This window comes from Girardinichthys multiradiatus, chromosome 13, assembly GCF_021462225.1.
Source record: "Girardinichthys multiradiatus isolate DD_20200921_A chromosome 13, DD_fGirMul_XY1, whole genome shotgun sequence".
NCBI classification, from domain to species: Eukaryota; Metazoa; Chordata; class Actinopteri; order Cyprinodontiformes; family Goodeidae; genus Girardinichthys; species Girardinichthys multiradiatus.
Genome location: NC_061806.1, coordinates 7,518,350 through 7,590,438, shown reverse-complemented (window position 1 = coordinate 7,590,438; position 72,089 = coordinate 7,518,350). Strand labels below are relative to the sequence as shown.

Here is a 72,089-nt window from a genome sequence, read left to right as displayed (position 1 = left end):
GCATCTTATGAATAAAAATATTATATTAATCTATTGCAAAATAAAGTTGTTTTTTTAAAGTAAGCTTGGCAACATGGTGGAAAGAAAATATTCTACATTTATACCATCCTTTATGCAACAAAAATATATTTCAATATATATATTTTGTGTCAATATATGAAAGTGATTCACGGATATTCCTGTCTTTTTCAATATATTACAATATATTGAATAATACCTAAGAAAGTGCCGCTTTTCAAAAATGTATGGCGATATATTTGGTTCTATCAAACCAGGTATTTTAGGGTATAAGGAACAAGATGTTTTAAAGTCTTACCACAGATTCTCAATCAGAGTTTGATCTAGACAAGAGTCTTTCTTTAAGCTGAACCACCACATTAAAGCTCTGCCTGTATGTTTATGGTTGTCCTGCTGGAAAGGGAATTTCTGCCCCAGTCCATTACAGCACTGTAACAGATAATCATCCAAACTTCAGAGCATAATCCTCCCACCACCATGTTTCACTCTGGGATTAGGTGTTCTTGGTGTAGTGAAAGGCCAGTTTACCACCACACCTATTTTGCATGTAGGCCAAAAAGTTGTGTTTTTTATTCTCAACTGACCAGAGCTCCTTCTACTTCCACATTTACTGTGTTTCCTATATGGCTTGCAGTGAAATGTAAATTGATCTCCTTCAGTGCTTTGCTTTAAACAATGTCTTTACTTTGGTCACTCTTCTCTAAAGGCCAGATTTGTGGGGTTAGAGTACATGACTAATAATTATCAAATTAGCAGATTCTCACCAGAAAGCATCAAAAGCTGTTGAGCTCTTTGAGAAACCTGAGTTAACTATCCAGCTGAATTACTTTCTAAACTCTGAAAGATAGACTGAAATCGTTTCATATATTAATTTGTGTTAAAACTGAATGTTGAAAAGGGGCTAATGAGCCCTGGTTATCCATAAAAATCAGGGGGTATTTTGGTAAATGTAGGCATTACGTTGAAGATTATTTTTGTCTACTGTTTTTGAGTTGGCATTTTTTGTGAAAAGCTCCATTGTGGAAGCAATGCGCTAAAGCAGGCCAACCGCACAGACGTTAGAGTTGCTTTACCATAGTTAAAAGACGGAGAAAATAATCCATCTACTTCTTTTTATTATTTGTTAGCTGTTTTTGTATTAAATTAGCTTATTTTATGACTTGACATGAAAACCAGGCTTTTTCCATCTTCTGGGAGGTGCTGCTACATAACGTGAGCAACAGTCTGCATGGTTTTCCTCACATGCATCCACACAAGTGTGCTCTCTCTGCTGATGGAGCAGATGACAAACATTGAGGAGCTCCTAATTCATCATGCAGGCAACAGGTTGGGTCTCTCTCCTTGTAGCTGCAGGGGCAGCAGACCCCTGCAACAGACCCCTGTCACAGGATAGTCGATGTCAACCTTCACCCATGGAGTTCCTCCTTGAGAGCACCAAACCCCCTTCACTGAACAGGATGACATCCATTTAATGTTTGGTCAAAACAATTAGAATATGTGATATTAGGAAAGCTGAAGCATTTCAGCCGAATTCTGCTGATACATTGTTAATTTTGTGTTGTATGTCCTTTTTATTTTATATATTTTATATATTCATATTCAGAGGTTCCCATTTCAGTTTATTTATATTACACTTTATATTTTGGTCTAGCACAAAATCCCGATTAAATACAATAAGCTTTGTGGATGTAATGTGCAAAAATTGGACACATCCAAGGGGTATGAATATTCTTTTCAGAACTACAGAACTACAGTCACATTTAATAAATTAGAATACTATTGAAAAGTGTATTTATTTCGATAAGTCAATTATCTAAGTGAAACACATTATACAGATAAATTACACACACTGATGTTTCAAGCCTTTATTTCTGTTAATCTTTGATCATTTTCTGCTTCCAGCCCATGAGAACATGGCATCTCAGATCAGAATATTACATCAGACCAATAAAAAAACATTTTTATACCGAAATGTGGCTTGATGAAAAGTATGTTTAATACCTGCTTTAAGGATGTTATTTTCAAATGGTACTTTTAATCTGACAAACGAGACTCATCAGAATGCATATTCCAATGTATTGCTGATGAATGCATATCAGAATAATAAGGAATAAATAAAATATTAATAAAGTATCAATAATTTATTAAAATCTTAATCTTAATATTAATATTATTAATAATAATTATTATTATTATTATTATTATTATTAATATTAATAATATTAATATTATTATCATTATTACTGTCATTATTATTATTAATAAAATTATTAAGAATTAATAAAGTACTTTTGAATTGAATTGAATTTGAATGTAATCCAGTGTTCTCTATCTTTAGATCCAGTTCAGCCAGTGCTCATGCCCTAATCTGCTGCAATCAATCTTCATATCTCATCAGCTCCAGCAACAATCATCATCTTGTGTTATTGACACCTTAATAATCTGATTTTAGGTCCCTTCAATCCTACTGGTTGACAATATCCCAAGCATCCTCCTGTGTCACACCAACTTTCTCTGTATCCTCATACTCTACATTAACCATCTCTGTGATTTTTCTCAGACAGCTTCATATACAAGATTCTTTGGAAATAAATTTATAAGCACAATGCACATTAGGTTTCTGCACAAATACATGTACCATCAAATTTGACATTACACCAGAAATATAGTCTACAATCATTCAAATATTTGTAACTTGGTCTTGTGGCCAAATTCAAACTGAACAAGATCTGAGCACAGACACACAAATTGTAGTGATTTATTCAGTAAAATGGAATGTGTTTTTATTTAAATGAAGGTTTGAAAACATTGATGAAGTTGTAGCAAAAAGGTTTATTCAGGGGTTTGATTTTTGTGTGTTTCCAGAATGAGAATCAGGAGACTGATGACTGTTTTCAGCACATCCAGAGGGTTTAATTAAAAAAATTATCTTGACAGCAGAATGTAATGAGAGCTCTCTCCATATAAATTTCTTCTTGCATTGCTGCCACAGTGAGATAAATCACATTGACACAAGTTATATAAGATTTCATTAGTTTATAACTGAGTGTCTCATCAGCTGGAGTCACCGTCCCCTTTATTGCTGGTAATATTCTTGCAACCTTTGCTGTTAAACAGGTTTTCAGCACTACTTTCTGTTAAAGCTGCATTTAACTGCAGATCTATCTATTTTTCCTTCTTTCTCCAATTAGACTGCTTTTTAAACTGTAGGCCAGTGGGTGCATAATGCTTTGGTTAAAACAGATGCCAGACTGAAAGAAAGACACATTTGCCCTGGGTTATCCCTGCCACCTGCAGTGCTTTATGACAGCTCCAATAAGTTCTCAATGTTTTCCTCACCCTTGGTGAGGGACAGACTGCATCCAGGCATGCCAAGTCACTGGCCTGGGGCCCCTAAACAGTGCCAAATTAACCAAACAAGTAAGGCATTGTGCCTTCTTTGTATAAAACTGGATTTGGATTTGAACAAATCTGAAACTGAAAAACGTTTAAACATGCAATACCAGTCGAAGGTTTGGAATCAATTACTTTCTACATTGTAAATACAGGTCCTTCTCAAAATATTAGCATATTGTGATAAAGTTCATTATTTTCCATAATGTCATGATGAAAATTTAACATTCATATATTTTAGATTTATTGTACACTAACTGAAATATTTCAGGTCTTTTATTGTCTTAATACAGATGATTTTGGCATACAGCTCATGAAAACCCAAAATTCCTATCTCACAAAATTAGCATATCATTAAAAGGGTCTCTAAACGAGCTATGAACCTAATCATCTGAATCAACGAGTTAACTCTAAACACCTGCAAAAGATTCTTGAGGCCTTTAAAACTCCCAGCCTGGTTCATCACTCAAAACCCCAATCATGGGTAAGACTGCCGACATGACTGCTGTCCAGAAGGCCACTATTGACACCCTCAAGCAAAAGGGTAAGACACAGAAAGAAATTTCTGAACAAATAGGCTGTTCCCAGAGTGATGTATCAAGGCACCTCAGTGGGAAGTCGGTAGGAAGGAAAAAGTGTGGCAGAAAACGCTGCACAACGAGAAGAGGTGACCGGACCCTGAGGAAGATTGTGGAGAAGGGCCGATTCCAGACCTTGGGGGACCTGCGGAAGCAGTGGACTGAGTCTGGAGTAGAAACATCCAGAGCCACCGTGCACAGGCGTGTGCAGGAAATGGGCTACAGGTGCCACATTCCCCAGGTCAAGCCACTTTTGAACCAGAAACAGCGGCAGAAGCGCCTGACCTGGGCTACAGAGAAGCAGCACTGGACTGTTGCTCAGTGGTCCAAAGTCCTTTTTCCGGATGAAAGCAAATTCTGCATGTCATTCGGAAATCAAGGTGCCAGAGTCTGGAGGAAGACTGGGGAGAAGGAAGTGCCAAAATGCCAGAAATCCAGTGTCAAGTACCCACAGTCAGTGATGGTCTGGGGTGCCGTGTCAGCTGCTGGTGTTGGTCCACTGTGTTTTATCAAGGGCAGGGTCAATGCAGCTAGCTATCAGGAGATTTTGGAGCACTTCATGCTTCCATCTGCTGAAAAGCTTTATGGAGATGAAGATTTCATTTTTCAGCACGACCTGGCACCTGCTCACAGTGTCAAAACCACTGGTAAATGGTTTACTGACCATGGTATCACTGTGCTCAATTGGCCTGCCAACTCTCCTGACCTGAACCCCATAGAGAATCTGTGGGATATTGTGAAGAGAACGTTGAGAGACTCAAGACCCAACACTCTGGATGAGCTAAAGGCCGCTATCGAAACATACTGGGCCTCCATAAGACCTCAGCAGTGCCACAGGCTGATTGCCTCCATGCTACGCCGCATTGAAGCAGTCATTTCTGCCAAAGGATTCCCTACCAAGTATTGAGTGCATAACTGTACATGATTATTTGAAGGTTGAGGTTTTTTGTATTAAAAACACTTTTCTTTTATTGGTCGGATGAAATATGCTAATTTTGTGAGATAGACATTTTGGGTTTTCATGAGCTGTATGCCAAAATCATCCATATTAAGACAATAAAAGACCTGAAATATTTCAGTTAGTGTGCAATGAATCTAAATTATATGAATGTTAAATTTTCATCATGACATTATGGAAAATAATTAACTTTATCACAATATGCTAATATTTTGAGAAGGACCTGTATATAATGAAGACATCAAAACTATGAACCAAAATATATAGAATCATATAGAAAACAAAACATTGTGAAATCACTCAAAACATCTTTTATATTTTAGATTCTTCAAAATAGCCTGCCTTTGCTTTGATTATTGCTTTGCACACTCTTGGCGTTCTCCCAATCAGCTTTAGGAGGTAGTCACCTAAAATAGTTTTCCAATACTCTTGTATGAGTATTGAGATTGAGTTCCCAGAGGTACTAATATAATAAATACAATCATCAAATGAGAATGTGTGTAGAAAATGTTTGACTGGTGGTGAATACTCACAAAGGCAGTGCAATTTTAGAGAGTTGGGTATTTGTTTTTTCTCAGTCCTCTCTTAAGCTAATCTGTGTGGTTTGCAGTTCACCCCAGGTTAACTTTTGTTGCAGTACTTTGATGATAAAAAAGACACCCATCACCTTGCTAAAACATTTGGATTCTAAAATACATTAAGCCCCTCTTTCAAAATTTCTGTTTGTGCAACCTCAGGTAACATTTTTAGATCATCTTATTTCCTTTAAAGGCATGGCACTATCTCCAGAGCGTCTTTTTAAAAAAAATTCAAAACAGCATTCATTTAATAATTCTTGCAAGAATGGGAACAGTTACAGAACAAGACGTGTCCAGAAAGGTATTTTGCATCTGCTCTGCCAGACAAAGCAAAGCACAGACCTTTAAACAATCTTGTTTACAGAAGGTGACCTTCAAGAGTGACTTATCTGCACCTCTCTGACACACAAAATGAGCAACCAAGAACTAAGGCATCCGCTGTACAGGACAGAGCAAATGTTTTTATTGGTTAAAACCATGAATTAGGCCATCTGCTGTTCAGGATGGTATGAATGCTTTTATCATGTTATACAACGTCACAAAACGAGGCTAAAGTCAAGTTAAATCAGTAACTTCAAATTTTATCTGTGCAGTCAGTTCATCAAGATTATGACCCTTTGAAATGTTTTGTCGGAGTTTTTGAAGCAGCAGAGCTCGTCTAACAAATCGGTCTGGTTAGTAGGATAAAAAAAAATTACTGGTAGGATAATAAAATAAATTAGGCTAACATGGGCAGTTGGACTGGGACTTCTCCACTAACCGCTGCCTGATATTGGCCCGGCACTTTGGGATTTCCCTCTACCAGTTATCTGTTTGTGGTGTTTATGTAGGCATTAATTATAAATTGTTTGGCCACAGTTCTGTAAGAAAGATATTTGAATAGAATACCCCTTAATGATCAAACAGACCTCTTTAACTTTTCCTTGTACATAAAAAAATACACATTTCCCTAATATTGGCTTTTCATGTAAACCTAACTTAGGGGAGTGTAAATTCTTTATTATTTACCATTTTTATTTTTTTTTAAACTCCGGAGGAGTAGTGCTCAGAATTGTTGTCTGAGTGCCAAGAAAAAGCCCGGCAAATTTACTTTCACAAGTGGAGCATTACAGCAAAGGCTTTAAAGCTCTGCTTGATATTTATTAAAAAAAACTTTATTACAAACTGCTTTGGGATTATTTCAATTGTTACGGAAATGCAGACAGAAATGAAAAAATGAGAAGCACGAAAGAGATAGAGGCCGATTCCAGACATTGGGGGGACCTGCGGAAGCAGTGGACTGAGTCTGGAGTAGAAACATTCAGAGCCACCGTGCACAGGCGTGTGCAGGAAATGGGCTACAGGTGCCGCATTCCCCAGGTCAAGCCACTTTTGAACCAGAAACAGCGGCAGAAGCGCCTGACCTGGGCTACAGAGAAGCAGCACTGGACTGTTGCTCAGTGGTCCAAAGTACTTTTTTCGGATGAAAGCAAATTCTGCATGTCATTCGGAAATCAAGGTGCCAGAGTCTGGAGGAAGACTGGGGAAAAGGAAATGCCAAAATGCCAGAAGTCCAGTGTCAAGTACCCACAGTCAGTGATGGTCTGGGGTGCCGTGTCAGCTGCTGGTGTTGGTCCACTGTGTTTTATCAAGGGCAGGGTCAATGCAGCTAGCTATCAGAAGATTTTGGAGCACTTCATGCTTCCATCTGCTGAAAAGCTTTATGGAGATGAAGATTTCATTTTTCAGCACGACCTGGCACCTGCTCACAGTGCCAAAACCACTGGTAAATGGTTTACTGACCATGGTATCACTGTGCTCAATTGGCCTGCCAACTCTCCTGACCTGAACCCCATAGAGAATCTGTGGGACATTGTGAAGAGAACGTTGAGAGACTCAAGACCCAACACTCTGGATGAGCAGTGCCATAGGCTGATTGCCTCCATGCCACGCCGCATTGAAGCAGTCATTTCTGCATAAGGATTCCCGACCAAGTATTGAGTGCATAACTGTACATCATTATTTGAAGGTTGATGTTTTTTGTATTAAAAACACTTTTCTTTTATTGGTCGGATAAAATATGCTAATTTTGTGAGATAGGAATTTTGGGTTTTCATGAGCTGTATGCCACAATCATCCATATTAAGACAATAAAAGACCTGAAATATTTCAGTTAGTGTGCAATGAATCTAAAATATATGAATGTTAAATTTTCATCATGACATTATGGAAAATAATGAACTTTATCACAATATGCTAATATTTTGAGAAGGACCTGTACAATCAAATTGTGTCATGAAGGAAACAGAACAGCTGCTCAACATAATTAATACACTTTCTGGCCTGTCTGTTTTCTTGGTAGTTGGTAATTCCTGACTATTTCAATTATTTTGATATCTGTCAGTCATTTCATGTTTAGTGTTAGGCTTGGAGCTCATTCTCTACTGGCCTGAAAAAATGGTTGCTGCTTTTGCAATTACAGTTTTGCACCAACTTCTTTTAAAAGACACGAAATGTTTGGATATCTGGTTACTTGCCAACACCTGAACCCAAACAGGTTCAAGAGGGTGAAGATGCCTATTTTAACTAGCAACTAATAACTTAACTATTGCAGCTTCTTTCCCACTCATCAAGATCATAATGGCCATCAATCCACAGATAAACTCCAAAGTAAACTTAGACTCACAAAAATCACCACAAAAAGGGCAGATCTGCAAGATGTAAGCAAAAAAAGATATGAGCAAATAATTGGTTTGCAGTATTTACAGCAGCAGAAGGGAGATAAAGGTCTTTGCAGATAAAGTTTCTTTCAGATGACTGGCATTTGCATTGCTTAATAGCTTGATAAAGCTTTCACAGAAAAATATTGTAACACAGAGGGAAAACTTAAAAGCACACAGCAGAAAAGTAATATTTAAAGTGATTGCGTGATTGCTTTTCACCCAAACCTTATCAACTTAAAAGGAAAATCTTGGCATGAAAGTTGGAGACCAGTACCACTGACCATATGCTACAGCACAAACACAACGCTGTAAGAGATACCAACCTCTACCAATCTCTATTTTCAGGCAGTGTGAAAGGAAATGAGGCTTCAGCTAATGTGTCTTGACATTTACCTCCTCACTTCCCCCAACTCCCTCCTCCGGTTCCAGGCTGCCAACTTAACAGGCAGTACTGGAGATCTACCAAAGAAACACATCACTACTTTCTGGCAACACAAAGTAGGCTAAAACACCTGAGATGAGATGAGATGAGATGAGATGAGATAAGATAAGATGAGAAAAAAGTAATTGACATTATCTAGATTGACAACTTCAAATTGTTACAGAGCCATTTTTAAAGCTATAGGTCTCCAGTGAACCACACGGAGACATGTTAAATACAAATGGAAAAGACATGGAACATTGGTGAACCGTCATAGTAGTGGCCAACCTCCAAAGCTTACTCCTAAACTGCATTTAGGACTCATCCAAGAAGTCAGAAAAAACCCCAGAGCAACCTCTAAAGCATTGCAGACCCCTCTTGCAAAAGTTATGGTCAAGGTTAAAGTTCAACAATAAGTAAGAGACTGTGCAAATATGGCATCCATGAGAGAGTTCCAAATGTAAAATATACTGTGGACCAAAGGAAACAGAAATTCTATCTCATATTTGCCACATATTTTTAAAGAAAAAACTTGAATATATTTGGGAGGTATACCCCTTACATACCATGTAAAATTAACACAGCATTTCAGAAAAAGAACATCATTCGAAGTCTGGCTGTGGTGTGTTGATACAGTTACACATGTGTAGGAAGTAAATGCTGGAAAGACATTTTCTTAAAGCTATGTATCTTCCAACGCCACTGATATGCAAGGCAGGTATGTGACAGTGCCATAGGTGTTTACATTTTTTTTATATGGTTTATATAAAACAATACTTCACATTATATGTATCAAAAACTGTGCCTAAAGTTAAAATATTTAAATAGACTGGTAGTGCTGACTCACAGGGCCATGTTGTGCACATGCCTCGGAGCTTGGTGTCTATTAAAATAGTTTTTCTACCCAGGTACAACATGAATCAAATCAGACATCTTGATTTAAATTGGCTTGGTTTGCTCCTCTGAGGTGGCACAGCAATTCACATGAACTCAACCACCTGCTAATACTCCACTTTTTATTTTGTTGTCCCGGCAACAGTATAGCCATCAGCTGAATGATGAAAAGCTGTCAGTTTAATTTGATGCTTGGATCAGAATGGGAGCACTTAGAATGCTGTTATGTTACACAGCACAGAAATCATCATTGAATAAAATTTCATCAGGCAGCCTAAACCACTGCAGAGGCACAGCTCCAGTGGACAGATGATATGATGCTCCTGCTCATGAGCTCTAGATTTGATTTACTGCTTCATTTGGGATTTTATCCATCAAGCAGTGACTTTTGTACTTATTGGGTGTTTTGACAAAGTGCTGGCTGTTTTTTTTCCTTTCAAGTGGAGCAAAGCTTTTATACAGTATCAGATCCAGATGTTTTGTTTTGAAAACCTAACAATCTTGCTTATCTTGCTTAATGACAAGTGAAAATGTGGATCTACTTTCAGGGGAAATTTGTGATACAATAGTATACTGTTTTCTGTCTTCTCATCGAGGTGATGCCTGGACAAATAAAGTTTAATATTGTTATTCTTCTTCTACTTACTATTATTATTATTAATAGATTTGAGCAGCTAATTTACTTAACATTTGGCTTTTTTGGAGCAACACGCCTGCTGGTTTGTAAAAATAATTAAATTTTGTTGTTTTTCAGTTGGTAGTGTTGGGACCCACAGCCATAAGTTACAACAGCAAATGCGGTACGGACTTTTCTGGAACTTTCACAATAAATTGCATTAACCTACTTCCGGCATAACTTAGGAATTGGGGGTAACAGCGAACTTCCCATGATGCCGCTGTCCACATAAAACCCCCACTTCCCCCACAAGTCTTTCTCTACCATCCGGACTTTGTGTGAGGCTGGCCAGTGAGGCAAGCACGCTAATGTGTCTTTGCTGGCAAAAAGACATAAACTCTTCAAACTGGATCCAAGGGTGTCATACGGTCATCGATCATATGTGCTAAGTTAAGTACTGATGAATTACTGTTGAAAGAATCCAGTATTCATTCATAAAAAGGGGTAAATTAAGGTATAAGCATTGCTTACTTTCTTTCTGAGGCCTGCAGAAGCAAACTGTTCCAGAGAAGTCCCCAGTAGAGAAAGCCGAGTGAAGCGGTTTTCCCTGCCTGAGAGAAGGACAACAGGAGGCGCATCACCATGGTTACGGTAATGTGCAGTTTGGCCAGCCAACAAAACAGCCGCCACTCCCCACAACTAAGGAGGTTAGCTGTAGCTAACCGTTTAAAGACTGTGGATGTTTCTTCAAACTTCGCCGCCTTGGACAACGTTCCTCACCACAGTTCATGAGGTTAAGTGTTTAGGCAGAATAATATAGAAGTGATTTAGATCGAAATGATCTAAACGTTTTTCATTTTATGAAGTTTGGTTTTGTTTGTTTTGAACTGAGCTATCTTGGTGCTAGCAGAATATCTGCAGCACACATGCTCAGGTTGTGTTCTTTGTTTGTATGTTTTTAAAGTTAAGACAAACTTTACTTGAAGAGTGATTCAAAACACAAAAGATTGATCATAACGCGCTGTAGGTGCTTATGCATTTTAACCCTTTTATTGACGGTAGTTTTAAAGGTGTGTGTTTGATTCTGGTGCTAAGCTATCAGCCTCCTTTGTTAGCTTCAACTGCTAACAGGTAAGGACACGTGCTTGCTGCCAAATAATATTTACACAGAAAGGTTAGTTTTCCATCCAGTAAATAATGTGTCCCTAACATAATTTTACTAAATTTGATAACTAAGTAAACAACATTAAGCCTCATTTCTCCAGAAAGATTTGGCTCTTTCCCAAAATATTCCCTTAATAATATTTCTTAAAATATTATTTTAATAAATAAAGGCAGCTGATTAGACACCGTTGAGAATTAGTCATCCAGAAGGTTGGTTTTAGTCAGCAGATCATTGTTAAAACAGTATCTTATTAAAATAATATTTTATCTGATCTTGAATTGTGAATGGTTGTCTAAACGTCTGCTGATTATTGCCTAAGTTGGTTCCAAGACTAAATTCTTGTATTTTAAGAAATTGTGTGAATTCATTCCATGTGTGTGCAGAGTTTTTGCTGTTCAATAATGTCAGAGCTCGTCTCACACCTTTCATTGTGGCTTCCCGGCGGCGGGGATGTGGATGGCAATACCTCGTCGATTGGGAGGGGTACAGCCCAAAGGACCGCTCCTGGGTCCTTCATTCTCGATCCCTCCCTCGTCCGGGACTTCTTGGCCTCCCAAACGGCTTCTTCTGGGCCGCTGAGTGGCGGCCGTTGAGGGGAAGGTGGTGTCAGGATCTGGAGTCATCTGCTGCCTGCTATTAACACTGTTCCAACTCTAGCTGCCGCCAGCAGGAGATTGCCAGAGACTATAGGTGTGGCTCATTTGGTTCATCAGCAGGGAAGCATAAAGAGGATGGATTGCCAGCATTTCGTTGCCTGAGTGCTTTGCCCTCCGTGGTAATCTTTCTGGCCAGCTCTGAAACCTGATTTTTTGCAAGTTTGGTGGAAAGAGATTGTAAAGCTTTTTCTGAACTAGAAAAGAAAACACTAACTTCTTCCTGTTACCCGTTCCAGGTGTGACCTCTGGGTGATCGGACCTCGAACCAGACCTCTGTTGTTTTTTGCGTCTCCCTCCTGGACTAGAACTGAACCTGGCAGACTGAGTTCCTCTCCTGACTCTGTGCCTCTCCCTGGCGGATCCCACGTCCTCCCCCCCACCAGTAAGAAACGTTGTCTTTTAGGTCTTGTTCTGAGGTTCAGTCTCTAACAGTGTTTTCCCCCCTTGTTTCATTTAGTGACGGGGATTAGGTTCACCGCTCTCATAACTTCCTTGCTGAGTTTTCAATAAACTTCAAGTAAACCGTTCTTGTTTTCTGAGTGTCTCTGCATGTGGGTTAATTCGGCAATAAGAAACATGATAGACAGACGGACGGACGGACGGACGGACGGACGGACGGACGGACGGACGGACGGACGGACGGACGGACGGACGGACGGACGGACGGACGGACGGACGGACGGACGGACGGACGGACGGACGGACAGACAGACAGACAGACAGACAGACAGACAGACAGACAGACAGACAGACAGACAGACAGACAGACAGACAGACAGACAGACAGACAGACAGACAGACAGACAGACAGACAGACAGACAGACAGACAGACAGACAGACAGACAGACAGACAGACAGACAGACAGACAGACAGACAGATAGATAGATAGATAGATAGATAGATAGATAGATAGATAGATAGATAGATAGATAGATAGATAGATAGATAGATACAGACGGAAAAAATTATTTTTGTTGCTTTTCAAAAGAAAGCTTTTGTTACAAGGAAACTGCAATATGTTTGTAATGCAATGTCTCATTGTTTGCAGTGCAGTCAGTTTATGTTTATTTATAAAGCACAGGGCTGCCTAAACGTGCTTTGGACAATGTTAGAGGCAAAACTCAATGGAAACAAGAATTGCAAAATAGATTTGAGATTTATAAGCAGGATAACTATATACCAAATGCCTATATGAAAAAAAAGAACTTGATTGTTTCTTTGCAAATATTAACTCATTTTGAATTTGATGCTTCCAACACATTCAAAAAAATATGGAACAGGGGCAACAAAAGACTGGGAAAGTTGAGGAACACTAAAAAAACACCTTTTTGGAAAATTTTACACAATGTCCCATTTTCATTGGAATAAGGTTGTCCACTAAGCCCCCTCTATTTTTAGAGTTCGTAATAAAATCCAGTCCAACCAATGCATTCAGGAATTATCTGAACAGGGTACACCTGGTTGTAATTTCGTCTTTGTAGAAATGTGGCAAGAAGGAAGCCTCTGTTGATAAAAAGCCATAAGAAGTCATATAAGGTTTGAACACAAGCCATGTAGGGGACAGCAAACATGTGGGAGAGGGTGTTCTGGTCAGATGAGCCTAAACTTTTTGGCCTACAAGTTCAGGTGCTGAGAAATGGTAAAACAAAATAAATAAATAAAATAACTCTGCATCTCACTCTGACAGACCCTCCCCACTATGAAACATGTTGTTGGCTGTAGAGAATTAAGCTAAACATTGCTACTTTTAAATCCAATTGAGAATCTGTAAAAAGACTTGGGGGAAAAAAGATGTTCACAGAGGTTCTCCAACTAATGAAATTGAGCTTGAATGAACATTTTAGGATTTGAATTAGAGATGTCTTTCCCCCTTGAGATCCGACTGGTGGTGGAGTGGAGGTCTGAGGAGATAGGGGAATCGGGAGGAGCTAGGAAGCCAGACGGTGGAGATGGGGAGGAGGAGGGTCAAACCTCAGCTTGAAGAGCGAGGAAGTCCGTGAGTGAAGGTCTTTCAAGCGGAGCCATGGACGGTGATTGGCTGAAGAGGAAATGTGGACTCGATGCTGATTGGTTGGAGGAGGGGACACGTGGTATCGAGCATTTCCGCTCGAGAGCATGAGGGTGAAAAGAGTCTGGTGAGGAATGAAAGAGAATAGGGACCCTGCCTGGGTGCAAGGCAGTGAGAATGATGAATGAGCTTGCAGAGGCATGAGAATGATAACTCGAGCCACAAAAGGCATTGAGATGACGAATGTGTTATGCTGCGGAGGCATTGGGGGTGATAAATAATTATTCAAGGCAAAGGATGATGACTCGAGCCACAAAGGCAAGATCGTTGAACAGTTAACACGGACTGGAAGTCTGGACGAACATAGGATGAGACTGAAGATGACCAGCGGCCAAGTTGTTGAAGGGAAGCTGTTGAAACTCCTTGAGTGGCTGCAGTAGTTGCTGCTCCTATTCTAAATTCATGTTCTGACTGGGGGGGGGGGACAGATTGCACAGACTAGAGTTTGTCTGAATTGTTTGAGGAACCAGGTGGTCATAGAGGCCCCTTCTGAAGTGAGAAAGAGCGCCATGTTAGGCGGACTGAGTTTGTGACACTTGAGTGCGAATTTGAACATTGATTGGAAAGGGCAGAATGGGCCATCGAGGCAATGTCAGGACCTGAGTGCTATGTCTGTTTGCTGGTGCTGTTTACTGTGCTTAGCCTCTAGATGGCACTGGAGACCGTGAGGAGAGGTGACAGGTGTTCACTATTTCCCTGATCATCCCTGGAGGGGTATTTATGGAGGTGGCTGCCAGCAACTCATCGCCAGAGTGTTGCCCTTAGTGGTATAAGCTCAAGCCACAATTTATCTTTGCTTTGTTCTTTGCTCTACGTAATCTTTGTATGTGCTCCTTCACAGGCTGAAATACCTGAACCTGACTTCGCCCTCAGCATTTTGTGCTGTTTTGTATTTTTGACTTCTGGAGATGAGATCTCCAGCTTCATATAAGAGACCCAAGTGTCCTGTTTCTTCATCTAACACAACCGGCTGGCAGCTTCCTGATTCCATCATTCCTCGGACCTCCTCAAGTGAACCCTGTCCACCCTCCACCTACTGCAGCACCACCACCAGAGCCTCAGTACCAAACAGCTTGTATCAAGGACTCACCGTCTCAGGTCTCACCGGTGCACAACTTCTTGGTCTTTCCCCCCTCCTGGCGGATCTCACCACTATTCTAGTAAGACAGATTTATTGTTTAGAATATTTACTCTAAGAGTAAGAGTTCTTACCAGTTCTACTTACCTTACAGTTGGTATCCCCGTTCCAGTTCCCCGCACCTCCTCGTTTCCTGTAAATAAAATCCTTGCTGTAATTCTCTGTCTCCTGATTGCTTACTGCATGTGGGTCAAATCTGTTCCTAGAACTATGACAGGCAAGCGATGGAATGAAAACAGGGGCCTTTCCATTGGTATGTTTAAGGAAAAGTTTGAAGTGATCAGGATAAAACTTCTGAAGTATCTTGATGGATCGAATGAATTGTTAGGAGAGGTACATTTGCTTAACCTAAGGAAGCTGTACAAGGCTAGAAAGCACTGGAAAGGAATGATTTCAGATAAGGTGAAAGAGGGCCAGAAAGAAGAGCTGTAATGAGGGAATCAGGCTGAGGGATAGAATGATTAACGTCAGAGCGTCGGAGGTAGGGCATGATAGACTTAGAAGAGGAATGGCTTTTATTTATAGCTTCCACATGGCTGCGTTGTCGCATAAAGCAACGATTCATTTTCTTTTCCAATAGCGGCCCCAGACCCAACAAGCTAAGGTGATGGGAATGATTTCATAGAATGCTGAAGATTCTGACTGAAGAAAGGGGGAGGGCCACGGACCGGCGAACTGTTTGCCCTGAAAAAGCCCCCCAAAACCCACGGAGGGAGCTACGTCCATGAAAATGACCTTACTGATATTGTCTGTTCATAAATTGTTTTGTAAGAGTTTGTTATTCTGCTGCGGCAGTCCTGGAGTTAATGCTTATATTTTGAAAACACTTAGTCCGGGAAGGTGCTGTAAATCGATTGTTGCAACTGAACAGAGCAGCGCTGACCCAGTGTGCAGAGAGAAAGTGTGCTCATTAATTATTTTGGGAAAAAACATATTTAAGATGTATATTGAAACAGTGAATGGATCCAAAGCACCTGGTTGATAAGGGAACAAGGTTGGTATAAATGTTCAAATGCGTAAATAAATATTTAGATATCTACGGAACAAACAGGTTGCTGTTAAATGTAGCAGTTTTTATTTCCCCAGTAGACGGTGGTAATATTCTTTGGTACGTTAGTCATGCTTAAGCGCAATACAAAGGTTTATTAGTTTTAATATTATAAGCTATGTAAACTCACAGAAAGTTGAAACATTGTGCATTTCATTTTATATAATGATACAATTTATTTAATATAGAAAGTGATGGTTAGAAGTTTAATAAATGGAGTCTAAACGAAAATTCAACATGGAAGACTCACCACCCCGCCACATCCAATCACTCCTCACTGGCTGCTCCAATCAACGGCAGGTCCGCACTCCTCCTCGGCCAAACATCTCCCAGGGCATCGCTTTTAAAGACCTTCTGCATGGCAGACACCGCTCTTCTGCTGAGCTTCGACCCTCCTCCACCCCTTCTCCACCATAGGCTCCCAACGCCTTCCATACCAAGGCCTACACCACCACCAGGATCGGATCCCAGGGGGGAAGACGTGCCTAATCATAATCCTAAGATGTTTATTCAAACCCACTTCTTCCTCAGCGTTTATGTCTTCCTCAGGGGTCCGGGCGCCAAAGAAATAATCTTTCATTAATAAACTCTTTAACTGTCTTCTTGTTTCTCCGTTATGTGAGTCTTTCCAGGTTGAAATATACGTGGTAAAACAGGGTAAAAGCACTCTAGGGAAAGATTGACAAGGATAAAAGAGGTTGTAATAATTTAAGGTAAATAATTCATTTATGGTAAATTGATAAGGCAAAAAGGTTAGAAGAAGCATATTGTTTGAGTTAGTAAAGGTATTTACGTTCTGTATATTCTTTTTTAGCTCTTACGATGTCTTCACATGCAAGGCTCTGTCAACAAAAGGATTGTGAACCATCCGTTTGATGGCAAAGCACCGTCAGTGAAGGCAGGTGAACGCTCCTACGAGCGGAAGAGGAGGGAGGAGGGCGAGTATCCGTCACGAAACAGTACGAGAGACCGGTCAAGACGCGGCTAAGCTTGAAGAACGAGGGAGTCCATGAGTGAATGCCTTTAAAGCAGTTCATTGGACGGTGATTGGCTGAAGAGGAAATGCGGACTGGATTGGTTGGAGTGGGGACGCATGGTGGAGTCATTGGATGGAGCAGAGGATGGGGGTAAATGTTCCAAATTGGTTTTTCATCAAAACTCCATTATAGCAAAATGCTCCTCAGAAAGTAATTGACTCAGAGGGGCTAAAGTAAAATCTAAACCACACTTTCTTAATTTGTCTTTGTAAAAAAAAGGTATAATTCTCATTCCAATTTACAATTATCAACTAATTTGTGTTGATATTGTCATCTTAATGTTTAAGGCTCTGACCCATATGCAGATAAACTCAGGAGACTAGAAAAACAGTTCTTAGGTTTGTTTATTGAATATGTCATTAGATGTCTGGATCAGGACTTGATAGCGGCAGGAATCAGCTACACAAGGAGAGAGATTAGTGAGTATGGCTTCTTTCATGAATGATGGTGACTTTTAGTTACAAGGAATTGTTTGCTTGAGAAGGTGATGAGAAGGTGGAGGCCGCCAGAGGAGGGGATGATAGAAGCCTGGGGATGTTGGATCTCTCCGGGTGAAGGTTCCGCATGGATGAGGTAAGTTTCAGTCACGTTCTCTTCTTCAACCTTTAACTAGGAACGGTTAGTGAAGCTGTGTGCGGAGGTCCACTTGACTGACGTTGGAGAGTAGGCAGGTTCGTTTGCAGATGTTTTTTGATCCGGAGCTTCAGGAGACAGCCAGCCAATTTTGGTCCGAGGAGCTTGTATGGAAGGAATGGAGATTGGAGCTGATGTCCTTGTCAGGACCAGGAGGCCAGGTCGCAGGAAACCTCCATCTAGTGACTGAATGGGTTAATAGCAGGTAGAAGGGAGAGTAGTACCCAGAACCCAGAACCCCGACATTACCCCCTCCTCAACGGCCGCCACTTGGCGGCCCAGAAGACGTAGAGGGCAAGGAGGCCAGGTAATCTGAAATCAAAGAGGGGTCACAGATAAAGGAGCGAGGCACTCAGGATTGGTCTACGGGACCTCAACCATCCCAGTCAACGAGATATTGCCAACCCCTACCCCCCCGACAGGAGTCCACAATCCGTCGGACCGAGCACACTGGGTGCCCCTGGAAATCCCGGGCGAGTAGAGGGGGTTCGGCCGGAGGGCAGAACGAGCTTCTGAAGATAGGTTTCAACTGAGAAACATGGAAGGTAGGGTGGATGCGCCTGTTGCAAGGGAGACAGAGACAGACAGTGGTGGGACTTATAACAGAGTCAATGGAGTAGGGGCCAATGAAATGGGGAGAGAGTTTCTTGGACATGGCCTTCAATGGGATGTCCTTGGCAGAGATCCAGACTTTTTGACCAGGTGTGTATTGAGGAGCAGGTCTGCGTCTCCTGTCAGCGAAGCGTTTGTTTTGTGCTGCTGTCCTGCAAAGAGCCTGGGCAGTGGCATCTCAGATGCGCTTACATCGGCGAATGTGGTGTCGGACTGTGGGGACAGCAATTTCTTTCTCGTCAGAAGGGAACAGTGGAGGTTGATAACCCAGGGATGCTTCGAAGGGAGACAGACCAGTGGCCGCAGAGATGTGAGAATGTGGGAATATTCCACCCAAGGCAGAAACTTACTCCAGTCGGCAGGGTTAGTAGAAGTGAGGCAATGAAGGGCAGTCTCAAGTTCTTGGTTCATCCTTTCGGACTCGCCATTAGACTGAGGATGAAAACCAGAAGTTAGTGAGACCTTGGCATCCAGTGCTAAACAAATCTGTTTTCATACTTGTGACGTGAACTGTGGACCCCGGTCCGAAAGGATGTCCTGAGGAATGACATGGGGTTGAAACACATGTTTCACGAGCAGCTGGGCCGTTTGAGAGGCTGATGGCAGTTTTTTACCTGCAGATCTGGGAAGGCCGGTGATTAAGTCAAGGAAGACGTGGGACCATGGGCAATGAGGAATTCTAGAGGTTGAAGCAAACCCATAGGAGGTTGATTGGAGGACTTGTTTCGGGCACAGACCACACATGCTTGTATGTAATCCTGTATGTCTTTATGTAAGGATGGCCACCAGAACCTTCTGGAGATGAGGGCCACAGTGCGGCTGATGCCTGGGTGAACAGAAAACTTAGCAGTATGGAACCAGTGAATAACTTGTGAACATAACCTTGAAGGAACGAAGGTCCGGTCAATAGGACCGGTTCCAGGATCTGGTTCGTCTTGCTGGGCTTGTTTAATTCGTTCCTCAATTCCCCAGGTTAGAGCTCCCACAATGCAACTGGGAGGATCTGGCTTATGGTCCAGATTGTCCGAGGCAAACTGTCTGGAAAGGGCATCTGGCTTAATGCTTTTAGATCCGGGTCTGTAAAAGATATGTAGGCAGAAATGGGAAAAGAACAGAGACCAGCAGGTCTGGTGGGAATTAAGGCGTTTGGCTGTCTGTAAATAAGCTAGATTTTTATTATCAGTCCATACCAGAATGGGGTGAGCAGCGCCTTGAGCCAGTGTCTCCATTCACGGTAATTCACGGTCCCCAACATCATAGTTGCGTTCTGTCTGTGTTAGTCTGTGGGAAAAGAAAGCACAAGGGTGAAGCTTCTTATCCGATTCAGCTCTTTGAGAGAGTACTACTCCAACACCGGAGTCGGAGGCATCAACCTCCAAAACAAACTGTTTTGATGTGTCAGGATGCACTAGAATCGGGGCTTTTGAGAACAGTTCTTTTAGTGAGAAGAATGCTTGGTTGGCCTCGGACGTCCACTTGAAGGTGGTTTTAGTAGACGTTAATGCAGTGAGGGGGCCTGCGGTCTGACTGTAGTTCCTGATGAACCTGCGGTAGAAGTTAGAGAAGCCCAGAAAGTGTTGAAGCTCCTTATGTTTGTCTGGAATTGGCCACTCCAAAACGGCTCTGATCTTCTCCGGATCCGAACGAACCTGCCTAACCCAGCCTAAATACTCAAAATGACCTAGGGGAGTTGTTGGATGGGTGCGAGGACTTGTTATCACTCATGTAAAAACTTTGTGTTGCAAGGCACCTGCACTCCGCTTTGTTTTCTGCTCTGTTTTCTGCGAGGAAATAGAATAAGCGCTATAAAAGTAAAAAGAACGGAGTAAATTGAGCTCATAAAATAACACCAAGTTAACTTAGAAAAAATTACAAGGTACCTGAAACTAACTGTGTGACTGTGTTGTGTGTGTATATGGAGGACTAAGCATTTTAATAGAATCAGCACAATTCTGCTAGTCCTGTGTTTTCTTTTGCCCAGATTAAAACTACGTACTGGTGACTTTGGAGATTAAGGTCGGATTTCATTCCAGAAAATTAACACCGCTGCGAATTAGTCGCAGTGGAAGGCCGTGTTAATGTCCTCTCCTTAAAGTCTCATGCCAGTGACCTTTTATCTGGGACATTCATACTACAATTAAACTAACATAAAACATAATGAGGAAGAAACAAAGTAAACTAATTGACTTAGAAGGGGATGTAAAGTTTTTGGAGAACTATGTAAAAGGAGCAGGTATGATCTGTCATAGATGGAATAAAAAACATGGTTTCTTGGGTAAACTAAATATTAACAATATCTTAAAAATTACAAGGGGATTTAAAATTAGAAATAATGAAAACCAAAAAGAGACAAAAGAAAGAACAAAGGAAGGTTGAATATAAACTCTCAGAAAAATGGTTGGAACTGAGCAAGCTGAGAGACATACAGAGGCAGGATAAGAGGGAGAAGCGAAAAGAAAAGTTAACAGCCGCAGTTTTGGTGCGGCCAAAGGAGGAGACTACAGCTGCCTTCAGACAGCAGAGGCGGCAGCCTCCAAGAGCGCAGCCGCCTGCTACACAGGCAGTGGAACACCGTGAGGAGGAGGAAGAAGGCGCAGCAGCACCTCCTCAAACCCCCCAAAAAAAGCCAGATAAATCAAGCAACCCTTTTAAAACAGAAATATGTACACGATGGCATAAAAAATACAGATTTTCAGGTAACTTAATTATCACCGAAATCCTAAAACTACACGGGGATCTTAAACTGGAAATTATGCATTCAAAAGATTCAAGAGACAATAAAAAACCTTGCCAGATTATAATTTCAAAGGGGACCTTTCAGTCCCTGAGTGCACACAGTTGATAAACTGTTAGGTTTAAACCCCAACACTCATTACAACATCTGCACAAAGAAAGACACAGAGAAGTTAGTTTGTTTTAACTTGCAAGGAGAGTGTCCCGGAGACTGTCTCAGTTACAATCCTCCAAACACACTCTGAAGACAGTCTCCGCTCTTCATGCTTTTATTAGAAAAGGAACGCCCTAGTTACATGAGGTTTCAACTGCTGAGGGAGTTTATCTTTATGTGAAAACAGACTGTTCTCACATCCTGTGCTCATGTTGCAACATCATATTCCTCTATGCATATAAGGAGATAACAACCATTCTCAATCAGTAATATAAACAGCACATCTAGATAGTAAATAAGTAATGTAGAATGAAAACTGAATAATGTATGTACATTTATCTAACATAAACAGATTAAAACAAAAAGATGAATTAAAAAAACAACAAGAGCAGCCTTTAACTGACATAGCCATAATACTGAGGCCTTAAGAAAAGCACAGGAAAAAACCTTCAGTTTAACTGAAAACAAATAAGGGGGGCTGACCGCCACCAATCCCAGTTTAGAATACCAAGGTAGCCCCAAATTATAAAGACCAAGAGGTCGTTTTAGAGGATGTGGTAAAGGAAGTTAAAAGAGGAGGTGACAATGTGGACAACATGAAAACTGTCCAACTGGACAACCCAGTGAACAATGACTAGAGAAGGGAGAACAGAATGTTGTTAAAGAAGTAATCTGAGAGTAAAAGATTTTGTAGGCAAGCATTAGTGAGAAACAGGTGCTTTAAAAATCATTCTATGGTATTATACTACCAACAATACCATGATAAAATGCAAAAGATTCATTTTACAGGGAAATAATTCCATATTTGGCTCAGATTGTGTGCATTCTTGATTTTTCCTCTTTGAGAGAAGTTAAAATTCAGCTCTGTGAAACGACCTTGACAAAGAGATGCAGCTGCCTGAAAACAAAGATAAGACTTCTGCAAACAGCAGAAGCCTGTCTCTGCTGAAAGGTCTGATAGAAATTGTAACTCTACCCTGCATGTGTCAAACTCAAGGTCCGCGGCCCAAAACCGGCACCCAGAAGTTTAGTGATTCTCTAGAATTTGAGTTTTTAATATGGTGATTGTGTGCTTGAATGTTATTTTGTCAATCAATAAGCAGTTTTGTCTACATTCTGCCACAATCTGCCTTTTGAAAATGTTTTGAATCTTGCTCTTTATGTATAAAAAAAAAAGAAAATTTGGCTAAAGTCAGCAGACGCAAAATGAACCTGGATTGAAGCTCTAACTATGTTTATTTAATCTGAGATCCTCTCCAAATGCAACAATATATGTCAGTCTACATGAGATACTAACAACTTCACCTACTGGTATAATATAAAGATTTGAGTGAATATGTGAAACAAACAATGACCAACAGGTGATGGTCATCCAGGAGGAAGACAGTGTTCCTAGGAAATGCAGCTCATTCATTAACAATCAATTTTTCTCCTATAGGTGGAAGTTTTGCTGACTAATCATAGGCTGGATCTATGAAATATTATGTGCACAGACCAAATGACAAAGGTTCTGACTGACTTATGAACCTCACTGACCTGACAATGATAACATGACACCCAACAGACAACACCTTTAAGGTGGACCCCACTAAGACCACCTTATTGATTCTTGGTGAATAAAAAAAGAATTGAAGCGTTAAAAACAGACCTAGTGGAAACAAAAGGGGTTATGAGGAAACAATGTGCATTTTAAGAATAATAGAAGTCAAATTATGTTCAAAGTTTTGCAAATAAAATTACTCTGACAGAGAAATAAGTAAGTAGTGTGTGAATGGGAATGACTGATTTCATTGTAATGCATCTTTGAGGGACCTTAAAAGCACTAATAAAGGTCTGATGATCATTGCCAAACTTATATCTTAATAGGGTTTCCAGAATTCTTTCTGAAAAATCATATAAAGATGGCAAAGGTTCTGCCTGTATTGAAAATGATGATAACCATAAGAAAGCTCATAGACCCGTCTTCAATTTTTCATAATTATTTTACAAACATGGTATTTAAACTTTCATGTGGCCAAATGTCTGTGTTTGACTTTCTGTTTTTGTGAAATAAATGTCTGTTTCATGTTATGTAAAAATTAGAGTCCTCAACATTACCATAATAATATTAGGTCAGTTCTCTATGGTAAAACAAAAAGATTTTAACAGACGTTTAGACTTTTTCCAGTCAGGTTCAAAATGATCGAATTACACTCAAACTTAACATAAGATGAAATGAACCTTAACAGAATTACTGGACTGGACTGAAATAGAGAAAACTTGAGTTAATTGAAACAAACTTTAGTTACTTCAACTAAATACAAAGCTGACTGAAACTGTACGGTGTATCTATAAAACTGGGTAAGACAAACTAAGATTATAAGATATAATATGCCCTTCATTTTTTGTGTTCGTCAGTGAGTGAGTTTTTATTTTTTATTTTTAATAAGAACTAAACCAAGCATTATTTAAAATATTTGCAACTTCCAAAAATAGTGATCTCATTTTTAAATGTAATAAGGACTTACTTTATAAAATATGATAAAAAAGAATAATAAGAATTTGGAAAAACAGAGGCTTTAAACCTCTGCAGGAACAGCACTGACACTGTCAAAAGTAGATCCTAATACAGGAATCTGGAAGCTCACTCTAGGGTGGACAGTCAAAGTCCATCCAAGGACACATTTAGATGGGGCAGAGGGACAGATACATGGCTTAGCTGAGAGCAAAGAGAGCAACATGCACCCTGCCCTAGCTGCTGTCCCACCTGAACTGTGGTCCCAATCATCAACTGATGTAGGGCTTATAAAGGGGTTCCCACCATACAAGGTTAAAACTAATATCTGAAAAAAGGCCATTAGTCCGCCAATACCCCTTCAAGCCAGAAGCTGAAGAAGGTATTAAGTCAGTAATACAACATATGTTGAAGTCAGGAATATTAAAAGAAGCACCTGACGCTACATGCAAGGCATATCACACTGACATCGCTATTATTATCACAGCCAAACATAACTCTAAAAGATATGCCCCTTAAATCCAAGTATTCTAATACCTACTGCAGAAGATGGAAAACCACATTCCTGTAAAACAAAGGTAGAAGATACAAAACCTAGACAAGATATTTCCCAAACACCATTATCAAACTCACAAACGGTGTTTGTAGATGGCTCAGCATCTAAAGATGAATATGGAAAGAATAGAGTTGGTTATGCAGTAACAACCATCGATAGGATAATAGAAGCTAAATCTCTACCGAATACATGCTCAGCACAAACAGCAGAATTATATGCTGTAGTGAGAGCATGTGAATTACATGAGGGACAAATACTTACTATATACACAGACAGCCAATACGTTTTCGGATCAGTACATCACCATGCTAAGATTTGGCAAAATAGAGGTTTTAAAACATCATCAGGGACAGAACTAACTAATTTCAACCTATTAAAGAGAAAATGTCAGATCTGCTATTTATAGACACAGACGTGCTGAAAGACGCCCAACAGTCAGCACCCAAGACAGAAATAAAGGCCTGGCTAAAGAGAGGAGCACAGAAAAAAGATGACATCTATCAGATAGATGATAAACCAATCCTCCCAAAAAATTTATACAACACAGGTCAGATAATAGAACTCATTTTGTAAATAGTGTAATAGAACTATGTTCTAAAGCATTAGGGTTTCAGTTAAAGATTAAGGAAAACAATGGAAGAAACAGGGAGGCCATGGCCCGGATGCCTATTCCTGGTTAAATTATGGATGAGAATAACTCCAAATCAAACTGGTCTTACTCCATTTGCCACCTACTGTACATCATTGTATAACTCCACCCACTATATTCTGAGTCTGAGATCACGTGACACCAAGTCGCTGATGTAAATTTGTAGTCTCAAAGAAATAGTACATGGCAGACCGTTTTCTTTGCCCTCTGACATGAATGAAATAGAGAAAGCACAACAAGAAACGTCATTAGCTGAGTGGATGAATAACATGTTGCAGACAAAAGAAACACAAATGTCCAGTGGTCTGCCGATAATCTCTGCTCCTATCCCACAGAACAACCTGAGGCCTGGAGACCTGGTCCTGATTAAGACACTCCACAGGAAGGATTGGAGCAACCCTGCTGGAAAGGGCCGTTTCAAGTACTCCTGACAACGCCCACAGCTCTGAAAATAGCAGAGAGGCCTTCCTGGATCCATAAAAGCCACTGTAAGCCAGTTTTGCCATTACAGGAGCCAGATCAACCGACGGGGTAGCAGAAGGAAGCCCGGGTTCAAAGGAGTTGGAGGACCCGTATGGCTCAGCGTCTCAAACCGGTAAAGAAAACAGCTGATCTGCGCCCGACTTATAAAATGGCTCTCTGTAACATGTGGACAGGACTGATAAGTCTGAGCTTAATTCTGGTAGCAGGACTCTTTCTCTGTCTAAAGCAGGATCCACAGGAGTTGATACCGCACCAGAAGAGATGGACATCTGATGGAATGTATCTCAGACCACTGACGGAAGAACATGATGCACATCCATTCCTACAGAATTTCTGGTATCGTTCATGGTGGCATATGCAACACTGAACTAGGTAGAAATGCACGAAAATGAAGGGGACGATTATGATGACATGTTGTACATAAATCACATCAAAAGCCTGAGTGTACTCATACATTGTATTTCATAAAATGACCTTACAGCAGAAAATCGAAAGAAGTTGTTGCTTAAGTGAAATGAGAAAAAGTACAATGATGACATAAACAGGGCAGACTTTTAAATTCTTTTATTTTTATGTTTTCAAGTATTATTCTTTTATTTTTATGGTTTCAAGTATTAATCAACATTTAACTTTTAATGGTCGCCGAGGGCGGCGGGGCCGTATGAGTATTTCCCACAAAATATACTCTGTTTACCGTCCGTGGGTTTTCGCTCATACTGAGTATTTTTCTTATTCGTTTTTATATGAAATTTTTTTATGTGATAAAAGGAGGGACTGTTGGATGGGTGCGAGGACTTGTTATCACTCATGTAAAAACTTTGTGTTGCAAGGCACCTGCACTCCGCTTTGTTTTCTGCTCTGGTATGCCTTCCTCCCTGGTGTGTGAGATCATCTCAGTTATCTCCGTGAGAACCAGCCTCCTTTCAGTCTCACACACACACACATATACACCCTGTCTGAACTGTCTGTTGAACTGTGTATATAAATAAAGAGATAGGGTGTCAAAACTTTGTAGTTGCACTGCAAAGTGGGCTACCCTTGTCACAAGTAAAACTGACTCTGTATCGTTCTTACCTCTGAGTTGACTGAATAATACCTAACAGGAGTTTTGAATGCTGTTTTCCATTCGTCTCCATGGCGTATCCTGACCAGGTGGTAAGCGTTTCTGAGGTCCGGTTTAGAAAACAGTTTTGCATCACCAACAGGTTCAAAAGCAGATGCGAGGAGAGGTAGTGGATATTTATTCTTAACAGTTATATTATTAAGGCCTCGGTAATCAATGCAGGGTCTCAGTGAGCCTTCCCTTTTCCCCACAAAGAAGAAACCGGCCGCTAGGGGAGAAGAGGACTGACGGATTATCCCTGCTGTAAGTGAATCTGAAATGTAATCAGTCAGTGGGGTATATATAGGGCTGCAGGTAGTCACTGTGCTGTTTGGTGACATGGTATGTACCACACTCAACATGGACCAGAGGAAGCGAAGGAAAGAGTTGTCTCAGGATATTGGAAAAAACATTATAGACAAGCATGTTAAAGGTAAAGGTTATAAGACCATCTCCGAGCAGCTTGATGTTCCTGTGACTATAGTTGCACATATTATTCAGAAATTTAAGATCCATGGGACTGTAGCCAACCTCCCTGGATGTGGCCGCAGGGGGAAAATTGATGACAAAACAAAGTGACGCATAATACAAATGGTAACAAAAGAGCCCAGAAAAACTTCTAAAGAGATTAAAGGTGAACTTCAAGCTAAAGGAACATCATTGTCAGATCGCACTATCCGACGTTGTTTGAGGCGTTTAAGGGGACTTAATGGGAGATGACCAAGGAGAACACCATTGTTGAAAACAAATCATAAAAAGCCAGGCTGGCATTTGCCAAACTACATGTTGACAAGCCACAAAGTTTCTGGGAGAATGTCCTATGGACAAGTGAGACAAAAATTGAACTTTTTGGCAAGGCACATCAGCTCTATATTCGTAGAAAGAAAAATGAAGCATAGGAAGAAAAGAACACTGTCTCTACAGTGAAACATGGAGGAGGCTCTGTTATGTTCTGGGGCTGCTTTGCTGCATCTGGCACAGGGTGTCTTGAATCTGTGCAGGGTATAACGAAATATCAAGACTATCAAGGGATTCTAGAGAGAAATGTGCTGCCCAGTGTCAGAAAGCTTGGTCTTAGTTGCAGGTCATGAGTCTTGCAACAGGATAATGACCCAAAACACACAGCTAAAAAGACCCAAGAATGGCTAAGATGAAAACATTAGACTATTCTGAAGTGGCCTTCTATGAGCCCTGACCTAAATCCTATTGAGCACCTTTGGAAGGAGCTGAAACATGCCGCCTGAAAAAGACACCCTTCGAACGTGAGACAAATGGAGCAGTTTGCTCATGAGGAGTTGGCCAAAATACGTGCTGAGAGGTGCATAAGTCTCATTGACAGTTATAGGAATCATTTGATTGCAGTGATTGCCTCAAAAGGTTGTGCAACAAAATATTAAGTGAAGGGTACCATAATTTTTGTCCAGGCCTGTTTCATGAGTTTATTTTTAAAAATAATTCTGTTGAAGCATGTTTGAAAAGAAATGTCTGACTTTCATTTGTTGATTTTCATAGAATTTTTATTCATTATTACCTTTGTCAGATTCAAAGTATTTCTGCGACCATTGTGGGTTTTTCTTTCATTAACCGAGGGGTACCAACAATTTTGTCCACATGTTTAGTTAGCTGGAAATGTGGCTGAATCCTGCTAATTACTCCTTACAGAACAGGTGGAAGTGAGTCAGCTCACTCAGACTTAGAAGTTCTCAGACTTAGAAGATTTACCCTTCTTCTTCCAAATGTAACAATGGTCATTCTTCAGTTTTGGCTTCTTTAGACCACAGGCCTAGTCTCTAAAAATTAGGATCTCTATTCTAATGAGCATTTGCAAACTGCAGTCTGGCTTCCTTGCGTTGCTTTTTGAGTTATGACATCTTCCTCTCTAAAAAAGCTTCTTCTCTGGTCGGTAGAGGACCAGCAGTTAATGTGCATGTTTCTCACCAAAACATCTCTGGGACACAGAACCTGTCTCCCTCCTCAATGGCATGATGGGTGAATATCCCCATGGTGTTTGTACTTGCATATAATTGTTTGAACAGATGAATTTGGCTCCTTGAGGTATCTGGAAATTGTTCCTTGGGATGATCCAGACTTGTTGAATTCTGTTCCTGATATCTGGATGTCACATAAGGTGTGTCTTAAAATAGATCTTCAGGTGTGTCTCCATTGAACTCAAATGTAACTCAAAGGGTATGACATCATTATGTTAGTTTTCTAAAATTATTTAAGAGTGTAGTGTAGAAAAAAATGGCTGTGTATATTTTTATACAGTGTATGTAAATATCTGGTCTTAGCTGAACAAAGAGATGAGACTGAAAACAGATTGGATGAGTGTGCTCTGCTGGAGACTGTCTCTCACATTGCCTGCTGATCACTGTTTTTCCAACACTGTGCTTCACTTGTTCCCATGAAGTGACATCCACTCCCTTTCATGCTGTGATTAAAGAGTTGGAAAGAGACGAGAGCCATATATGCTCATTAGCAGGACACCAAACACTGAAGCTTGATCAGAGGCTCCTGGCATCACTGGGCTCTCTCTGAGTGTCATTTTTTATCATGCGATGGTGTGATCGGAATTTCTCCCTGCTGAGTAAGAACTTATACAAATAAAATAAGGCAAGGCAGGTTTATTTGTATAGTACATAGTGGAAAATTCAAAGTGGTTTACATGATAAAAACATAAGAAAAGAAAATAGTAAAAAAGTAGATAGAAGTGGCATAATAAAAGAGAGTAAAGTTGGACTACAGGCTGAAATTATTGATGTTTGAGCTAAGAGTTTAAATAGAACAGTCAACAGCAACTTTTAAACAATGGGTTTTTAACCTTCATTTAAAAGAACTCAGGGATTCATTGTTTTTGCAGTTTTCTTCAAGTTTGTCCCAGATAAATGGAGCATAAGAACTGAATGCTGCTTCTCCGTGTTTGGTTCTGATTCTTGGGATGCAGAGTAGACTTGAACCAGAAGACCAGAGTGGTCTGGAAGTTGATCCAACATCAATAAATTGTGAATGTATTTTGGTGCTACACTCAAAAGCAGCGTCCTGAATGAGCCACAGCTGTCTGATAGACATTTTTGGCAGACCTGTGAAGACACTGTTGCAGTAATCAATTCGACTAAAGATAAATGCACAGAGATTTTCAAGATCCTGCTGGGAATGTTCAACAGGTGATTGAAGACCGGTTTTGTGTTGTTTTTAAGTAAGTGGGGTGCTGAAGGACTTTTATCCAATTAATTGAAGTTGAGCTTCTGACTCATGTGAAAGTGCTACTGCAAGTCCGTCATTTGGCTTTTATTTCAACTGTTTTGTTTTTGGTCACAGCCAGATTAAGTTTTAATACCAAAAACTACTACTTAAAGGCAGTGTCAATTTTGACCAGCTGATGCTCAACAGTTAATGGAAAGGCATGGCGATAAAATTAGGTTTAAGGTGGATTTATTGTCCAAGTGCAGGGCATGTGTGCACCAACACCAACTTACACAAAAAGCAGCTATCTGCCTTTTATAGCCAGACTGCCCTGGGTGATTTACAGGAAGACACCATACAAATTATCAGAAAAAAAGAAATAAACAATATTTAACTAAAACTAACAACAAAATAATTAATGGTACTGAATAAATATTTACATAAATACAAATCATTACAACTAAATAAATCTAAAGTCAATAAAAATCATACATCAAATTTAACATGAATACTCCAAGCACTATCCTCCTCATCCCTTTGGTTTGGACCAAGAGATTTTATGCAACACCTGGAGCATGTCTCTCTCTTTTGCTGCCACGCCCTGCTGAGGAGCCAAACCAGGAAGAGGTAAGTGCTTTCAATCAAACCAGTATATTGTCAAACTAATAAGTTAAACCAACAGAAATCTAAGGTAACATAAATAGACATCTATACTCTGTACAGAAAAGATGGCCAGTCCCCCTGCTTCTCCAGAATGTGTCCAGAAATGTCCGAACAATAGTGATGGCAAGATGAAGCCTCTTGAAGCACTGAGGCATCCTATCCAATTGCGTGACTCCTGAGCCGAGGCATCAACATACTTCATTTTCTCCACTACGCCATCAAGTAGAAAATAAATGTAAAATAGGCAGAATGATTATAATGATGTGAATTTCTTGTGTAAAGCTTTAAATTGACCAAATAAATAAATGGTGTTTGTGATGCCAATAAATTCTGAATTTGGTGTCAGTTTGATCTTAATCTGACTTTATGAAATAATGGCTGGATCAAAAGGAAATGTGGAAACAAATATGGGAGATGGTTGTGATGTGAGTTTGCTTATGTTACTTACACCTATAATGCTTATAATAACGGTCTCTATTTAACCAGGTGAAGCCTCCTTGAGATTGAAACATTTTCCAAGATAGATTTATAAAAATATGTTCCCTAAGTCAAAATCAAAACCAGATAACATAGCTGCAAGAGCCAACTCCTAACCACTAGACTACCAACAACTGCAAATGATTCTGGTGAACGATTTAACCAACCGCAATTTTATACAAGTTGTGATAAATATATTTCTATTTGTTCCAATATTCTCATCTTTCTCGCTGATTCCAAAGCAAAAAAAGACACTTAAATAGATTGCTAACGCACAATCGTACAATCCCAAGCCCACTGAATATGACTGGGAATCAGCAGCATTGTGCTATCCCTTATACTTCACGTACAAACTGGCAAACCAGTTCCTGAATCAGTCACGTGGTGCAGCCGGCTCTCGAGGCCTCAAACATCACAAGCCTCGACACGTGCTTCACAAAAAGTCTGCCTAGATTACTCGACACATGCTCCGAAACACCGGCTCACTAGACACATCACTACTGAACAAAACTACAATAAATAACTCAAACAACTCAAATGTTTGGTCTGTAAATTAACGCATAAATAATCTCATTTCGTGAAGTAATGGGACTCCTGGTCTCCATTACAGGCAGTGTGAATTGGGGAGCCAGTCATCTCTCTAGACGCACTTAGAGGTTTCTTTGGTAGTACACATTTTTATTTCAGAACAAGTAAAAAGAGCACCTATTTCCCTTGACAAGGCTCCAGAACCATCAGGTGAGAGCTGATAAGAAACTGGAAGCCTTACTGTTAGGTATTATTTAGTCAACTCAGAGGTAAGAACGATACAGTCATAGTTACTTGCAGCAAGGGTAGCCCACTTTGCCGTGCAACTACAAAGTTTTGACACCCTATCTCTTTATTTATATACACAATTCAACAGACAGTTCAGACAGGGTGTATGTGTGTGAGACAGAAAGGAGGCTGGTTCACACAGAGATAACAATAATTCACGCACACATGGAGGAAGGCATAGTGCAGGTGCCTTGCAACACAAAGTTTTTACATGAGTGATAACAAGTTTTTGCACCCATCCAACAGTCCCTCCTTTTCTCACAAGTAAAAACATTTAATATAAAAACAAATAAGAAAAATACTCTGTATGAGCAGAAACCCACGGACGGTAAACAGATTATATTTTGTGGGAAAATATTTTTGCCCTCGGCAACCATTAAAAGTTAAATGTTGATTAATACTTGAAATCATAAAAATAAAAGAATAATACTTGAAATCATAAAAATAAAAGAATAATACTTGAAATCATAAAAATAAAAGAATAATACTTAATGAAAACAGTAAAACATAATAAAGGAATTTAAAAATCTGCCCTGTTTATGTCATCATTGTACTTTTTCTCATTTCACAACTTCTTTCAATTTTCTGCTGTAAGGTCATTTTATGAAATACAATGTATGAGTACACTCAGGCTTTTGATGTGATTTATTTACAACATGTCATCATAATCGTCCCCTTCATTTTCGTGCATTTCTACCTGGTTCAGTGTTGCATATGCCACCGTGACTGACTGAGTTACTATTCTTTGTACCATGCATTTGCATCATGAGATAATACATATTGACAGGAGACACAGAAGGCCCATGCATGCTATTACTGCAACTAAGAGAACCTTAAACAGATTTATCCATCCCCCTGTGAGCATCCAATCTAACCAAGAAGAGTTAGGATCTGGGTGGTCATGTGCCATGACATTTGGCAGATTCCGTAGGTTGTTTAATGCCCCCATTATGTTTGCAGAGTGTATACTATCTGGGATATATGTGCAACAGGTGTTATTCAATAGAACACAAATGCCCCCTGTTGATGCTGTTAGAATATCCAAAGCCATGCGGTTCTGAATTATCATGGCTCGCATAGCGCTCATTTCTGTGTTTTGACCCTCTTCTACTATTATGGAGTTATTTAGAAACAATCCAAATCGATAACTTAAAGTTTCTACACGCAGCATTAATTTGCCCACACCTAACCATGGTAAGAGAGATAATAATGTTTTATCATCTTTAGACCAAAGTTTAAATTCATCTGGGACATTGGTTCCCCAAATGGGGTCATGTGGTTTAACATCTATTTCCCTTTTTGATCTCCTATGTGGTATAACTATAGTCTGCTTACTAAGTACCACAGTGTGATCTGATGTGAAAACTGGGGCACATACACCATACAAACTGGGTGGAAGTACATAAGCGTTATTATCACATAACCATGCCACCCCTTCTATCCAGTATGTGCCGTTTCCGGGATAATTCCTGTAAGTGTAGAAGTAGTTACATTTCGTAGTATTCCCTACAAAATGAGTATGATTCCCTGTAATATTTTGTCTTATGCAGTGTCGATGGTTTCTGGGGTCTGTTACATATGCTTTGAATGGTTCTGATTTCCCTGTAATGTTGAGAGGTTGCCATTGTTTTCTGTCGCAAGGGCAGTTTTCTGGGTCACAACTGTAATTTAATCTCTGGTTACTGAAAGATTGGTCTGGCATAAGAAATAACTTTTTATTTGTATATCCTATCAGGCCCATTGATATGGTGCAACTTGTCTCGGTGAGGTTCATAGCTTTGACATATATGGTGGGGCCTTGGGAATGCACGGGCATTATAGAACACACATAACAATCAGTTTTATTTTGAGTTTTAGCTGTGTCATACACATAACAATACCAGTAATTTTGCAGAAATGTCGGTTGGTTTGGCTCCTGTAATGGCAAAACTAGCTTACAGTGGCTTTTATGGATCCAGGAAGGCCTCTCTGCTATTTTCAGAGCTGTGGGCGTTGTCAGGAGTATTTGAAACGGCGCTTTCCACCGAGGAGTGCTCCAATCCTTCCGGTGGAGTGTCTTAATCAGGACCAGGTCTCAAGGCCTCAGATTGTTCTGTGGGATAGGAGCAGAGATTATCGGCAGACCACTGGACATTTGTGTTTCTTTTGTCTGCAACATTTTATTCATCCACTCAGCTAATTAAGTTTCCTGTTGTGCTTTCTCTATTTTATTCATGTCAGAGGGCAGAGAAAACGGTCTGCCATGTACTATTTCTTTGAGAATACAAATTCACATCAGCAACTTGGTGTCACGTGATCTCAGACTCAGAATATAGTGGGTGGAGTTATACAATGATGTACAGTAGGTGGCAAATGGAGTAAGACCAGTTTGATTTGGAGTTATTCTCATCCATAATTTAACCAGGGATAGGCATTCGGGCCATGGCCTCCCTGTTTCTTCCATTGTTTTCCTTAATCTTTAACTGAAACCCTAATGCTCTAGAACTTAGTTCTATTAATTTATTTACAAAATGAGTTCCATTATCTGACCTTATAATCTGTGGGATACCATATGTGGGGAAGAAATGTGTCACTAGGTTCATCTATTACAACTAGGCAATATTTCTTCCCCCGTGTTTGCAACAAATTATGCATGATCTGCAAAAATTCTTTGCATAGTCAGAAAAATTTATAGTGTAGCATTAATGCTTTACCAGATGTAACATATTCCCCCTTTGACACGTGGGTCTTCCCAATGTGTCACTGTAGCCGCTGTGTTGTATACATTTTTTGGGAGGATTGGTTTATCTTCTATCTGATAGATGTCATCTTTTTTCTGTGCTCCTCTCTTTAGCCAGGCCTTTATTTCTGTCTTGGGTGCTGACTGTTGGGCGTCTTTCAGGTGAAAGATGATAAAAACCAAGGAAAAGACCTAAGTTAGGTTTATTATTGGGTTTGTCGGTGTAGGTGCCACATATGAGTCATCTTCGGATTTTATTTCATATAGCAGATCTGACATTTTCTCTTTAATAGGTTGAAATGAGTTAGTTCTGTCCCTGATGATGTTTTAAAACCTCTATTTTGCCAAATCTTAGCATGGTGATGTACTGATCCGAAAACGTATTGGCTGTCTGTGTATATAGTAAGTATTTGTCCCTCATGTAATTCACATGCTCTTACTACAGCATATAATTCTACTGTTTGGGCTGAGCATGTATTGGGTAGAGATTTAGCTTCTATTATTCTGTCGATGGTTGTTATTGCATAACCAACTCTATTCTTTCCATATTCATCTTTAGATGCTGAGCCATCTACAAACACAACACATGAATCTGGTATAAGGGCTTGAGAAATGTCTTGTCTGGGTTTTGTGTCTTCTTCAACTTTTGCTTTATAAGAATGTGGTTTTCCATCTTCTGCAGTAGGTATTAGAGTACTTGGATTTAAAGGGCACATCTTTTTAGAGTTATGGTTGGCTGTGATAATAATAGCGATGTCAGTGTGATATGCCTTGCATGTAGCGTCAGGTGCTTCTCTTAATATTCCTGACTTCAACATATCTTGTATTACTGGCTTAGTACCTTCTTCAGCTTCTGGCTTTAAGGGGTATTGGCGGACTGATAGCCTTTTTTCAGATATTAGTTTTAACCTTGTATGGTGGGAACCCCTTTATAAGCCCTACATCAGTTGATGATTGGGACCACAGTTCAGGTGGGACAGCAGCTAGGGCAGGATGCATGTTGCTCTCTTTGCTCTCAGCTAAGCCCTGTATTTGTCCCTCTGCCTCATCTAAATGTGTCCTTGGATGGACTTTGACTATCCACGCCAGAATGAGCTTCCAGATTCCTGTATTAGGATCTACCTTTGACAGTGTCAGTGCTGTTCCTGCAGAGGTTTAAAGCCTCTGTTTTTCCAAATTCGTATTATTCTTTTTTATCATATTTTATAAAGTAAGTCCTTATTACATTTAAAAATTAGATCAATATTTTTGGTAGTTGCTTTTATATTAAATAATGCTTTGTTTAGTTCTTATTAAAAATAAAAAATAAAAACTCACTCACTGATGAACACAAAAAAATGAAGGGCATATTATATCTTATAATTTTAGTTTGTCTTACCCAGTTTTATAGATACAACATACAGTTTCAGTCAACTTTGTATTTAGTTCAAGTAATTAAGTTTGTTTCAATTAACTCAAGTTTTCTCTATTTCAGTCCAGTCCAGTAATTCTGTTAAGGTTCATTTCATCTTATGTTAAGTTTGAGTGTAATTCGATCATTTTGTACCTGACTGGAAAAAGTCTAAACATCTGTTAAAATCTTTTTGTTTTACCATAGAGAACTGACCTAATATTATTATGGTACTGTTGAGGATCAGACTTGTCCTTGCAGTCTTTAATTATTGTGCACATATACTCTAATTTTTACATAACATGAAACAGATATTTATTTCACAAAAAACAGACAGTCAAATACAGACATTTGGCCACATGAAAGTTTAAATACCCTGTTTGTAAAATAATTATGAAAAATTGAAGACGGATCTATGAACTTTCTTATGGTTATCAGTATTTTCAATACAGGTAGAACCTTTGCCATCTTTATATGTTTTTTCGAAAAAGATTCTGGAAACCTTATTAAGATATAAATTTGGCAAAGATCATCAGAACATCAGACCTTTATTAGCGCTTTTAAGGTCCCTCAAAGATGCATTACAATGAAATCAGTCATTCCCATTCACACACATTCACACACTACTTACTTATTTCTCTGTCAGAGTCATTTTATTTACAAAAATTTGAACATAATTTGACTTCTATTATTCTTAAAATGCACATTGTTTCCTCCATAAACTTTACCTCCCCTTCTAAGTCAATTAGTTTACTTTGTTTCTTCCCCATTATGTTTTATGTTAGTTTAATTGTAGTATAAATGTCCCAGATAAAAGGTCACTGGCATGAGACTTTAAGGAGAGGACATTAACACGCCCTTCTACTGCGACTAATTCGCAGCGGTGTTAATTTTCTGGAATGAAATCCGACCTGAATCTCCAAAGTCACCAGTACGTAGTTTTAATCTGGGCAAAAGAAAACACAGGACTAGCAGAATCCTGCTGATTCTATTAAAATGCTTAGTCCTCCATACACACACAACACAGTCACACAGTTAGTTTCAGGTACCTTGTAATTTTTCTAAGTTAACTTGGTGTTATTTTATGAGCTCAATTTACTCCGTTCTTTTTACTTTTATAGCGCTTATTCTATTCCCTCGCAGGGGAATAACCCTTAGTCGTTTTATTTGGCCCCCTTCTTGGCGGGGCCCTACCTTAATTTGTCACTATTCCTTTCACGGTGGAATAAAACCATACCAATGCAGCGTCCTTACCGGCGACGCACTACCAACGACTGTTAAGTACTTTTCTTCTTTTATTTATATAGCGCTTACTCTATTCCCTCGCAGGGGAATAATCCTCAGTCGTTTTCTTTAATCCCCTTCACGGCGGGATTGTACCAAATTTGTCACTATTCCTTTCACGGTGGAATAAAACCATCCGAATGCAGCGTCCTTACCGGCGACGCACTACCAACGACTGTTAAGTACTTTTCCTATGAACTGTATTTTAAAACTGTCTCACCTCGGAGTTGACTTCTTGGTGACTCTCTGGACCCTGTGAGAGTCACCCCGCGCCGAGGAAGGCGATAACCCACTGGCCAGGTGTGAATTCACACACACCGGGACTTTCAGCCACTCCGGCTAATGGAGGCTGTGCAGCGGTGCTTCGCTCAACGTCAGGCTTCCCCCACGGATCCCAGAGTCACTGTTAAAGCAAAGAGAAATAAGGTTATTAAATTAATCCGGCTACGAAGGACCAATAAATGTTAGGTATTATTTAGTCAACTCAGAGGTAAGAACGATACAGTCATAGTTACTTGCAGCAAGGGTAGCCCACTTTGCAGTGCAACTACAAAGTTTTGACACCCTATCTCTTTATTTATATACACAATTCAACAGACAGTTCAGACAGGGTGTACAGGTCCTTCTCAAAATATTAGCATATTGTGATAAAGTTAATTATTTTCCATAATGTCATGATGAAAATTTAACATTCATATATTTTAGATTCATTGCACACTAACTGAAATATTTCAGGTATTTTATTGTCTTAATACGGATGATTGTGGCATACAGCTCATGAAAATCCAAAATTCCTATCTCACAAAATTAGCATATTTCATCCAACCAATAAAAGAAAAGTGTTTTTAATACAAAAAACGTCAAACTTCAAATAATCATGTACAGTTATGCACTCAATACTTGGTCGGGAATCCTTTTGCAGAAATGACTGCTTTAATGCGGCAAGGCATGGAGGCAATCAGCCTGTGGCACTGCTGAGGTCTTATGGAGGCCCAGGATGCTTCGATAGTGGCCTTTAGCTCATCCAGAGTGTTGGGTCTTGAGTCTCTCAACGTTCTCTTCACAATATCCCACAGATTCTCTATGGGGTTCAGGTCAGGAGAGTTGGCATGCCAATTGAGCACAGTGATACCATGGTCAGTAAACCATTTACCAGTGGTTTTGGCACTGTGAGCAGGTGCCAGGTCGTGCTGAAAAATGAAATCTTCATCTCCATAAAGCTTTTCAGCAGATGGAAGCATGAAGTGCTCCAAAATCTCCTGATAGCTAGCTGCATTGACCCTGCCCTTGATAAAACACAGTGGACCAACACCAGCAGCTGACACGGCACCCCAGACCATCACTGACTGTGGGTACTTGACACTGGACTTCTGGCATTTTGGCATTTCCTTCTCCCCAGTCTTCCTCCAGACTCTGGCACCTTGATTTCCGAATGACATGCAGAATTTGCTTTCATCCGAAAAAAGTACTATGGACCACTGAGCAACAGTCCAGTGCTGCTTCTCTGTAGCCCAGGTCAGGCGCTTCTGCCGCTGTTTTTGGTTCAAAAGTAGCTTGACCTGGGGAATGCGGCACCTGTAGCCCATTTCCTGCACACGCATGTGCACGGTGGCTCTGAATGTTTCTACTCCAGACTCAGTCCACTGCTTCCGCAGGTCCCCCAAGGTCTGGAATCGGCCCTTCTCCACAATCTTCCTCAGGGTCCGGTCACCTCTTCTCGTTGTGCAGCGTTTTCTGCCACACTTTTTCCTTCCCACAGAGGTGCCTTGATACAGCACTCTGGGAACAGCCTATTCGTTCAGAAATTTCTTTCTATGTCTTACCCTCTTGCTTGAGGGTGTCAATAGTGGCCTTCTGGACAGCAGTCAGGTCGGCAGTCTTACCCATGATTGGGGTTTTGAGTGATGAACCAGGCTGGGAGTTTTAAAGGCCTCAGGAATCTTTTGCAGGTGTTTAGAGTTAACTCGTTGATTCAGATGATTAGGTTCATAGCTTGTTTAGAGACCCTTTTAATGATATGCTAATTTTGTGAGATAGGAATTTTGGGTTTTCATGAGCTGTATGCCAAAATCATCCGTATTAAGACAATAAAAGACCTGAAATATTTCAGTTAGTGTGCAATGAATCTAAAATATATGAATGTTAAATTTTCATCATGACATTTTGGAAAATAATTAACTTTATCACAATATGCTAATATTTTGAGAAGGACCTGTATGTGTGTGAGACAGAAAGGAGGCTGGTTCACACAGAGATAACAATAATTCACACACACAGGGAGGAAGGCATAGTGCAGGTGCCTTGCAACACAAAGTTTTTACATGAGTGATAACAAGTTTTTGCACCCATCCAACACTTACCTAGTCAATAACCCTGTTTTCTTCTGAAGGATGAGTAAGCTGCAGCTGCTGTTTGGTTAATTTGTCTTCACAAACTCCTTAGATCAACTGCATAAATGTACGGTGCGTCAATGCACAACCTGGACAATACGTGCCTTTTACCTCAAAAGGTTCTCTGGAAAAGAATATCTCAGATAGCTTGTCCAAGGTTAGTAGGTGCAAAAAACGATCCTGACGGAATTAAAACAGTTTTAAAATCCTTGTTGATTCATTTCATTATCATGTGGAGATTGTGTTGATGCTTTGACTGTCTTTGACTGCTGCTAAGTACCAAATTTCCACCTGTGGGACAATAAAGAACTGAACTGGACTACAAAGAGTAACAGCAACCTTATAGTGCTTTACAGGTGCTTGTTATATAAAATATGGCAATAAGACATTTTATTATTTCAGTCACATTAACAAGCAAGAAAATATGCTCAGTGGTTACTTTATTGGGTTGTAGAATTAACTGGTAATGGGTTGGAATTAGGGTGACCAGATATCAAAAATCTGAATGCAGGACAAGGATGCTTATGAGGGACAATGTTGGACACATTACCAACACTATGATGACATCATAAGTTTTAATTAAACAAAGATCTCTGCTTTGTCTGTTGGTGCAAAACAATGAATTAGTTAATTAATTATTTCTTTCACGTGACATACTTCCCATTATATTCTATATAGCCTACTGATGTAAGCTATACAAGGAAATCCTTTTCTTGTTGTGTTTTATTTTACCAGCATCATGGTGCAAGGTTGGTCATGACGTGGGACACTGCTGCATATTTTGATTGACAGCTGATGTGGCTATGTGATGATAACTGCACCCCTGTTTTCCTTTACATTTCAGAAAAGTTCCAGTCGTATAGTTGTTTGACTTATCAGAATTTGACCCTGCCAAATGCGGGACATTGTTTCTGTTTGAAGGAAACGAGTGAAAAATGTGGCACAGTCCTGCACAAATCAGGACATCTGGTTACCCTTGTTGGAATGGGTCTTCAGAGCTGCCTTATTGTTAGGGTTTTATGACTTTTTATATTGTTTATCACTTGTGTCTGCTCTAAGTGCTTTCTTCCCCCATATGTCATAGACAAAGAGATAGGAGAGAAGGGTGAGTTATGCTATTATCAGCAACATCTAGGGACTGGTACCAATCCCCACTCCTTTCTCTGAAATCAAGACACATGAACCCTAACCTTTCTGACCCCACACACACACACACACACCTTGAATGTTGTTTGAACTGTGTGTGACCAAGCATGTATAAATAAAGAGGGAGGAGTGTTAATACTTTGTAGTTTTGCACTGCAAAGTGTGAGCTACCCTTGCCGCAAGTATAACTGACTGTGTTGTTTCCTTTCCTCTGAGTTGACTAAATAATACCTATCATTAATTTGGTCCTTCGAACCGGAGATTATAAGAACTAAACTGATTTTATCTTTCTTTGCAGTGACTGGCGGATCTCCGGGAGCAGCCTGACGTCGAGTTAAGCTCTGCCGTACAGCCGCATATAGGCCTGGTGGCTGAAAGTCCCGGTGTGTGACGTTCGCATCTGGCCGGTGGATTATTGTCTTACTCGGCGCCGGGTGACTCTGGAGGTCCGACAGAGTCACCTAGAAGTCAACTCCGAGGTGAGACAGTTTTAAAATACAGTACATGAGATAAGAGTAAGCGCTATATAAATAAAAGAAGAAAAGTACTTAAAAGTCGTTTGGTAGTGTCTCGCCGAAAGGAGACTGCATTGGAAAGGTTTTATTTCGCGGCAAGGAAATAGTGATAAATTTAGGTAGGATCTCGCCGCAAGGAGATCAGAGACGACTAGGCGCCGTAAAGTGAACTGGATAATTTGGTTGGTAACATTCCGCCGGAAGGGAATGAAATTAAGTGTTGAATAATAAAGAGAGCTCATAAACTAAGCTAGGTCGACCATACATATTGCTGAAGGGACATAAATATGTTAAAATACTAACTGTGTGACTGTGTTGTTTTGGGTGTTTGGAAGACTAAGCATTTTGGAAGAATCTTAGTAGGATTCTGCTGGTCTTGTGTTTTCTTTTTCCCAGAATAGAAAGACGTATTGATGATTCTTGGAGATAAAGGTCGGGTTTAATCCCAGAAAATTAACACCGCTGCGCAGTTAGTCGCAGTAGAAGGGCGTGTTAATGTCCTCTCCTTGAATCTCATGCCAGTGAACTTCTATCTGGGACATTTATAGTATTGTGAACTAAAATTAAACATCATGGGGAAGAAACAAAGTAAACTAACTAACTTAGAAGGGGATGTAAAGTTTATGGAGAATTATGTAAAAGGAGCAGGTATGATCTGTCATAGATGGAACAAAAAACATGGTTTCTTGGGTAAACTAAATATTAACGATATCTTAAAATTGCAAAGGGATTTAAAATTAGAAATAATGTATACCAAGAAACCAACTAAAAAGGAAAAGAGAAAGGTTGAGTATAAATCTTCAGACAAATGGCTGGAACAAAGTAAATTAAGAAACATTCAGAGGCAAGATAAGGAGGAGAAGCAACAGGAGAAGCTGACAGCTGCAGTCTTGGTGCGCCCACATGAGGAAACAGTGGTCGCATCCAGACAGCAAGGTGTTCAGCCCCCTGCCGTGCAGACAGTTGCAGGGCAGGCAGCTGGAGCACAGCAAATTGGAGGAGAAATAGAAGGAGCTGTTCCTAAAATTCCTATAAATAAGCAAGAAAAATTAAGTAATCCTTCTAAAACAGAAGAACAGAGCTCTTCTAGTGAGCCCTGGTCTTCTAATTCCTGGGGGGGTACAGGAGTGCGAACTAGGAGTCAAAATAAGAAAACTACCCCCAGCATATACCCAGGTGAAGCGTTAATGGCTCACGAACAGAAATTTCATCCATCTGAAATACATTTAGAGGGAGACACATTCCCTCTAGTTGAGGTAGCAAATCCAAACATAGGTGACGCTAATCACCGACAGCCGCCAACTATTCTAGTATATAGACCATGGACACAGGAAGACAGAACTGCTGCTTTAAAAGGTATCCCATCGATACAAGAAGGCGTGGAAGAATTTCTAGACGCTATTATAGAACTCAGAGGAAGTTTTCATCTTAATGGCAGAGAGATGCTCCAGTGTTTTACCCAGCTGTTTGGCCACCGCTGGTGCAGAGTAGCAGGAGGTTTCACTGGATGCGATGATTATGGTGACATACTAGCACATAATTCACTAGATTTAAGGGACGCCTTACGCTTACTCTTTGAAAGAATTCGAAGAGTTTATATACAGACTGCAGATTATGGTAAAATCTCACAATGCAAACAGAAGGACGGAGAAGACCCACAAGATTTCTTGGATAGGATGAGACGTATTTTTAGAGCAAACTCTGCTATACCATATGATGAAGCAGAGGCAGGAGCCTATCAGCAACAGTTGAAGAGAGCCTTTTTGCAAGGCCTTAAAATTGAACTCAGATGGTATATAAATAAACACTGGGTTCATCAAAATACAGGAACTGTTACACAAGCTTTGGAATACGCGGAGCACGCTCATAAAACACAACGAGAGAGGAAGACAGATACGTTTGGAATGCAAGACAGTTTAATGGCTTTGCATCGCTCAGGGGCAAGCGGGCAAAGAGGACGGAGGGGATTTAGAGGTCACAGAGGAGGAGGAGGAGGGGGGCCACGACACACCTACACACAGAGCAATGTGTGTCTGAGGTGTGGAAAGATAGGGCATTATGCTAGAGAATGTAGGACAATTTTACAAAACCCTGGCATAAGAGATGAAAACTGCTGGATCTGCAATGAGCCAGGACATTTTGCAAGAGAATGTAATGAAAAGCGGGTGTATAACCCCAATTCTACCCAGAATTGACAATTACAGCCACAGCCCCCACCTCCTCCCCCACTAGCAGAGAAAAACAGTAGTGAAATGGAGGAAGTTGATATACAAGCAGCACTGGAACTTATAGCACTAAGTAGGACGCAAGATTTGCCATATAAAAACATAATAATAAATGGCAAAGTATATAGCTGTTTGTGTGATACAGGGGCATGTAGAACTGTGCTAACTAAACCTCCACCCGGAGTAAAATATTCTAACACCGCAGTGCATGTTAGATCAGCAGCTGGCACATCAGAGGTACATTACCTAAGTGCACCAGTAACAATAACAGAACCTGAGACAAAACTTACTTGTCAGGCTCCCGTTCTGATAAGTCAAAAATGTCCAGTAAACCTGTTGGGAAGAGATCTTATGCAAAGGTTACTGAGCTCCATGTAACCATGAAATATAAAAATACTGCAGGGCCAGATTATCAGTATGATACTGTTTTTCACAGAGAAAATAATCAGACTGTTACCATACAGCATCTGTATGTTGACCCCAAAACAGGGAAATCTTCCACCTCAATCATACTGTCAGGAAGACAGCTTCAACAGTTTAAAGGCAGTACACCTCATCTGTCATTAACTAAACCTGTGGGGGGGTCAGTGGAAAGAATTAGAAAACTTTATACAGCGTGCTGAAAGAGGGAGATATGAGGCATTAACAAGCTCTGACTGGAAAATAGATCCTAACACAGGAATCTGGAAACTCACTTTAGGGTGGATAGTCAAAGTTCATCCAAAGACACATTTGGATGAGGCAAAGTGACAGATACAGGGTCTAGCTGAAAGCAAAGAGAGCAACAGGCACCCTGCCTTAGCTGCTGTCCCACCTGAACTGTGGTCCCAATCATCGACTGATGTAGGACTTATAAAGGGGTTTCCACAATATAAGGTTAAATTAATATCTGAAGAACGGCCAGTAGTTCGCCAGTATCCCTTGAAGCCAGAAGCTGAAGAGGGTATTAAGCCAGTAATACAGGATATGTTGAAATCAGGAATATTAAGGGAAGCACCTGATGCTACATGCAACACACCTATTTTTCCAGTGCAGAAAGTCAGCACAGGAAAGTGGAGGATGGTTCAGGATCTTAGAACGATAAATAAAATAGTGTGACATGCGAGTCCAGACGTCCCGAATCCACATACATTACTGCATTCATTAACTCCAGATAAAAAATATTTCTCAGTGGTAGATCTTAGCAATGCTTTCTTTACAGTACCACTGCATGAAGAGTCACAGCATTTATTTGGCTTTCAGTTTAAAGGGAAAAAATACACTTACACCAGACTACCACAAGGCTTCAGTGAAAGTCCACATGTATATACACAAGCCTTAAGATACTCTATGAGCACCTGTGAGGTGCCTGAACATAGTCAAGTCCTGTTGTATGTAGATGATATTCTTATAGCTTCAGACACTCAACAACACTGTGAGGAAGCTACTATAACAGTTTTGAAACATCTCTACCAGACGGGGCACAAAGCCTCTAGGGATAAACTGCAGTTTTGCAAGGAGAAAGTGATTTATTTGGGACATATTTTATCACAACATGGTCGTTCCCTCCTAAGTAGTAGAAAAACAGCCATACAAGAAGCCCCAAAACCACGAACTAAACAACAAATGATGTCCTTTCTGGGACTGTGTAATTTTTGCAGAGAATGGCTACCAGACTATGCAGCCATTGTACAACCCTTGCAATCTATGATCTATGGCAAAGACATGACATTAAAAGACAAAATCACATGGACTAAGGAAGGAGAAGTAGCATTCACAGAGCTAAAAAATATGCTTCAAATAACAGTCACCTTAGCTCTGCCGGATTATAGCCAGCCTTTCACACTTTGTGTAGATGCATGTAAGGGTTATATGAAAGCTGTATTAACCCAACCATTTGGCTCCAAAAACAGACCTTTAGCATTTTATTCTAAAAAATTGGACTCTGTGGCATCTGGATTTCCAAATTGTCTGCAGAGCTGCATCGCCGCAGTAGAAGCCGTGAAGCAGACAGCTGAAATTGTGTTGTGCCACCCGCTCACACTGAAGGTTCCTCATTCAGTGTCACTTATATTGCTACAAACTTCACTTCCTTTTTTGACTCATGCAAGGCATATTACGTTGACCTCATTGTTACTCTCACAACCAAATATAACTCTGCAAAGTTGTGGTCCACTGAACCCTAGCACATTAATTCCAACAGCAGAAGATGGAAAACCACATTCTTGCAAAACAAAGGTTGAGGAAGACACAAAACCTAGGCAAGATATCTCTCAGACACCTCTGGAAAACTCACAAATAAGTTTTGTAGATGGATCAGCATCAAAAGATGAATATGGAAAAAACAGAGTTGGTTATGCAGTAACCACTGAAACTAAAATTATAGAATCACAGGCCCTGCCCCATACATGCTCAGCACAGACTGCAGAGCTGTATGCTGTTATCAGAGCGTGTGAATTATATGAAGGAAAAATCCTAACCATTTATACAGACAGCCAATATGTATTCGGTTCTGTTCACCATTTTGCTAAAATATGGGAAAATAGAGGGTTTAAAACATCAGCTGGAACAGAATTGACACATTTTAATCTGTTAAAACGACTGCTGTTAGCTATCCAGCTACCTGCAAAGATAGCACTTTGTAAATGTAAAGCGCATCAATCTGATGAAGCCATGGAAACGAAGGGAAACACCTTTGCTGATATTTCTGCTAAAATAGCTTCGAGACTTCCCTTCACTTTGAAAATGTCAGATCTCTTGTTTATAGATACAGATGTGCTGAAAGATCAGCTGCAGAAGTTAAATCTTGGCTGAATAGAGGGGCCATAAAGAAAGATGACATTTATCATTTGGGAAATAAGCCCATATTACCAAAGAATTTATACAAGACGGCGGCCCATGCGACACACGGGGTTTCCCATGTGTCGAGAGGGGGAATGATGCACTTAGTAAATCTACATTTCCACACCATAACTTTTTCTGACTATGCAAGAAACTTTTGTAGATCATGTATTATTTGCTGCAAACATAATCCACAGGGGAACATGAGACCCAAAAGAGGCCAGTTCCCAGCAGCTATTCATCCCTTTCACACGATACACATGGATTTCATAGAGTTATCATGGTCAGGGGGAAATAAATATTGTTTAGTGGTCATAGATGCATTTTCGAAGTGGGTAGAAATGTACCCTGCAAAGCACTGTGATGCGCTCACAGTGGCGAAGAGTTTAGTGACACATTACTTCCCTACATATGGTATCCCACAAATCATAAGATCAGATAATGGGACTCATTTTGTAAATAATGTAATAGAACTGTGCTCTAAAGCATTAGGGGTTCAGTTAAAAAACCATTGTTCTTACCACCCACAATCTGCTGGGCTGGTTGAACGAACAAATGGAACAATAAAAAATAGATTAAGGAAAACAATGGAAGAAACAGGGAGGCCATGGCCTGAATGTCTATCTCTGGTTAAATTATGGATGAGAATAACTCCAAATCAAACTGGTCTCACTCCATTTGAAATAGTACATGGCAGACCTTTTCCATTGCCATCAGAAATGGATTACATAGGAAAAGCACAGCAGGAAACATCATTAGCTGAATGGATGAATAAGATGTTACAAACAAAAGAAGTACAGTTGTCCAGTAGTCTGCCAGTAAATTCTGCTCCGATTTCACAGGAGAACCTGAGGCCTGGGAATCTGGTCCTGATTAAGACACTTCACAGAAAGGACTGGAGCACCCCCTGCTGGAGAGGGCCATACCGTGTTCTTCTGACCACACCAACAGCTCTGAAAATCGCAGAGACCATCCTGGATCCACAAGAGCCACTGTAAGCTAATATCACCGTTACAGGAGCCAAACCAATCGACGGGGTAACAGGGGAATGACCGGGTACAAAGGGGTTTGATCCATATGGTCTAACATCTCAAACCGGCGAAGAAAACAACTGACTTGTGCCCAATTTAGCATGGCTTTCTGTGACGTGTGGACAGGACTGATAAGCCTGAGCTTAAACCTGGTAGCAGGGCTCTTTCTCTGTTTAAGACAGGATCCACAGGATGTAACATCACACGAGAAGAGATGGACAAGATGAACACTGGACCCAAAAAGCAGATGATTATGATGACATGTTGTAAATGAATGTATCTTCAATGCCTGAGTGTATTCATACTTGTACTTCATAAAATGACCTAATAGCAGAAAATCGAAAGAAGTTGCTGTTTAAGTGAAATGAGAAAAAGTGCAATGATGATATGAACAAGGCTTGTTTTAATTCTTTTATTTTTTATTATTATTACATTTATTTCTTTGCTTTATTATATTGTTTCACTCTGCCATGATTGGTGGTTGCCTAGGGCGGAGGAACCGTGTAAGTGTTTCCCACAAAATAATCTGTTTTCCGTCCTGTGGGTTTGTGCTTACACAGAGTGTTTCATTTTACATGTATTTACTCATGACTTATTTGTGATAAAACAGGGGGGAACTGTTAGGGTTTTATGACTTTTTATATTGTTTATCACTTGTGTCTGCTCTAAGTGCTTTCTTCCCCCACATGTCATAGACAAAGAGATAGGAGAGAAGGGTGAGTTATGCTATTATCAGCAACATCTAGGGACTGGTACCAATCCCCACTCCTTTCTCTGAAATCAAGACACATGAACCCTAACCTTTCTGACCCCACACACACACACACACACACACACACACACCTTGAATGTTGTTTGAACTGTGTGTGACCAAGCATGTATAAATAAAGACGGAGGAGTGTTAATACTTTGTAGTTTTGCACTGCAAAGTGTGAGCTACCCTTGCCGCAAGTATAACTGACTGTGTTGTTTCCTTACCTCTGAGTTGACTAAATAATACCTATCACTTATATCTCTGTGGCACAGATTCAATGAAATGTCAGAAACATTTTGGTCCATATTGGCATAATATCATTACATGGTTGTTGCAGATTTGTCAGCTGCACATATATGATGAAAATCTCCTGTTGGCCATAGCCATCAGAAGGTAAACTGTTGTTATAAATGAATGGACATGGTCAGCAACAATGCTTACATAAAGACTGTGGAAATTAATTAATGCTCAGTTGGTACTAAGGGACCAAAAGTGTGCCATAAAATATCCCTCAAACAGCTACACCACCAGCAGCAGTCTGAACCTCTGATACTCAGCAGGATGGATCCATAATTTCGTGTAGTTTATGTCAAACATTGACGCTTCAATCTCGATGCAGCAGCTGAAATCAAGACTCGTCAGACCGGGTAACATTTTCCAATATGTAATTGTTTGATTTTGGTGAGGCTGTGTGAAATGTAGCCTCAGTCTCCTGATCTTCAACACCCCAAATGTGAGACCACAATCTGCACATGTTGAAACCACAGTGGATGAGCAGTTTCTGAAATACTCAGACCAGCTCATCTGGTACCAACCACCATGCTACAACCAAAGATGCTTAAATCCTCTTTTTTCCATTGTGATGCTTGGTTTGAACTTCAGCAAATCTTCTTCACCTCACCATGATACGTAACTGCATTAAGTTGCTGCTATGTGATTGGCTGATTCACTATATGTGTTTAAAAGCAAATGAATCGGTGTTTCAAAAAGTGGCCGAATGAGTGTATGTGAATGAGAGCAGCTTTATTTGCTGTGTGGCTTTGATACATCAGCATAAATACTATATAAATTCATGGTTTTTAAAGACACATTTGAAGGCTTCTTTTTCATGTTGAAATAATTATATTACATATGGACCCACATATGTAAATGTTTTCTAAAACCACTTGTCTGCTTTTCCGACTTTGTGTTGTTCTCTCACAAATAAACCCCCAAAAAATTCGTTGTAGGTTTTTAACCTTTTTATTAAGATAATTGTAAGTTTGATTATTTAATATGTTGGTGAGGTCTGTCCTTGTTATTTTGTTTCCACTTTTTTGTCAACTGGGTTCCTGCACTTTTTTGTATATCCACATTCCATAAATTTCCAAGACTCAAATTTCCAGAGTTCGTAGTCCTTATTGAGATTGTTGAAAGTTTAAAATAAGATAATCAAATAAAAAATCTATAAATAATTATGATTAAAAACAAGTAAATAAATGAATAAACTTTATATCTATGGCAACTATTACATATTAATATTGACAGTGGTAAAGCTAACAGTGGTAAATAAATAAAGAAACAAACAAACAAAGAAGGAAGGAAACAAAGAAAGAAACATAAATATTTTCCATACTCTATTCATATTTGTTCCAATCTTCACCAGACCTGGAACACTAGCTGCTGACCAGACTCGCCGGTGTAGCAGGAGCTGACGCTGTGTGACAGAGGGCGGACCATAAAGGAGGGGCGCACACGGACTGAACGCACACACAGCATACTGCTGCCTGGGGCGCACATCAATCTGTTCTTTCTGGATTTTAGAGGAAACATTTTTTTTCAGTCACTTTCTGCGTCTGTTCATTTCTGTCCAGTTCTTTTTTTCATCTTTTCTTGCATTGAATCACAACAATTACCGTTGAGTACGTTTACCTCAGTAAGGCGCACATGGAGCCCTACACGGTCCCTGGAGCGCAGCTCTCTCTGTCCGACCTGTACTACCCCTTTAACGTTTCCATCCCGGGGGAAGCCGAGCTGAACTCCTCGGAGCCGGAGAGCCCGGTGAGGAGCGCCGAGGGGATGATCATCCCCGTGTCCATCACTGCGCTCTACTCGGTCATTTGCGTCGTGGGACTGCTGGGCAACGTGCTCGTCATGTACGGCGTGGTCAGGTAAATACATGGACAGTGGATGAATGGGATGTTATATGATATTTTTTTTTCCCCCGTGAATGCGAAATAAGATTAAGTCCAATTTGGATTTCGTAAACTGAAACGTGACTTCTAGGTCGATGAAAGTTACTGACACTTAGAAATGAGAAAATAATTTTAGTGCAGTAAAAATCCAGATTTTTATTTTACCAATTTGTTCAGTGATGACAAAATCCCATTTTATGAAATAATCGTTTTTTTAACAAAGCGCCTGGTGTCACATAAAGACTGCTCTCCTATATTTAGAGCAATCTTTGACCATTTCTCATTGCACAGTGTAGATGGTCCAAAGTCCCGGCTGTCTTCAGCTCACCCCGCAGGTTTCCCAACAGGAAAAAGATCTTTGGGCTAGGATGATGATGATAGAAGGTTGATTTTGAGCCTGATTAACCATTTCTTACTTGTTTTGGCTATATGTATTGGATCACTATCTTGATGAAACCCCCAATAACACCTAATTTTCAGTTTATTGGTGAAGTTTACCAAATTTTTATTTTAAATATTCGGGCATTTCAAAGAGTTCATAATTGCTTGCAGTCCAAAAAGGTTACCAGAATATTTGGAAAAAAAGCTGACCCACAGAATTATGCGTTTTTCATTGTACATAACAGTAAGCATGATATGCTTTTGAAGATATCATCCTTTTCTTTATGCCGAACTCACCATAGTGTTTAAAAGCTCAATCTTCATCTGTCATCTGACCAACGCATACAGTTGTATTTAAAGTCTCTGTAGAGTTTAACAGTTTCACATTTACATTTTACAGAAATTCCAGATTTTTTTCTGGCATCTCTCCCACATAAAAACAATATTATCTTATTGTTTTTATGCAGAGTTGGTCAACCCAATATGAAACTCTTTGCTGACACAGTGCACTTGGAGATGTTTTTTTTTTTTTTACCTTCCTTACCATCCTGCTCCCTGTGCGTAGGGGCAATATGAACACTAGTCCTCGTCCAACCTAGGGGTCAGAGCAAGAAGAAGGTGTCCTATTATAGTCACACCCCTGGGAAACAGAAAGTTCTGGACTATTAATTAACTCTGATCAACCTAAAATAGAAATTTTATAACATGAAAATTCTTCCACCTGAGATTTGCTTTAAGTGATTATTTATTTAAATGCAACAATTTTCCCATATAAATAAATTGACTAAAATGAAAAGCTGGATTATGGAGGAAATGGAGGTAGGTTAGAGGCTGTTGAAAGCACTGAATCCAACTGAGATCATGGCGCTTTCTATGTGTTTCTGTTAGAGAAAGGACTGGTCACAACCTGATCCTGGTTAGGGCTTATTGATCTTTAATGTCACAAAGGAACCATCTTAGTAATGTTATTTAAACATGAAAAGACAATTTGGACCAGGTAAAATGAAACATCTTTTATCTTCTACTTTTTCTGATTCTGTGCATTTGTATAGCTTGCATGAATTGAACACATTCAGGTTTAGATGGATGACGGCATCTGACAGCCATATGCTAAAGCTGTAGTAATTTCATGCCGGAATGACTTGCCCCAACAGGGGGCAGTAGATGCATTAACAACCCAAATATTGAATAACAAGCCTCATCTGAAAAAAAGAGAACAAAAAGCAGAACTTAATATCTGCTGTAGGTTATGCACATCTTCTACCTTTTACATACTTTGTTTTTTTTTTTTCCCTTATTTTCAATGACTGGCATTAAACAGACTAGAAGTTGCCCTATTTAATGTTTTTTTTTTCCTTTTTTAGCATTTGAAATGTATTCTTTTTAAACTTTGAGAATATTATGTGCATACTTGACTTTGGAATTTCTGGTTGCAAAATATACCTTCTGTCCTGTCTTCAATCCCTTTTAAAAGAGACCACATCCTCCGTTCCACAACAGCCATTGGTTTCAGTTTTGGCATGATGTTGACATCTTATCAATGGAGGAAGAAGCTTTCCTCCCTGTCTGGGAACTTTCCTAAACTCTAAACTCAAAACAAATATGTCCTGAAAAATATGGTGCAGTCTGTGAAGAAAGTGGGGGACACAACAAACCCACCAGACTTCGCTTATCAAAAAACCACAGTTATTCACTATTCACAACATTTCTGCAATAAAATTGGATTTCTACATAATTTTCCTTTAAAAAGTTATTACAGCGATCTTTACAGACATATGAAAGTTAAAAAAGAATACACACAAAAATTACGAATATAAGGATGTGACAGATATAAAAATCTGGGAAGCTTAACAATTTTTAAAATAGTACCTAATAAAATGTATTTTGAAACAGTGTAGGAAAATCCCACAATGACACCAGAGCCATTTCAGAAAAGTCATCCTAGCTTGGGAGCTAACTTGTGCTAAGTTTAATGTTTCATTACACTGCTTTGTCATCGCACAAAAGTATTGTGACAATTGTTTAAACTCATCATTAAGTAAACTTAAATAAAGATATATAAAATGGCACTCCTTAAACAACAATATTTTCTATGATTTACTGTGAGCAGAAACACCTAACATCTTCTGTTTTTCTATGTGTTTCACCCAGGAAGATAAATCATGGCGCACCACCTCCTACCTCCATTTCCTGAATAAATAATCCTTGGCTTTAGTGTAAATAACCCGTATAAACAGCTATGATGTTTAGAGATTGGAGTTGTTTAAGAAGGTAGAATTCAGCTTTGGTACTGGTGCTTCTTTGTCTAGTTGTTTGCTTTAGCAACTGTATCCAACTAATCTTGATTTATACAAAATAAAAACACCCATCTTTAACCAGTTATGTATCACAGGGAAGATATTAACTGCTTATAAGCTTTTAATAGAACCTCAGTTGAATTTTTTTAACTATCCCTTGAAGGATTTAGCCTCCATCATAAATGTGTCTTCTTTACCTAGTATTTCAACATGGCTACGTTACCATTGCTATTTTGTGCAATACTACTAGGTTAAAACAATTTCAAGCCACAGATATTGTATTTTACTAGAAACAGTTACCTATCTCACCTCTTGTTATTGAGACTGATAATGTACAGTCCAAATAATTACAATAAAATACAAGTTAAAGATACTGAATCAAAAACTTTACAAGTGTACACAATGAATACAAAAACATATAAGGCTTTATTTAGAATAAAATAGTAACATAAAATGGAAAAGGTCCAGAATAATAAACCATTAGATGCAACACACATCCTGACTTTGATTCAGTCTGAAAGCTTTTGTTAAAGAAAAACCAAAAACATCCATCTGTAAGTTGTTTTCCCACTGCTGCATATAAATAAGAAAACCTCATGAATTTTGGATTTTGGTCTTCGCTCAAATGCCTGTTTAAAAGCACTATTGATAGTAGATATGCATGGATCCTCACGTCAGTGTGGATTGGGAATTGGGCGGTTGCGATGTTGAGAGCTCTTGGTCTGATTGCCTGTGGAAAGGCTCACACTGACATCTCTGGGGATGGTCTGTTCTGTTATTTAGGATAAGTCTGCAGTACAAGCCCCTCTTATCTTCTAGATGTCCTCTCCTCCACCTTCTGGCTGCTACACCTATTAGAAGAAAACTAAGTTGATTACTTATCATGACCTGTATGAGAGGTTAAATAGTAAACAAGGTAAAAAGGAAGTGTACCGAGTAGCTTAACAGAGGTATGGAGCGAGAAGGTATGTACAGCAGGTTGAGTTGATAAAAGAAAGACAGGGGACAAGTGTGTGGTTGGAGAAAAATATGTGAGGATAATACCGGAAATGTCTGAAGAGAGTGAGACAGTGGTGCAGTTGAGTCACTGATAGGTTCAAGGTAAGTATGGGGTTACACCAGAGATCAGCTCTGAGCCCCTTCTTGTTTGCTGTGTTGATGGATAGGTTGACAAATGAGGTCAGACAGGATGTTTGAAGATGGCATTGTAGTCTGTGGTGAAAGTATGGAGCAGGTAGAGAAGAACATAGATAGAGGTATGCCTTAGAGGGAAGATGAATGAAGGTCAGCAGATGTAATACATGTGCGTGAATGAGCGTGAGGCAGGTGCAAAGTTGTATTTAGATGGGGCAGAAATAGTTAAATCAGCTGAGTTTAAATACCTGGGGTCAACCATCAAAACCAGTGGGCAGTGTAAAGTAGAGGTGAAAAAGTTGGTTAGTGACAGGATCTGATTCCATTTTTGAATTTTAAAGACTATTGAAAGTAAAAAACAAAGGTAGAGGTAGTAGCTCTAAATCAAAAATAAAAATGCAAGAATTTATCCCCATTTGTGCATTAAACCGTTTAACCCTAATGTACATGTCATTGGTTGATGTGGCTGAAAATGGTAAAACTTCTCAGTTTTGATGCATTTAATGAAAGGAGGAAAACATTTATTTTTCTCCACTTGGTCTGTTCAATACATATCAGAGCTGATCCAGCTTAAACCTGCAGATTTTGTTTGTGGCCCATTCATTGGTGCAGGTTTAAAATATGTTATTAGCCATACTTTTAGGTTTGAGTATGTAAATAAAACCTATCAAGTAATTACCAGGTTCAGGGAAACCAAGATCTATTTATCCAAAAACCTCTAGTGTAAAACCTTTCAATTTAAACTTCAGCCCCATCCCATTTAAAAGACATTCCTGATTTAAACTCTAGCAAGACGCCTTTTTTCTTATGAAGTTCGGGGAAGAAAAGATGGGGTGGGTTGCAGCAGGAGAGACTGGACTACGTGAGGGGTGAGTGTCTGATGAAATCGGTTAAAGAGCTGGTTCAGATCATTCAGCAACCGTAAATCTCCTACAGCCTGGGGGTTTGGTTTGTGACCTAAAATAGTTTTCAGGTTTTTCCAAACCTTACACATGTTTGCTAATATGGATGTGTAGACAATAGTCTATTCGTTGTATACTTCTGAAAAACATGTCACTGTGAAAGCTCTTGTAGATTCTGCTCTATTAACAGTCTGGGTGTTAATAGAGCAAACTGTGTGCTTCTTCCTACGTACCACCTACTCCTTTCTGCGTTTGGGTCTAACCAGCAGGTAACACTGGCGCAGCTTTCTTAGTAATCCATGCATCTCATCTAGCATTAACAACTGCATATTGGACATATTTAGTTTTTCTCTTAACAATGGCTTACTTCTTACAACTCTTCCATTAAGACCAAATTTGCAGATTGCACAAATAATAGTTATCTTGTCACCAAATTATTCCAACTGAGGTGATGGGTCAGACAAAGAGCGGTTCAAGAATCCCTCATGAGGACAAAAGTATCGAGGCACGTGACGTCGCCCGGTACGGCAGAGCCGGGGTCCCACCCTGAATCCAGGCCTGGAGTTGGGACTCGCTGAAGAGCGCCTGGTGGCCGGGTCGCTCCTCGCGGGACCCGGCCGGGCCAAGCCCGAATGAGAGACGCGAGGCCATCCCCCAGTGGGCCCACCATCTGCAGGGGGAACTGTGAGGGACCGGTGCAATGAGGATTGGGTGGCGGACGAAGGTGGAGACCTCAGCGGTCCGATCCCCGGATGCTTAGGCTGGCTCTAGGGACGTGGACGTGGAATTTGGATACAAAAAAATTTCCCAAGCTTTAAACATCCCAAGGAGCACTGTGCAAGCAATCATATTGAAAAGTGGGGTGTGCAATATTATTCGGCCCTTTTACTGGGGGGGAAGGAGCCTGAGCTTGTGCGGGAGGTCGAGAGATATCGACTAGAAATAGTCGGGCTCGCCTCCACGCACAGCGTGGGCTCTGGAACCCATCTCATTGAGAGGGGTTGCACTCTCTACTACTCTGGAGTGGCCCACGGGGAGAGGCGGCGGGCTGGTGTGGGTTTGCTTGTTGCCCCCCAGCTCAGCCGTCTCTTGTTGGGGTTTACCCCAGTGGATGAGAAGGTCGTATCCCTGCGCCTTCGGGTTGGGGATAAGTCTCTGACTGTCGTCTCGGCCTACGGGCTGAGTGGTAGTGCGGAGTACCCAGCCTTCTTGGTGTCCCTGTCGGGGGTGCTGGATAGTGCCCCTCCCGGGGACTCCATTATTCTGCTGGGGGACTTCAATGCCCACGTGAGAAATGACAGTGACACCTGGAGAGGCGTGATCGGGAGGAATGGCCTCCCCGATCTGAATCCGAGTGGTGTTTTGTTTTTGGACTTCTGTGCTAGTCACGGATTGTCCATAATGACCACCATGTTCAAACATAAGGGTGTCCATCAGTGCACTTGGCACCAGGACACTCTAGGCAGGAGGTCGATGATCGACTTTGTTGTCGTATCATTAGACCTTCAGCCGCATGTTATGGACACTCGGGTGAGTTGGATACGCTGGAGGAGGAGAAAGCCGGACAGACTTGGCAGGCCCAAGCGCATTGTGAGGGTCTGCTGGGAACGCCTGGCGGTGCCCTCGTAGCTGCTGCTGTAAGGTCTGCGGTGCCTGTCGCGGCGGCAATCCCAGAACCCGGTGGTGGACACCGGCAGTAAGGGATGCTGTCAAGCTGAAGAAGGAGTCCTATCGGCTGTGGTTGGCTTGTGGGACTCCTGAGACGGCTGACGGGTACCGTGAGGCCAAGCGTGCTCCGGCCCGGGCTGTGGCAGAGGCAAAACTCGGGCCTGGGAGGAGTTCGGTGAGGCCATGGAGAAGGACTACCGGTTGGCCTCGAAGCGATTCTGGCAAACCGTCCAGCGCCTCAGATGGGGGAAGCAGTGCTTCGCCAACACTGTTTATAATGGGGGTGGGAGGCTGCTGACCTCAACTGAGGACATTATCGGGCGGTGGAAGGAGTACTTCGAGGATCTCCTCAATCCTGCCATCACGCATTCCGTGGTGGAAACAGAGGCTGGGGACTCGGGGCTGGACTCTTTCCTCACCCAGGCTGAAGTCACAGAGGTGGTTAAAAAGCTCCGTGGTGGCAAGGCTTCGGGGGTGGATGAGATTCGCCCTGAGTACCTCAAGTCTCTGGATGTTGTTGGGCTGTCATGGTTGACATGCCTCTTCAACATTGCGTGGCGGACGGGGAATGTGCCTCTGGACTGGCAGACTGGGGTGGTGGTCCTATTCATAAGAAGGGTGACTGGAGGGTGTGTTCCAACTACTGGGGGATCACACTCCTCAGCCTCCCTGGTAAGGCCTACGCCAGGGTATTGGAGAGGAGAGTCCGGCCGATAGTCGAACCTCGGCTTCAGGAGGAGCAGTGTGGTTTTCGTCCCGGCCGTGGAACACTGGATCAGCTCTATACCCTCTACAGGGTGCTCAAGGGTTCATGGGAGTTTGCCCAACCGGTTTACATGTGTTTTGTGGACCTGGAGAAGGCATTCGACTGTGTCCCTCGTGATGCCCTGTGGGGGGTGCTCCAGGAGTATGGAATCGGGGGCCCTTTATTAGGGGCCATCCGGTCCCTGTACGAGCGGAGCAGGAGTTTGGTCCGCATTGCCGGCACTAAGTCGGACCTGTTCCCGGTGCATGTTGGACTCCGGCAGGGCTGCCCTTTGTTACCGGTCTGTTCATAACTGTTCATAACTTTTATGGACAGGATTTCAAGACGCAGCCAAGGGCCGGAGGGGGTCTGGTTTGGGGACCAATGGATTTCGTCTCTTCTTTTTGCAGATGACGTGGTCCTGCTGGCCCCCTCTAGCCAAGACCTACAGCATGCGCTGGGGCGGTTCGCAGCCGAGTGTGAAGCGGCTGGGATGAAGATCTGTTCCTCCAAGTCCGAGGCCATGGTACTCGACCGGAAAAGGGTGGCTTGTCCTCTTCAGGTTGGAGGGGAGTCCCTGCCTCAAGTGGAGGAGTTTAAGTATCTTGGGGTCTTGTTCACGAGTGGGGGAAAAATGGAGCGGGAGATCGACAGACGGATCGGTTTGGCTGCCGCAGTAATGGGGGCACTGTGCCGGTCCGTTGTGGTGAAGAGAGAGCTGAGCCGAAAAGCAAAGCTCTCAATTTACCGGTCGGTCTACGTTCCTACCCTCACCTATGGCCATGAACTTTGGGTCATGACCAAAAGAACGAGATCCCGGATACAAGCGGCTGAAATGAGCTTCCTCCGTAGGGTGGCCGGGGACTCCCTTAGAGATAGGGTGAGGAGCTCGGCCATCTGGGAGGGGCTCGGGGTAGAGCCGCTGTTCCTCCACATCGAGAGGAGCCAGTTGAGGTGGCTTGGGCATCTATACCGGATGCCTCCTGGACGCCTTCCTCGGGAGGTGTTCCAGGCACGTCCCACCGGGAGGAGGCCCAGGGGACGGCCCAGGATACGCTGGAGGGACTATGTCTCTCGGCTGGCCTGGGAACGCCTTGGGCTCCACCCGGAGGAGCTGGAGGAGGTGTCTGGGGAGAGGGACGTCTGGGCGTCTCTGCTGAGTCTGCTGCCCCGCGACCCGGTCCCAGATAAGCGGAAGACGATGAGTACGAGTACGAGTACGAGGTGGGGACCTCTGCAGTTTCTCCATAGTTACCATGGGCTGCTTCTGTAATTAATACCCGTCTTGCACTGGTAGGTTTCTTAGAACTTTTCTATTTATGAATAATGAATTGATAAATATTCATTAAGATATTTAAAGCTTGATTTTATTTCTGGGTATCATAATAATGGCTGCACATTAGCGCAGCTGGTAGCACTGTTGCCTTGCAGCAAGACGGTCCTTGGTTTGAATCCTGGCTTGGAATCTTTCTGCACAGTTTGTATGATGTCCACGTGCATTCATGGCTTCTCTTTTAGGGTACTCTGGCTTTATCCCACAGTCCAAAAACATGACTGTTTGGTCAATTGGTCTCTACCAATTGTCTTTATATGAGTGTATGAATGATTGTTTGTCCTGTGGGCCTCTGTGTTGCCCTGTGATGGACTGCCCACCTGTCCAGGGTGTATCATGCCTCTCACCCAATGACAATGGAGATAGGCACCAGCCTCCTCATGAATTATTTATTTTTTACTTAATTGTTATTTGTCACTTCATGTTGGTCTTTCACATAAAATCCCAATAAAGTGCATTTAAATTTGAAGTCCTCCCCAGTACTGGGGCAAAAACTGTTTTTGTCTCTACTTATCCTGTGCTCTCCACAGAAACATAAGAATCTCGGCTAAAAGCCAATGTAAACCAAATCTACAAAAACCAAACAGTTAAAACTACAAGCAATTGAATGAGAAAATAAACTACACAAAATGATGTCACCCCAAAACTCAGTCTCAGCTGTTCACCATACAGCTTCTACACACACAACAAGCATGACTGTTGAAAGCAGAGATCTCACTGATTCTAAAAATATGAGTTTAATCACAACCCACCGAGGACTAACTCAACCACCAGCAGAAGACCACCAGAATTATCACTTGCATTTGAAAAACATAAATATTAAAATAATGATTATTTAAATAGAGTTTGTAATTTCTGAGAAAAACCCAATTAGATATGGGTATGTTATGTTGAGCACAAACGTCACGAAAACCCCTTGGGGCTTAAGAGGTTAAAATAACAAAATAGGGGAAAGATTAAGATGCCTGATTGCTTTGTCAAGGCAATGTATATGATTTGAGCTGAAATGTATTCATGAAAAAAGATGCAAGCCCATCATAGAGTGGTTTGTAGTTTCTCTGCTGTTCTAAAGTTGAAAAAGAAGGGTTCAGTCAGCTAAAGCAGCCACTTCGCAGCTTCTCCAATACCATATATACAGTGCCTTGCGAAAGTATTCGGCCCCCTTGAACTTTTCAACCTCTTGCCACATTTCGGGCTTCAAACATAAAGATAAAATTCACATTTTTTGTGAAGAATCAACAACAAGTGGGACACAGTCGTGATGTGGAATGAAATTTATTGGATGTGTCAAACGTTTTTAACAAATAAAAAACTGAAAAGTGGGGCTTGCAATATTATTCGACTCCCTTGCGTTAATACTTTGTAGCGCCACCCTTTGCTGCAATTACAGCTGCAAGTCGCTTGGGGTATGTCTCTATCAGTTTTGCACATCAAGAGACTGAAATTCTTGCCCATTCTTCCTTGCAAAACAGCTCGAGCTCAGTGAGGTTGGATGGAGAGCGTTGGTGAATAGCAGTCTTTAGCTCTTTCCACAGATTCTTGAGTGGATTCAGGTCTGGACTTTGACTTGGCCATTCCAACACCTGGATACGTTTATTTGTGAACCATTCCATTGTAGATTTGGCTTTATGTTTTGGATCATTGTCTTGTTGGAAGATAAATCTCCGTCCCAGTCTCAGGTCTCTTGCAGACTCCAACAGGTTTTCTTCCAGAATGGTCCTGTATTTGGCCCCATCCATCTTCCCATCAATTTTAACCATCTTCCCTGTCCCTGCTGATGAAAAGCAGGCCTAAACCATGATGCTGCCACCACCATGTTTGACAGTGGGGATGATGTGTTCAGGGTGATGAGCTGTGTTGCTTTTACGCCAAACATATCGTTTTGCATTGTGGCCAAACAGTTCAATTTTGGTTTCATCTGACCAGAGCACCTTCTTCCACATGTTTGGTGTGTCTCCCAGGTGGCTTGTGGCAAACTTTAAACGAGACTTTTTATGGATATCTTTGAGAAATGGCTTTCTTCTTGCCACTCTTCCATAAAGGCCAGATTTGTGCAGTGCATGACTGATTATTGTCCTATGGACAGACTCTCCCACCTCAGCTGTAGATCTCTGCAGTTCATCCAGAGTGATCATGGGCCTCTTGGCTGCATCTCTGATCAGTCTTATCCTTGTTCGAGATTAAAGTTTAGAGGGACGGCCGGGTCTTGGTAGATTTGCAGTGGTCTGATCCTCTTTCCATTTCAATATGATTGCTTGCACAGTGCTCCTTGGGATGTTTAAAGCTTGGGAAATCTTTTTGTATCCAAATCCGGCTTTAAACTTCTCCACAACAGTATCTCAGACCTGCCTGGTGTGTTCCTTGGTCTTCATGATGCTCTCTGCGCTTTGAACAGAACCCTGAGACAATCACAGAGCAGGTGCATTTATACGGAGACTTGATTACACACAGGTGGATTCTATTTATCATCATCAATCATTTGGGACAACACTGGATCATTCAGAGATCCTCACTGAACTTCTGGAGTGAGTTTGCTGCACTGAAAGTAAAAGGGCCGAATAATATTGCACACCCCACTTTTCAGTTTTTTATTTGTTAAAAAAGTTTGACACATCCAATAAATTTAATTTCACTTCACGATTGTGTCCCACTTGTTGATTCTTCACAAAAAATTACAGGTCCTTCTCAAAATATTGGCATATTGTGATAAAGTTCATTATTTTCCATAATGATGAAAATTTAACATTCATATATTTTAGATTCATTAAACACTAACTGAAATATTTCAGGTCTTTTATTGTCTTAATACAGATGATTGTGGCATACAGCTCATGAAAACCCAAAATTTCTATCTCACAAAATTAGCATATTTCATCCGACCAATAAATGAAAAGTGTTTTTAATACAAAAAACGTCAACCTTCAAATAATCATGTACAGTTATGCACTCAATACTTGGTCGGGAATCCTTTGGCAGAAATGACTGCTTCAATGCGGTGTGGCATAGAGGCAATCAGCCTGTGGCACTGCTGAGGTCTTATGGAGGCCCAGGATGCTTCGATAGCGACCTTTAGCTCATCCAGAGTGTTGGGTCTTGAGTCTCTCAACGTTCTCTTCACAATATCCCACAGATTCTCTATGGGGTTCAGGTCAGGAGAGTTGGCAGGCCAATTGAGCACAATGATACCATGGTCAGTAAACCATTTACCAGTGGTTTTGACACTGTGAGCAGGTACCAGGTCGTGCTGAAAATGAAATCTTCATCTCCATAAAGCTTTTCAGCAGATGGAAGCATGAAGTGCTCCAAAATCTCCTGATAGGTAGCTGCATTCACCCTGCCCTTGATAAAACACAGTGGACCAACACCAGCAGCTGACACGGCACCCCAGACCATCACTGACTGTGGGTACTTGACACTGGACCTCTGGCATTTTGGCATTTCCTTCTCCCCAGTCTTCCTCCAGACTCTGGCACCTTGATTTCCGAATGACATGCAGAATTTGCTTTCATCCGAAAAAAGTACTATGGACCACTGAGCAACAGTCCAGTGCTGCTTCTCTGTAGCCCAGGTCAGGCGCTTCTGCCGCTGTTTCTGGTTCAAAAGTGGCTTGACCTGGGGAATGCAGCACCTGTAGCCCATTTCCTGCACACGCCTGTGCACGGTGGCTCTGGATGTTTCTACTCCAGACTCAGTCCACTGCTTCCGCAGGTCCCCCAAGGTCTGGAATCGGCCCTTCTCCACAATCTTCCTCAGGGTCCGGTCACCTCTTCTCGTTGTGCAGCGTTTTCTGCCACACTTTTTCCTTCCCACAGACTTCCCACTGAGGTGCCTTGATACAGCACTCTGGGAACAGCCTATTCGTTCAGAAATTTATTTCTGTGTATTACCCTCTTGCTTGAGGGTGTCAATAGTGGCCTTCTGGACAGCAGTCAGGTCGGCAGTCTTACCCATGATTGGGGTTTTGAGTGATGAATCAGGCTGGGAGTTTTAAAGGCCTCAGGAATCTTTTGCAGGTGTTTAGAGTTAACTCGTTGATTCAGATGATTAGGTTCATAGCTCGTTTAGAGACCCTTTTAATGATATGCTAATTTTGTGAAATAGGAATTTTGGGTTTTAATGAGCTGTATGCCAAAATCATCCGTATTAAGACAATAAATGACCTGAAATATTTCAGTTAGTGTGCAATGAATCTAAAATATATGAATGTTAAATTTTCATCATTACATTATGGAAAATAATGAACTTTATCACAATATGCTAATATTTTGAGAAGGACCTGTAGAATTTTATATCTTTATGTTTCAAGCCTGAAATGTGGCAAGAGGTTGAAAAGTTCAAGGGGGCCGAATACTTTCGCAAGGCACTGTAGCTGCCCCAAAGAATAAAGTTAGTAGCAGTTGTTATTATAGTGTGGAGGATTCTATGCAGAACCATGATTCTTCACTTTGTGCAGTATGGAAAATCTAGTCTCCTGCCACTTTGTTGATAGGATCCACACTCAGAAGCTCCTGGACAAAAACCACAGCTGAGTTGTTTGCATTTTATTCTTTACAATCCTGTTAAACTTCTGCATTCCAGAATAAATGTGACATCATAAGTTAGAGCTGAGATACAAGATCTACACCAGCCTCTTGTTTTCACATGTTTTAATACATAATTACCAAACCAGGTTACAAACTGTCTGCAGGAAAATGGCTGCAGCCAATGGCTTGGTCTCATAACGCTGATGTCTACAAACAGCAAATATTTTTTTCAGAAAGAGCTTTGACACAAGCAGATATTTATATGCATACATATACTCTAATCTCTCCATATTATCCACAGTACAATTGGAAACTTTGTGATGTTTTTAAATTAGATTTGAATATTTCTCACCCTCTCTTAACACAGACACAGAAAACTGACAGCCACTCGCACTCATTACTATGTGTCAATTTCATCCTTTACCGACGCAACAGTTTATATATAGCTTGCAAGGTGAAGCACAACAAATTGCTTCTTACACTGAAAAAAGTAGTCCCTGGTCTGGGCTGTTTGGGATCTTGAATTTTTTACCAGTCCAATGGCTTAGGATTGAGGAGAGCAGAGCTGTGTTCTGGCAGTAAAAGTTTCCACCTTTTTATCCTTGTAGGTTTTCGTTAGATTTGTAAAGAGCTTGGTGTATTGCAGCCATCTTTTTCAAAAAAGCAAGAAGCAAAAAGTATTGGAGACTTTTGAAGACCCTGACATGAAAGCGAGAAGGTGTTGGTGTGGGTGTCTCCCCTGTCAAAAAGCCCTCACAGGCAGGACAGTGCTTTGTCCTCAAGCAGCAGTTCCTCCCAGCAGCATTCAGAGGAGAAGATATTCACCTATCTGCAACCAGACTGCTAATAGATCACTAATGCGGATAGGTGCCACTGCTTGGGTTGTTGTAGGCTCCAAAGTGAATCATGAGGTTAAAAAACTAATTTAAGAAAACAAACAGAAACTAAGTAGGTCCGCCAGAGTGTTCCTTTTGGTTCACGTTTGCCAATTCTATGCACAGAGGAGGAATGGAAATGTAACATTAAGGAACAAATTATGGAGGAAAGTTCAGTTTGAACATATTTAGAATGGTTTTTTTTTACGTATTTTTGTCTCCGTTACAGTCACACACCCATGGCTGATATGCAAAATAGATGATGTAAGTTAGCAACCTGAGGTGATTTTTAGGACAGCTAAAAGCTGCTTTCTTTAATGAAGGGTTGGCACAAGTGGTTAGCAGCAAAATGCTAATAGCTGCCATTTAATTTGAAATGTATTGTCCATCCCTAGTCCAAACAATCCTTTTGTTTTTATCATAATTTTATGGCTATTTTTTTTTTTAATTTACCATCCATTTTAAGCTATAGAAAATATACTCACAGTCACATTAAACTACAGACCCTAATAACCATTGAAATTTCACTGGGTATTTACATAAGTGGCTGTGAACAGAGGTATAGCACAAAAGTCTGTTTGTTTTAGTATGCTAACAAAAGCTTATGTATTATTTTTGTTCATCTTTAATCACTTACTTGATAAATAAATAGCTAGTCTAATATCTTCTGTGGTTCATAAATGATTTCTTTCATATTTTTGACTTTGGGAGTTTGCTGTACATCTTCTGTTTTCCTTTTGAAAACTCATTGGGGTATGCTAAAATTGCATCTTAAAAGGTTGGGACAGCAGTATTTCAATTTCTGGAATTTAAAATCCAATATTTTACGCCAAACTAAGTGCATCTCTCAATAAACTACCCAAAGTGGTGCAGCAGAGATAATAATTGTCTTTATAAGACATCAAAAGGTGCTATACACTGAATCATTATTCTAGTAATGATTCAGTGTATAGCAAGAACTAGTATAGGCTAGTTGCAATGGCTAGTATATTAAAGGCTAGTTTGTGGGTTACTCCAAAATAGCCCCCAAATTTGATCTTGCATCACATCTCTTCACAGCCAACTCATTTGCATTTTAGCTCAATCTGCTTGTTTAATATGCTTTTATAACAACCAGATACACCAAGATGAAGACTGCCACAAACATCTACATCTTTAACCTTGCCCTCGCCGATGCCCTGGCCACCAGCACGCTGCCTTTCCAGAGCGCAAAATACCTCATGAACACCTGGCCCTTTGGGGAAGCCCTGTGCAAGCTCATCATTGCCATTGACTACTACAACATGTTCACGAGTATCTTCACCCTGACTATGATGAGTGTGGACCGCTACATCGCTGTGTGCCATCCTGTGAAGGCATTGGGCTTTCGGACACCAGTCAAAGCTAAGATGATCAACGTCTTGATCTGGGTCTTGTCTTCTGCAATTGGCGTGCCTGTTATGTTTATGGCTGTGACCAGAGTGTCAGAGGCTGGTAAGATTATGGTCTCCTTTACTTTGACCTTAATGACATCCACATTTAACGACATTTTAGGTTTCTTTATGTATTAGTTTTTATTATTTTAAAGTTACTCTGTTTTTATTTGATTTTTATTTATTCATAAACAGTCAGTCAGTCAGTCAGTCATTTTCTACCGCTTATTCCATAGTGGGTCGCGGGGGAGCTGGTGCCTATCTCCAGCAGTCTATGGGCGAGAGGCAGGGTACACCCTGGACAGATCGCCAGTCCATCGCAGGGCAACACACAAACAACCATGCACACACTCATTCATACACCTAAGGTCAATTTAGAGTGACCAATTAACCTAACAGGCATGTCTTTGGACTGTGGGAGGAAGCCGGACATAGACATGATATTAACAAATTATACTTCTCTTAAATCTATTCATTTTAGTTTTATTCGTGATTTACAGCTAATTCATTCCAATAACCCTAAGAAAAGCTGTGGATATGCAAAAACGATTTTTAAAAATGTTTACTGTTTTAAGTATTTAAAGAGTTAAATTATCCGAGTGGCCAAAATCAATCAATTTGATAGCCTGTTACTTAGGTGTTATGATATTTTGTTGAGAGCAGAGGCAATGTATACGTGGTTGAGAAACGTTACCAAAGTAGCTTTGAAGATTTTCTACAAATGTACAATCTACAAGATTCTACTCAACAGAAACACTCGAAAGTTCCAAACTGTAAAACAAAATAGGAGACTGCTTTGTAATGATGCAAGAGTGCAACAGCAGTACCACTTTATAATAAGACTATTATAAATGACAGAGGAGGACCCTTTAGAAGATCTCAGGAGTTGGCTGGGTCATGAGGATTCCAAGGGTCTCATAGAATGAATAATGCCATTGAATTTGTCAAAATCTGCACTTTTTTAATTTGTGGTACAAAAACCACTGGAGGTACTTGACTTGTTTTAGTGGTACTGAGAAATAAATGTAGGAATCAGTCTTTTGCAAGGTAACTGCCAACAAATTAATTGGGATGCATAGCTAATGAGCGCCGGACACTGAGAATCATTAGTTGGTAATCCACATTGATCCTTTCTTAATTAATAATTAATTAAAGAATTGTTAACTTTTTATAAACCATTTATAGGCTAAGTCAAAGTGGACCTACAACAGTTAGGCTCATGTGGAGAAACCTGTCTGTACTTTTGAAAACATGAACATGAGTACAAAGTTCCTAAATTGGTTAAATATTTGGACAGCGTAAAACTCTGCATTCCAGCCAAAGAACTCTATCCCATACAACAGTTTCTTCCTACTGAAAATGACTTGTTCCACTCCACCTGTGCTTGTATGTTATGGGTGATTGCATCCAAGTGAAGACATCCAAGTTCAACATATAGGACCAACATATGCTGAGTTTTGATGCAGTCTAACAAACTATTTATTTCTTCTCTTTCAGGTAACATTACATGCATGTTGAAATTTCCTGATCCTGACTGGTACTGGGACACCGTGACTAAGATTTGCGTTTTCATCTTTGCCTTTGTGGTCCCTGTGATGGTCATCACCATTTGTTATGGCCTGATGATACTGCGTCTGAGGAGCGTTCGTCTGCTCTCAGGCTCCAAGGAAAAAGACCGCAACATGCGGCGAATCACCCGTATGGTCCTGGTGGTGGTGGCAGCCTTCATCATTTGCTGGACCCCCATCCACATTTTTATCATCGTAAGGACAATGGTGGAGATCAACACCAGGAATCCTTTTGTAATAGCTAGCTGGCACTTGTGCATTGCCTTGGGCTACACCAACAGCAGCCTTAATCCTGTCCTCTATGCATTTTTGGATGAAAATTTCAAGCGATGCTTCAGGGATTTCTGCATGCCCTGTCGAACGCACATGGAGCAGAACAGTGTGACCAGTGCCCGCAACACCACCAGGGAGCCGGTGTCTGTCTGTGGTCCGACGGAGGAAGCAAGGAAGCCTGCATGACTAGCAATGGTGAGGGCCCCCCATAGCTGTAACATGGGGAGGATCCATCAAAATCCACAATCCCACGATACCCTGATCACCACAACTGAGTTTTGATAGATTGTTACATGGAACAACACAGTAGAGACACTTATTCTCCCCAGTGCAAATACAAACTACTAGGGTGGAAAAAAAAGAATATCTGAGCTCACTATCCACAAAAGTGGGTATGTTTCTTTTCTGAAGTAAATGTGATGCCACTGAAGCACAGTAATTTTGACAGATTGTCCAAAGCCCATCATCAGATAATAAAACTGACTGTTTTCAGTTTACGGCTCAGAGTAAGACAGCAGAAGAGTTCAAGAAAACTTCAAGAAAACAGCAACAGCTGGTACACTCAGTCAAAAACAATTGCCTTGGCATGCAAGAAGAAAAACAATTTCAGGAGTTTTGACATTAACAAATAAAGTGAGAAATACACAGAAGACCAAACCAATGATGACTAGGTGATGAGTTCGGTGCTTGGATTTGGACAGTGTATGGATTTGGACAAGTTTCTTCAAGAAAGGAGGTCACAATGAATTATGCTGCAGGAGAACTAGAGATGAGAGGATTTAAAAGTATTTCTTGACAGATATTTAGGAAAATAATCATGATCGTGATGATGGTTGCTTTTAGCTTGGATGGAAAGAAAGAAAAGATACGCATCAAAAAAATTTATGTGCTTGGATTTCTTTTGACCTACTTTGGGATACCTGCTTTTTCTTCCTCACTGTCTTATGATATGAAATATTGCCAATATTCAAGCACTGGAGACCACCATTGGCAGCCTCAACAACAAGGTCTGAATGCATGTAGAGCCATACCTTTGATGTTGTCAACGGTATTCTGTTCAATTACTTCCCAATGATAATAATTAGAAAACAGATCTGTCATCTCTCTTGCTGAATATCAGTTGGACCCTTTAGGAGAGTGGTGTGGTATTCATTAAAGTAGTGAGTCACACTGGGACTCAACTAATCATCATTTGAATCAAACTGGAGACAGCATTCAAAGAAGCCAAGATGATGATAATAAATGATGAATTTACCTCAGTAGATATGGATTACAGGAGAGGTAATGTGGGTTTTCTTGCAAGCATGTAAGATTATATCATATGTTCAATATGTATAATTATGACATAGAGAGTCAGGTATTTTGAAGAAATAAAACACATCTGAACTATTTTTTAGCCCTGCAAAGGTTTTTAGACCAGTTTACTCTTTTACTCTTTTCCCATTGTGTTGCACTTCAACCACTATATATATTTTCTTGGGGTTTAATGTGATCGACCAACACATATCTGAAAATGGATTAACATACAGCATAAAGTACTTTGAGGTATGTATTTCCAACATTGCACAACTGTAAAACAGTTCATGTTCAATAAGAAGGAATGGAGAGCATCTGTCTCACCAGAGAGTCTCAATTTGATTTGTTTCTGAACTTTACTGGGCTATTCTAACACATGAAGATTTGAAACCACTTTTGTATTTTTGTGTGTATATTTAGAACCTTCACCCAGCCTCTGCCTCTAACAGGCTTTCCTCCAGCAACATCCTGTTTTAGCTCCAACCAAATTCCTAACTGTGAACAGATTACTTTTCACTGCTGAAGAAAAGCACCCCCAAAGCATGACACTGTCATAACCATATGTTACCATGGGGACAGTGTGTTTTGGGTGTAGTGTTATTTTGGCTCCACACAGTGTTTTTGATGTTGGTCAAAAGGTTCAGCTTTGGCCCTTAACTGACCAGAACATCATCTTCACATGTTTGTTGTATCTTCTGCATTGCTTGTAGCAAACTGCAAACAATTTGCTACCAGCAATCTTAGGGCTTTCATTTGACAATGATTTTCTCCTTGGAAGTATTTCATAAAGACCAAATTGTGAAGTGCATGAATAATATTGTCATATGAACAGGTTCTCCCACCTGAGCTGTGGATTTCTACAACTACTCTGTGTTACCATTGGCCCTTAAGGCAGCTTCTGTAATTCAGGCTCTCTCCTAGCCTATCAGAGTTGGTGAGTTTGCAGTCTTAGTGAGTTTCCAGTTGTGTCATATTCTTTCCATTTTAAGTTGGTGGATGAACAAATCTTCATAAGATATATTCATAAAGCGTATTGTTTTATACCCTAACCTTGCTTTAAATCGCTCCTTGTTTTCGACGGTCTTCATACAGTTTGTTCAGTGATGTACTCTCACAAACCACCGAGGCCCTGTTTACACAACACCGTTTTCTGGTGAAAACTGAAATTTGTGCCATTTTCTCAAAAAATAGCACAAATTGAGAACGAGTTCCATAGAGTGAAGGCTTAAATACGTCCCAGTACCTACTGTTGAATAGATTGGAAAACATTTATCTTTCTTATGGGTAAGCCCTGGCCCATTTGCACTATGACTAAAATGAGTAGAAATTAATGCGCTTGCGCACAATCTAACGGCTGCCAACCAGTTTAAACCCACAGAAGAAAGTCCTCGAGGACTGGTGTTTGGCATCTGTGGTGTTTCGGATAAAATCTTAATAAAATACATCTATATTGTTTGCTGTAATTTGAAAAAATGTGGAAAAAGTTAGAGATTGTGAAAACATAGAAAGATAACCAACAAAAGAAAACATATACAGGGGTTGGACAATGAAACTGAAACACCTGGTTTTAGACCACAATAATTTATTAGTATGGTGTAGGGCCTCCTTTTGCGGCCAATACAGCATCAATTCGTCTTGGGAATGACATATACAAGTCCTGCACAGTGGTCAGAGGGATTTTAAGCCATTCTTCTTGCAGGATAGTGGCCAGGTCACTACGTGATACTGGTGGAGGAAAACGTTTCCTGACTCGCTCCTCCAAAACACCCCAAAGTGGCTCAATAATATTTAGATCTGGTGACTGTGCAGGCCATGGGAGATGTTCAACTTCACTTTCATGTTCATCAAACCAATCTTTCACCAGTCTTGCTGTGTGTATTGGTGCATTGTCATCCTGATACACAACACAGCCTTCAAGATACAATGTTTGAACCATTGGATGCACATGGTCCTCAAGAATGGTTCGGTAGTCCTTGGCAATGACGCGCCCATCTAGCACAAGTATTGGGCCAAGGGAATGCCATGATATGGCAGCTCAAACCATCACTGATCCACCCCCATGCTTCACTCTGGGCATGCAACAGTCTGTGTGGTACGCTTCTTTGGGGCTTCTCCACACCATAACTCTCCTGGATGTGGGGAAAACAGTAAAGGTGGACTCATCAGAAAACAATACATGTTTCACATTGTCCACAGCCCAAGATTTGTGCTCCTTGCACCATTGAAACCGACGTTTGACATTGGCATGAGTGACCAAAGGTTTGGCTATAGTAGCCCGGCTGTGTATATTGACCCTGTGGAGCTCCCGACGGACAGTTCTGGTGGAAACAGGAGAGTTGAGGTGCACATTTAATTCTGCCGTGATTTGGGGACCCTTGGTTTTATGTTTTTTGGATACAATCCGGGTTAGAACCCGAACATCCCTTTCAGACAGCTTCCTCTTGCGTCCACAGTTAATCCTGTTGGATGTGGTTCGTCCTTTTTGGTGGTATGCTGACATTACCCTGGATACCGTGGCTCTTGATACATCACAAAGACTTGTTGTCTTGGTCACAGATGCGCCAGCAAGATGTGCACCAACAATTTGTCCTCTTTTGAACTCTGGTATGTCACCCATAATGTTGTGTGCATTTCAATATTTTGAGCAAAACTGTGCTCTTACCCTGCTAATTGAACCTTCACACTCTGCTCTTACTGGTGCAATGTGCAATCAATGAAGACTGGCTACCAGGCTGGTCCAATTTAGCCATGAAACCTCCCACACTAAAATGACAGGTGTTTCAGTTTCATTGTCTAACCCCTGTATATAGTTGTAGATAATGTAAACCTTTGCATTTGAATGATTTATTCTTAAGGTACATTAAGAATAACCTTTAGGTACTTTGTTATTTGTTCTACTTCCTTCCCAGTACGAATATTTAGATTTTACTACCATCTTTTCAGTACATGCAAAAAAAGATCAGAATGCTTGGGAATTTCATTGTTTTCATGTATAGAAATTGCCTAAAAATGGATTAACTTTCTCACTGAGACTGAGATGGAGGCAGTACATATTGTCTAGCCTGTGAGCAACATAAGAAGGAAATTTATGCCATGTGATGTTTCCTCATGTGTTAATGTACTGTAGTGTGTATACTGTTCTGCTTTGCTTTAACCATTGCTGCCTTTGTTGGGCGTGCAGAATGCTCTTCTGACTACAAAACCTTTGCAAATTCAAGCTTCGTCATGAATGTTGAAATGTTTTACTTGTCGTGAAAACAGATATCGAGCCTCCAGCAGGTATTGTTTTGTAGGCTTCTTACACAACATAGTACGGAGACAATTTGTTCTTCTTTTGGCTGCTTCCCTCAGGGATTACCATAGTGAATCATTAGAATTAATTCCACCCTTTCCTAAATATTCCTATT

The 72,089-nt window shown here is 40.7% G+C and overlaps 1 protein-coding gene across 1 annotated transcript; it reads left to right on the top strand.

Moving 5' to 3' along the window:
- The first annotated feature begins 49,869 nt into the window (after positions 1-49,869).
- oprd1a (opioid receptor, delta 1a) lies at positions 49,870-70,209 on the top strand. The gene is made up of 3 exons (XM_047384168.1): positions 49,870-50,251; positions 65,251-65,606; positions 67,043-70,209. Exons 1-3 carry the CDS (start codon positions 50,028-50,030, stop codon positions 67,570-67,572), a joined length of 1,110 nt encoding a protein of 369 aa, XP_047240124.1. The 5' UTR covers positions 49,870-50,027; the 3' UTR covers positions 67,573-70,209.
- Positions 70,210-72,089: the final 1,880 nt, after the last annotated feature.

Coding starts and splice junctions, on each gene's coding strand:
- oprd1a (XM_047384168.1), top strand. CDS start 50,028: ATGGAGCCCTACACGGTCCCTGGAGCGCAGCTCTCTCTGTCCGACCTG. Junction 50,252..65,250: donor GTCATGTACGGCGTGGTCAG/GTAAATACATGG, acceptor TATAACAACCAG/ATACACCAAGATGAAGACTG. Junction 65,607..67,042: donor GACCAGAGTGTCAGAGGCTG/GTAAGATTATGG, acceptor CTTCTCTTTCAG/GTAACATTACATGCATGTTG.